General features: G+C 41.7%; 3 protein-coding genes across 4 annotated transcripts; all 3 read right to left on the bottom strand.

Annotated features, from left to right (window-relative positions):
- Positions 1–14859: 14859 nt before the first annotated feature.
- LOC147853032 (microtubule-associated protein TORTIFOLIA1-like) lies at positions 14860–17129 on the bottom strand. Its single transcript, XM_087333566.1, has 4 exons — positions 16284–17129; positions 15732–15932; positions 15210–15638; positions 14860–15115 (listed from the first exon to the last, which is right to left on the bottom strand). Exons 1-4 carry the CDS (start codon positions 17082–17084, stop codon positions 15008–15010), a joined length of 1539 nt encoding a protein of 512 aa, XP_087189692.1. The 5' UTR covers positions 17085–17129; the 3' UTR covers positions 14860–15007.
- Positions 15477–40789, bottom strand: LOC147853031 (uncharacterized). 2 transcript variants are annotated; one of them, XM_087333568.1, is made up of 3 exons: positions 40572–40789; positions 39750–39867; positions 15477–15504 (listed from the first exon to the last, which is right to left on the bottom strand). In XM_087333568.1, the coding sequence occupies exons 1-2, from the start codon at positions 40717–40719 to the stop codon at positions 39764–39766; spliced, it is 252 nt and encodes an 83-aa protein (XP_087189694.1). In that variant the 5' UTR covers positions 40720–40789; the 3' UTR covers positions 15477–15504; positions 39750–39763. The 2 variants fall into 2 exon arrangements, with proteins under 2 accessions (XP_087189694.1, XP_087189693.1); XM_087333567.1 differs by lacking the exon at positions 15477–15504 and having other exon boundaries at positions 39419–39867.
- A 5590-nt stretch (positions 40790–46379) lies between these two features.
- On the bottom strand, positions 46380–50855 carry LOC147853030 (protein CORTICAL MICROTUBULE DISORDERING 2-like). Its single transcript, XM_087333155.1, has 4 exons — positions 49487–50855; positions 48958–49221; positions 48764–48855; positions 46380–48287 (listed from the first exon to the last, which is right to left on the bottom strand). Exons 1-4 carry the CDS (start codon positions 50807–50809, stop codon positions 47258–47260), a joined length of 2709 nt encoding a protein of 902 aa, XP_087189281.1. The 5' UTR covers positions 50810–50855; the 3' UTR covers positions 46380–47257.
- Positions 50856–72089: the final 21234 nt, after the last annotated feature.

The raw sequence follows: 72089 nt of genomic DNA, 5'->3' as shown, positions 1-72089 counted from the left end.
CCAATGTGTTGGGGTGAGACATAGCACAAACTTTTTTTGAGGAGATATGGATTATGGTGGCATGCTTATTGGTCTAGCACATTTGGACCAGGCGTTGTAGGTTTGTTTTTCAGCAGCAAAAATTCCCAAGCGATGAGGTGTTGCTAAATATCTAGTTCGAGCTAGTATCGTGGATGTGCGGATGGTATGACTCGATTCAGAGGGATTCAAACGAAGCAGAAATGGCAAGGTCAAAGTTTTTGTTGAAATGGGGTGGTTCTCCTATGACGGTCAAATCTTCGACGGAGCCTAAATGGAACTACCAAGCACCCAGGTCACGGTTGTTTCCCCTAATGGCTCCCAATAGTGGACATGTTATGTAAATATGTATAGCTGAGGTACAAGTAAGTTCCAATAGTTGTGGTAACCGGATAACTTTGTTGCAAAAGAGTAGGTGGGATAATTTTGTTGTAAATGAGGGAGTGGGGATTATGACCACATTTGTGGGGGGAAGGAAAACGTAAATTTTGCTAAATTTGTGGTCGTTTTTGGAGTTGTTGTATATATCAATCCCTCTAAGGTTAGTCCTTGTGGATCTTAATGGTAGAACTTTGTTGTAATTTTTTCTAACTAATGCGAAATAGTGTTTTTTTAGTAAATAAATATATAAATATGTTCAATGGGATAGATTATTCTAGCATTTTATCAATTTTCTTCTTGACTTGTTGTGTGGGAACCTAAATTAACGGTTGCTACACTATTAGAGCTTTCATAAAAAATAATACAAATGACCCCCTTCAAGAAGGTAGTTAGCCTTACATATGTGTGATATGATGTGGTTGTATGCAAAAGAACCTATTGCAAGACTACTATGGGATCCGGGGGGTTGGTTCTGGACATATTCCTTGGGGGAACATATCATAAAGGTTTCCTTTTGTCAGTATTCAGTAAAGCTAGGAAGGTCATTACTAAGGTCTATGAATGTAATGACACCAGCAACACAAAAACATTGGACTAACTGGGGTGTTTCAACGTTGCAGTTGAAAACATATTGGAGATGGATATGGTCTTTCAAGGGGCCTTCTAAATTTATTCTTTTTAGATGGCTATTAGTGCATGCTGCATTACCAATTGGCCAGACGTTAAAAGGGAATGTCGCACAGAATCTCAGGCAATGTGGATTTTGCTATGCAACGCTAGAGACTACTAAGCATGCCCTCTAGTCTTGTCCCTTGGCTCAACAAGTATGGAATAAAGTTCTTTCTTTATTCCTAACAATCAATGTCGGTTGCTTGTTCTCATGGGGAGCAGCAGTGTGGGGAGTATTACACTCCAACCTGATGTTATATGAGGCAAGTGATATGCAAGAGGCCATGACAGCATATAACAGAAGATTGATATCAGTTAGTCCGTTTCAGCAACCTCGAAAGCAGATGTGATCTATCGAGATCTGGAAAACTGTGACTACGATAATATTATGGGTATTATGGAAATGTAGATGCAGTCGACTTTATGATGCCGCAAAGCTTGGCATTCCAGAGGTATTGCTTGAGATATGGGAAACATTGTTGATAGTAGTTCGTGGGCAGTATGATAACATGGATGGTTCTCTAAAAATATTCATAAAAGAAGGATGAAGCTTCTTCACTTATGGAGGAAGGTGCCTCTCTTTGTAATGACAAACCAAAGACCTCAATGGAATTATCATCTTCCATGGACCTTTTCTTGATATAAAACCAACATGTTAATGTATCGTTTAGGGCTCAACAACCCTATATAAGTTGTTTTTGTATGTACAAGTTTAGGTGTACATACATTACGTTGTAAACCTACGGGCAAATAACTTTCACTTGTACTTTTTCGATGTTTTAATACTATTGAAGAAAATCTTTCAAGGAAAAAAGAAGAAAGTAGTTAGCCTTCTTATATGACGGGAACTTGTCGTTCCTTATGTCCACCGCTCGGCCACAACCGAGATTCTTTTCATACACAGAAAATGGGAAATAGAACACGACACAAAGAAGAGAAATGGTACACAGGAGGTTAACGTGGAAAACCCCAAACTAGGGGAAAAAACCACGGCAGCCCACAGGCTGCAAACTGTCACTATGTATGAATGTACAAAACAGTGAGTACACGGAGGCAACGACCTCGGACTCACGATCTTCGCCACAGGCGGCGGTTACAACAGAGGCAACGACCTCGTTCTCTCTCTCTCTCTCTCTGTACAGTTACGCGCTCTCTCTTCTTCTTGCACCAACAAGGAAAAATTACAACAACATAATATTAGTTTGCCCTAAGTCATATTTATACTAATATGACTTTTCGGCTATTTACAAATATAGCCACAATGGGCTCTCAGAAACATATTTACGAATATGTCTCTTCCTCTGGTTCATACCGGGCCTGCACCATCCGGCTCTCCGTAGCCGGGTACTCCTCATTCGGTTCATACCGGGCCTGCACCATCCGGCTCTCCGTAGCCGGGTACTCCTCATCCGGTTCATACCGGGCCTGCACCATCCGGCTCTCCGTAGCCGGGTACTCCTCATCCGGTTCATACCGGGCCTGCACCATCCGGCTCTCCGTAGTCGGGTACTCCTCATCTGGTTCATACTGGGCCTGCACCATCCGGCTCTCCGTAGCCGGGTACTCCTCATCCGGTTCATACCGGGCCTGCACCATCCGGCTCTCCGTAGCCGGGTACTCCTCATCCGGTTCATACCGGGCCTGCACCATCCGGCTCTCCGTAGCCGGGTACTCCTCATCCGGTTCATACCGGGTCTGTAGCATCCGGCTCTTCGTAGCCGGGTACTCCTCATCTGGTTCACACCGGGTCTGTATCATCCGGCTCTCCGTAGCCGGGTACTCCTCATACCGTTTCGGCCTCGGCCTATCGGCCTCGGCCGAGTCTGTTCGTCGGCATTGTTCTTCTCCCTTCCCATTCGGAGGGACCTGTCTCCCAACATTATATAGGCTCAAACTCTATGCCCCATATCTAATTCATACCTTATTGTTTTACTATAAATGTTCAAGTGATGAAAGAGTCTAAAGTTATCTCTCACTATAGGATTGAGAATAACTCAATCCTTACACCTAACCCTAAGGTTGGAGAACTACAATTACAATTATGTTTGTAACATGTTGAGCATAACAAGGGTTCATTTTACATGGTCTTTGTTCAATGGGATGTGTGCCTTCTCACTTATGAATTGTGTGCATCACCACCTCTAGTGGAATTCCTTTTATATATCTACATATCTTTAGTGGTGAAATCCTTGAATTCTCATAGTAGCGCATCTAGGTTACAGTTTCCTCTTGTGTGAGATTGGTTGCTAAAAACACCAGTTTAGCATTTATTAATCTTATTGATTTGTGCAATACAATCAAAAGGGTTTTAAAGTGAAATTTCCTTTGAGGTGGTCTTAAGAAGAACTAAGTGGGTGCCTTGTTCACATGGTTTCAAATGAGTAGGAAACTCAATATGTTCTACCAATTTGGAGTCTCCTAAGGCCTTTTCCTCAATTTTATGTTGTTAGTTCTTCATTGGATTAGTTGTTGTGTGGATGTAGTAAAGATCTTAGGTTTTAGACAATTGAGTTTTGTTTACTCTAGTCTTTATCCATTAACTCATTGTGAAACTCAGGAAGGGAAGTGGACACGGGTCTTCCTCAACAATGAGAGTAAGTTTAGACAAGGCACTTTTCATAAAACAATCAAGCATCCCACCATCGTCATCGCAATATTTTTTTCTTATAGGGTATATCCCATTCATTGTAGTTGACATATGTACCCAATTCATCACTTAGTATTATAAGTTGATTTGATGAAATGCTTGTCCAATGTATTTTGAGCCCACAAGGTGTGTTAATGGTTTTTGGGCCATGTTGGAACTACGACAAGATAACAGTAAAAAGAGCAAGAGAAAAAGTGATGATGAAAGGGATAGACAAGATAGTAGTGGATAGAGAGAGAGAGAGAGAGAGAGAGAAGAACTCAAATTTTTTATGATTTTTGGCTCGTTGCAAAGCTCGTTCAGAAGGGCTTTCCAAGGATTACTTGGACGTTACGTTTCGCTATCATTACAAGAAGCTACAAGCAAAAGTGTCATCGTCTCAGGTTAGTTCTCTCAATCTCTATTAGGATGGCTGACACAACAACAAGAAGTGAGTTGATGATTATTGATGGATGTGGTAGTAATGATGTATTGATTCTACAAAACATGAGAAAACATCATATGCTACTATTCTTGATGGGAAAGATGTTATTGAAGATGATTATGATATTGACAGTCGTTGTGATTTTGTTAAGGCTTTGCTTTCCAATTTTATGGAAAAAAATGAGAAAGATGCTAAAGATTGTGTGGAGGAGGATGTTGTCGAGGTGGTGATGGAGACCAACTCTATGTTAGCAACTTTTGACAGGTTCTATGATCGTGGTGTTATTTTGTATTTCACTAGCAAACTTCCTTTGGTATCATGGATTAAGCAGTGGTTGAATTAATTCATAATGCCTAATTGTGTTGAGAATGTGTATGTGGGTCCAAGAGGTTTCTATGATGTAGTTTTTCGATCGTCAGAACACCGTACGGCTTTGATGGCAAAGGTACCAATCTTTTTTGATAGAAGATTAGTGCATGTGATGGAATGGGTTCCAGTGGTGGATTATAAAGATTTTTTAAAACAACAATGTCCAATTTGGGTGATTGTTGATTGTAGTAACTCATTCTTTTGGGATTTACTACCAGGATTGATGTCCCAAATTGGTAAAGTTTTGGTTGCTCCTCATGTTAATTTGTTGAACAAATGTAGATTTTGCATGTTATGGGATACAAGTTGTAAACTTCTAGCATGTTTGAGTATCGATACATCTCGATTTGGTCGATTTCATTTTAAGCTTCAATGAGAAACTTTTGCAGGACATTGTTTTAAATGTGGTAAATTGGGGCATTTTATGGCTGAATGCCAATATCATGGTGAACTATCCCCAGAAAATAATGTCAAAGGGAAAAATAAGGAAGATGTTGAGAAGGATATTGTCTCAATGGTTGATATGGTCATGGATGAGGGAACATCTCATGGGTTAGAGCGAGATCCTAAAGTTCATGGTCATGTTAGAGGTGTTGGGGAGGAGAATGGAGCATGTAATAATGATGGCCCAAATGTTGAAGATGGAGAGTGACATCTAGTGAAGCATAAGATAAAAGGGAAGGGTGTTGTCATACAAAGGGAATCAAAAAATACTTATGGTATGACATTACCAAAAGATAAATTGAGATTGAAGGAGGGGTTTAAGAAAAATCCTTGGCAGAAACAAGTGCGAAATCAGAGATTGTCCAACCAATTACAATTCGATTCTTCAGGAAGGGTGGTACGACCTCAATTAAATCAAGGACTTCGTTCTCGTGGAGCTAGACAACAAAACCCTAATATTGGTGGAGAGGATGTAGTACACACAAATCCTTATGCAGCTCTTGAACAAGTAGTTAGTACATTCATGAATACACTTGCTCAGAAACAACAAGTTCTTACCAAAGGTGTTAAATGAAAGTGGTATCATGGAATGTGAGAGGGGCATCTTCTCCTCATAAGAAATATATATTATGGAAAACTTTATTTGATAAAGATTGGGATGTTTTATGTGTAGTTGAACATAAGTGCCATGATTTAGCAGGATCTGTTTTACATTTGCGTGGATATTCCGCATATAATGCAGGACAATTATCACATCATTACTCAGGGGTTTTCATGATTATTCATGATTCGTTTTGTCCACATATAGTCTATAATGATCCATATGGACATTTTTTGGTGATGGAAGTCATGTATTTTGAGGATTTGATATGGTTGGTAGGAATCTATGCACCCAATAATGTTAATCAACGCATTGAGTTATGGTCTTCAATGCATCCACGGTTATCAGTGCGACATGTTGGTTTGTTAATGGGTGATTTTAATATGTGTGTTGATGCTTCACAATCTACTTCACGATTCTCATTGATGGATTCTCCTGAGCAAGCAGTTTGGGACAAATTAGCATCCGAGGTTTTGAAGTTGGATGTATGGAAATGGTTGCATCAAGATGAGCTTGGGTTTACATTTTAGTCTATGCAATCCAAGGAAACATGGAGTAGGTTAGATAGAATGTATGTTATGGATGATGAGTCCTTTTTGCCAAAGATGCTTAATATGTCAATTATGCAAGAGGTTGTGGCATCAGATCATTTTCCCATATTATGTTTTGAGTTTAATAATTATGGGGTAGATATGTGCAAAACATTGCTTCAACGAGTCCCTTTGAGGTTCAATTCTTCTTTATTATTACATTCTTTATTTGATGCCTATATGCAACAAATTTTTGGCATGTTTTCAGAACAAGTTATTTCAAAAGGATGGCATGCATGGGATACAACACTACAAACATCAATGATATTCATCATATGTATGGTATGACTAATGCTAAAAGACGTAAGAAATTGATTGATAAGTTTTCATATATTCTTACGTGGTGCAATGTACTATTGATGAATAATCCACATGATGAAGAGCTTTTGGATGTTCAAGTTCAAGTACAGGAGATTGTGAAGAATTTGTCTTGTCAAAGTTATCAACAAACAAGACTACGTCAATTAAAGGAGGGATTTATAGATAATCAATCACAATCTCATATGTTTTTTCAAGGATTAAGATCACCATACGCTCGTTCAAATGTGGTACAAATTAAGATAGGGGATGACATTGTTGTAGACCCAGTCAAGGTTATTGAGTTATGTATTGCTCATTTTAAGAATTTGATTGGGCCAGAGTTGATTATTAATGAGGATGTCTTGAAAGCACGACAAGAGTTTTATAATGTAATTGGGAGTGCCGTGAATACAAATATTTGTCAAGAATTGGATGCTGATTTTGAAGACGCTAAGGTGGAAAAGGTATTATTACACCTTCCAAATGGTAAAAGCCCTGGTTGGGATGGTGTTACAAATGAAGTTTTTAAGAAGTATGTTAACATGCTTAAGAGTCCATTCACACAAATGTTTCAACAATGTTGGGATAATGGTTTCATGCCTAAGAGCTGGAAGGTGGGCCTAATCAATTGATACCAAGGGTACCATCTCCAGAGTCATTTCATCAATGGAGGCCTATTTCATTGATGGGAGGGTTGTACAAAGTGTTTGCAAAGATATTATCTAACAAACTTAAGAAGTTCTTACCTCAACTTATTCATCCATCTCAATATGGTTTTATTACAGGTAAAAATATATTGCATAATGTTTTGAATGTTCAAATGGCGACCGATTATGCTCGACATACACATCAAGAAATGGTTATGGTGCAATTAGATTTGGAAAAAGCATATGATCATGTATAATATGGGTTTTGGTCCTCGTATGTGTTGACTTATCTTTTCTCTAGGGCAAAATGCAACCTCCCGTGTGATGCTTAATGGTGGAGTCACTCCGAAAGTGTTTCTTACTAGATCCGTGCGGCAAGGATGTCCACTAAGCCCATTGTTATTTGCTATTGTTACACATCCTTTGTTAGTAATGTTGTCAAATCTTGTGGCCAGTGGTGATATTGTGGGTTTGCATCTTCCTTCTGGTGGACAATTGGTGGCACAAGCATTGGCAGATGATTCTTTTATGTTTTTACAAGCCTCAAAAGAAAATCTTAAAAGGAGTATGCAAGTTTGGGATCAATTTGCTTTGGCTTCAGGGTTGTATATAAATTGGAGGAAGTCTCGCCTTATTTCTTGTACGAAGAGTGATTTGGAATTTTTGGGATGGCGAGGGTCAGTGATTACACGAGGTTCAATTTATCGACATTTGGGTTATCCATTGGACATTGATGTTACAAATGTTCAATTGATTGATTGGATTGGTAGTAAATTGAAGGAAAAATTTATGTATTGGAAGTCTCAATTATGGCCCTTTCATGTACAACTCAAAGTGGTGCAATGTATCTTGATACCCATGTTATTATATTTTTTGCCTTTACTTCCTTGGACTAAGAAGGCATTACAAAGCATGTTACAACCTATTCGGTTCATGTTGTGGCGGAAGGGAGAAATGATGGGAGTTACATGGATTTCATGGGACCATTTGGCTACTCCTAAAAGGTTACGTGGTGCAGCAATATTGGATTTGGAAAGGCATTTGATGGCTCGTAGATTTACATTATTACGAGATATATGTCAACAAGATCAACCATGGATATCTATGATGCAATATTTTATTGAGCATGAAGGATTGGTGCATGGGAAAACAAAGATTCAAGCATCATGGTGGTCACTACTGAATGGAAGTATTCCTCTAAAGATTCGACATTTTGTATGTGGACAACATTTGGTAAGATCGTGGCAAGATGCATTATCTCTTTTTGAATGGGGACCATCAAGTGATCGAGAATATTGTAATTCATTACAAAACAAATTGCTTGTTTCTTCTCGAGTGCTGTTTTGGCATGGGAAAGAGAAGTTGAGATCTCAATTCAATCGTTTATTTCGATTGGGGATTGTACATTTGGAAGATGTGGTTGATAATGAATCTCAAAGGTTGTCGGATATTGAAGATGCCAAGAGATGGTTATGTATTCCCCCAAATTATGGATTTATTTGGGAGAAATTACATGATATACCATTGTTGCAAGGATCTTTGCCATTGAAAACCAATTTTGCACCTTGGGTAGATTGGCGGTTACAAGATGGTACACGCTTGTTACAGGTCACTACAAATATATTTTATCATCATGCGATGGCATCATTATCTTGGTTATCTCCTAAAGCAAGGAAGGTGTGGAATGTATATAAGTCAGATACAAGGTGGTGGAAAATATTACAACGTGGTTGGCATTCCCATCTACCATTTCGTGCAAAGGTATTCATATGGAGAGTCATGATTGGTGGGCTCCCATTAGGTTCGGCCTTAAAGAGACAAGGACTAGGGTCTAGCACTTGTTTCTTTTGCACCGTTCCATTGGAGGATAGTACACATAGGCTCATTATTTGTCGTATAGCGTGTACCATTTGGAAGTACTTATCGGACATTTGGCAAGTTTTAACCCGTTGTTGTTTGAGACCTCAACAATGGGTTTTTTCTCAATATGTTCAAAATGAATCAAATGATGAAATGGAGATATTGTTCCAATTTTTACGTTATTGGGGTCTACAACACAATTGGAATATGCGTAATGCTTTGATGTTTGATAATAGACATGGGGTGAAGGCCTATATAAAGAAGCTTAAAGGTATTCTCATGTGAAATTTTTGGATGTTAGAGCATGTGGGGATCATTTCCTCAAATGCATATTCAGGTTTTTTAGTAGCATTAAAGAACGTCCCTCTCCCTACATAGGCATATGATAGGTAGAGGATACTAAGAAGTGTTGTAACTAAGTGGATTTTACATACAATTAATATAATTGTGTGCTTTTACCAAAGAGAGAGAGAGAGAGAGAGAACATCAAATATTGCCCTCACAAGATCCGTTCGTCAAGGATGCCCTCTTAGCCCATTGTTGTTTGCTATTGTTACTCATCCTTTGTTAGTGATGCTATCAAGACTTGCAATAAATGGTGACATTGTGGGTTTACACCTTCCGTCCGGAGGGCAAATAGTAGCACAAGCTTTGGCAGATGATTCTTTCATGTTTTTACAAGCCTCACGGGAGAATCTTGAGAAGGGGATGCTTGTATGGAATCAGTTTGCATTGGCTTCCAGATTACACATTAATTGGAGGAAGTCTAGTCTCATATCATGCACTGAAAGGGATTTGGAATGTTTAGGATGGCAAGGATCCGTGGTGAAGAAAGGCTCTATTTTTCAACACTTGGGCTATCCATTAGGAATGAATGTTACAAATGGTCAATTGATTGAATGGATGTCTAGTAAGTTGAGGGATGAGTTCATGTATTGGAAGTCACAATCTTAGCCATTTCATGTTCACTTGAAGGTTGTACAATGTATTATGGAACCCATGATATTATATTACTTGCCATTATTGCCATGGACAAAGAAGACGTTGAATTTTGTTTTGCAACCTCTTTTCGATATTTGTTGTGGAAGAAGAGGGATAAGATGGGAATCACATGGATTGCTTGGAATCATCAAGCAACCCCTAAGCGATTGGGGGGGGTTGGAATATTGAACTTATCTATGCATATGATGGCTCGTAGATTTTCATTATTACAAGACATGTGTTCAAACTCACAACCATGGATATCTATTGTTCGATATTTCATTGAGATCAAGGGTTTAACACATGGGAGGACAACGATTAAGGCTTCATGGTGGGAATTACTGAATGAATGTATTTCACTTAGGATTCCGGGCTCTTCATGTGTTCAACACTTAGTTACCTCATGGCAAGAAGCACTCTTGTTATGTGTATGGAAACCATCATCTAGTAGAGAGCATTGTAACTCTTTGCAAAAAGAGTTATTTGTGTCTTCTCGATTATTATGTTGGCCAAGAAAAGAGAGATTGCGTTCTCTATTTAATCGTTTGTTTCGTTTGGGGGTCAAAGAGGTGGGAGATATAGTTGACGTTCCATCTCAAAGAATTTTGGAGTTTACTGAAGCATGACAATTATTACGCATCCCACCTAATTATGGGTTTATTTGGCAACAACTACAGAATATTGCATTGATGCAAGGTCCCTTACCTCTACAAATAGGAGAACAACCGTGGATTGATTGGAGTTTAAGGGGTCAAACACCATTGTTACAAGTGACTACTAATCTTTTGTATCATTGTTCCGTTGAGTCTCTTGGATGGTTATCATCTAAGGCTGAAGAAGAATGGAAAATACACAAATCTGATCATGGGTGGTGGCAGATCTTACAACGTAGTTGGCATTCTAAATTGCCAGTTGTTGCAAAGGTATTCATTTGGAGAGTTTTGATTGGAGGATTGCCTTTGGGATTAGCTTTAAAGCGTCGTGGACTAGCAACGGGTACCTGCTTCTTTTGCACAATTCAGATAGAAGAGAGTACTCATCAATTTATACAATGTCCAATTGCTTGTCAAATTTGGAGTTACATTTCTCAAATTTGGTAAGTTTTATCACGGAGTTATTTGACACCTAGACAATGGGTGTTTGCACAATTTACACAGGCTGACCCAAAATCAGTGATGGAGATTGTTTTCCTATTTCTGAGATATTGGGGATTGCGTCATAATTGGAACATGCGCAACGCTTTTGTATTTGATGGTAGACATGGAGTGAAAGCATATCTACGAAAGTTGAAGGGAGTACTAATGTGGCAATTTTCTTTATCGGAACAAGTGGAAATTCTTTCCTCGGTGGAGTGTTCGTCTTGCCTATTGCCAATTCAACATGTTCCACTACCCATGTAGTGTAGTGTGGTTAGTGTGTGACCATACTCCATTGTCACACGTATTGTAAGTAGTGTTTTTCACACACATTTATTAATATAATTGTGTGTTTTCACCAAAAGAGAGAGAGAGAGAGAGAGAGAGAGAGAGAGAGAGAGAGAATGACGATGGAAAGAAATAGGTGAGGTAGTAGTAGTAGTAGTAGTACAAAGAGATAGAGAGAGTAACAATGAAAGGAAATATATATTGGTGTTAAACCCTAATGATTCGACAAGAGTGAGGGGGTTTCATTATATAGTGGGTCATGGAGCATTCTATGGTCTTCTAGAATGTTCCGAGAAGTTCTAGGACGTTCTAGAATGTTCTACGATCCTACCCATTATGATATAATCTTATAATTTAATAATTATGACGTAATGGTTAAGTCCTTGGCATATGTACACATAGGTCACAAGTTTAAGCATTGCTATCACATGGTGGCTATCACAATCTACAAATTAGTACATATGATTTGAAATTGGTGGTCATGGATTAGGCACCAACTTGCGACCTACCCTCTTTCTCATGCACTTACTTGCATATAAATGTAGACCCTAGAGGTCCTTTTTTTGCTCAAGTAGAGGAGATCATTACCAAAGTTCATGATCAACAAGCTTTGAAATTGGTGTTCATGGATTAGGCACCAATTTGCAACCTACCCTCTTGCCCAAGAACTTATTTGCATATAAAACTAGACCCTAGAGGTTTTTTTCTTTGCTCATGTAGAGGATATCATTAAAAAAGTTCATGACCAACCGATTTACATGTAGTCTCCCTTGTTGTTAGCTTGGTGTGTAGCATCATCAAAGTCATGAAATTGAGGGAAAGCAAGTTAGATCAACAGGTTGGTCTAGGTCCTATCTCTATATTACAATCAATCTATTGTGAATGTTAAAATATATCTATCTACCACTAACAAAATTGTTGTCTATTTGGTTTAGGTAGGGACATTTCTAAATGTATGACGATTATATCTTGTAATGCATCAAATCTTTTCTAGTATGGAGAACTCCATTTATCCTTCCACTTTCTTATGTTGGACATGTGAGTCAATTCGTAGTACCACTCCTCTTTGGTTGGTTGTGGTTGTAGTGGGTATTTGAACACCTTCCATAGAATCCTCCATGACCATCAATATAGAAAAATCATTGGAGAAAGTGTGCCAAAAACACTATGTAGGCTTGGGTCTAGAAGACCCACAAATAAGTTTGTCATCAAACAATCTATCATTGTAATTTGTGATCATTTGATGATGCAAATTTGTAGTATAAGGTATATAGTCATGCACGATCTTCATCACTTCGTGCTTTAAAGAGAGCAGCAAGTCTATAGGCTTCCATTTTTCTCCACATTTTGCAAAATTAGTGAGGAATCCCTCCATGTAGTCATAGCCATGCAAGATGGCTTTTGGGCATGTCCTAAACAAGACACTAGCTTGGCCGTTTAGAGCTAATTCTAATGCAACAACCTTAGTTCCATCCAAGACCAACTCATAAGCCCTTAAGACTTAGTTGAATAGTTCAATGTAGTCATTATCGTCATTGTGACAAGTGACTTTGGAACCATTTTGCTAATTTGTATGGCTCGTCCACAATCATTGGCAACAATCTGTCACAAGGGTGGGGTACTAACTTGTTGGTCATGAATTACTCATGCATGTCATTTACAGCTTTTACAACACCTTTGGCCAATTTCACATTGAGCTATAAATCACTCTTTTCTGATCTTGTCTTTACTCCTTTGTTTCTTTCCTTGGTACAACCCTTGTTCCTTCATTTCTAACTAACGTTCCAACATGTAAAATGGGTTAAGAGTAAGGATTGTTGCCAAATATTACTAATTGAATACTAATGATAAATAATAAACATTAAAATTAAGAAATGAATTGTTTAAGGGTGATTAAACCACATTGACCATTATAGAGTGACAGACATAAGATGAACATAAAATACTATCAACATCATATGCCACCAAATATTAGTTTTAATCCCCTTTATATATATTAACTCCTTAAGCTCCTTGACCAACACTGATTCGCACATGTCACAGGTCTTTATAATTTTGTCCCAATTCCTAACCTTCTTATTTGGGTATTGTTCGCAAAAGTGCCACAATATAGAAGATTTAGGCAAAATCTTTCCACTTGCCTCCTTATTTGTCACTTACCAAATGTATGTCATCAATGCCACTTCCTTTTGGAACTAGTTTCCCACTAGCTCAACATTTGTTGTAAGTGTAGTGTCCAAGAGTTAATATTGATATATTATATTGGTCACTTTGAATTGCTACATTATGTAGTTTACCACATATAGCTTCCACTCCAACATTGCGAGCGGTTGTGGCCCCACCAAGAATCCCACTTCCACTCTAACTTGTTGAATGCATTTGCTCCACCAACCGAGCAATCACAAACCTTGTTTGATCCCTGACATTTGTTGATCTAACTCCTCCTTCACAACTCTATCAAATAGCTAGTATAGAACCATGTTACATGGCAATGTACATATTTGACAAAAGAGAATAAATGTTAGGTTCTATAGAAAAAAGAGGATGCACAAACAAATACTCGGTAGAGTACATACTTGATAAAATAGACTAGAACAATATATCTTAATAAAAGAGCATAGGAGCGCAATTTCAAATGACAATGCTGCCAAATTCTCAAATTCAAAGGTCATGACAATAAATGAACTTCAATGTGTCTTGTACTTATATATTACAAAATATTTTTTGCAAACATTGTAATGAAGTATTGTTATTAGGTTCTTTGAAAAAACAAGTCATAACATTCCATATGAACATGGAATGAATTGAGTTGGGCTTCTTCATTCTATTTCTCTCATAAACTTATGTCACAAAATTCTCTAGAGGGAATGCATTGAGCATCAAATATGTAACCTAAATTGTCTCCTATGTGGTAACTAATAGGGAAAATCACCATAATATGTTGATATGTATTGGAAATAAAATAAAACGCATGCTTAGCTCTTTTTCGGAATAAAGAAAAAAAACCAGCTTTGCTCATTTTCAAATTTACCTATACATACATATATATATGTTTGATCAAGGCTAGGTTCCTTATCACATGAAAATTATGATCAAGCACAATTATACCATGAAAAACATATGTGATGCTATCAAGTAATTTTTTGCAATAATTTAAAGGGGCAAAGGTTGCTATTACAAGATTTAATTAATAATTGCTCTCACATAAGCTATTACAAGATTTAATTAATAATTGCTCTGTCGTAATTCAATGAATTAAGGTTTGAATTTGCTAATTGTGCTTCTAGTTAGAAAGTGGGCATGTCTTATTTGAGAGAATTTGGCATCTTAATTTGCAAATTTCTAGCTAGAAGGTTAATTATGTGATTAGGATCTCAAAACACTATGTGATTAAAATCTTAACTTGCAAATGATTAAGAGCTCGAAATTTTTGCCAACCAGATACAGGTAAGTTTGAAACCAAAAGTGGACATGTCTTTGACATTCTGATACACATCAACATGTTTTGGCAAGAAGCTTCCTTATATGATATAACAAGGTGATATGTATCTTTGTACAAAAGTGCTAGGTTTCAAAAAATCACTACATTATATACCCCTAGTAAGGTCTCCTCATTCACATTACATGTCGACCCATTGGCATCATATAGCGCCTAGTGAGGTCTCCTTATTGATGTTACTTGTTGACACATACTTGACTCAACGACATCAATCCTTCCATCCAACTTGAGGAAGGTCTCATCCGACCTTTCCATGAATTTCTGTTGCAATCATAAAAAATTTGATGATGTTACAATGGGGAAAAGATTAAAAGAACTATGAGGAAGTAGTGACCACATTGTTCAAAATTTATACCTGTAACAACTCCAGTATACTTGCTTGTCGCGTCTCTATGCGAGCCAAGCAACTCCTTATGAGGGCCGAATCCTTCTCTGAGGTATTGCAAACATCATGAGCATCCACAATGGTATTACTTGAATCATTATCATGTCTGCAAGTTTCTTCTAGTGACCAAGAACCCATTTCAACCTCTTCCAATTGGGAAGATGAATCCACACACCATGACGAAGGCGATGATGATGATGTTGATGTTGAATTCGAAGTCAATTTTGATGCCAATGATGATGATGATGATGATGATGATGATGATGTGACCGAGCTCTGAACACTTCCTTTTGGACCCTCAGCTTTTCTTTCGAAACAATCTAAATCGACACTTCCTGGCTCCATCATGGTTTTCCAAGCTTGCAAGGTCCGGATCACTGTGTCACGGACCGGTTTCACCTATCAAACCAGAGCTAGGGTTTATACAAAACGGATGAGAAGAAGATTTCAAACCAGGACAAAATTATGGAGACTATGTATTAAAAATCAAACCTTGTCATATCTACAATGCTTGAGTGCATCGAGGACTGAAGGTTTATACATAGCTAGGGATAGATGACTATCCCGCGCTGTGGAAATGGCCAGAAGTGTTTCCGAGGCCGCCTTCCGTGTTCCCCAATCAGTGCTCTTGAGACACTCTTGGACACATGCCATTACCATAGATAGACACTCATAGGTTGAGGCTCCACCTGACTGAAAACATAGTCAAAATGCAAAGCAATTTTAACATTTGTGGTGTTTATGGTTTCCTTGTTTGCAATTCAACATGGATATGTAAATATACCCTTAAGGATTCAGAGCAATTATAATGGCAAGGCTATACACAAAGTTAATTCTTATGAAACATGAGAAGTTCAGTTCCTTGGGCTACATAACTTAAAAGACAATTAGCTATAGTCAGAATTCAGACTACAAAAGTCCCAAAATGTGAAGGGGAAGCTCGAGATACCAATGATGGACACTAGGGGCATACAAATTCTCTTATGTCCCGACAGTCTAAAAACATGTCCATTGAGAATACAATCATTTACTTTAACCATTTACCTGAACAATGTGGGCTATGGCGGGCAGCAAGGCTGCTTTTGCATGGAACCTCGGGCTGTTTAAAAGCTTGAGAACGCGGTGACACATGCGTTGGGAAGACGAGGGAGAAGGATTGAACCTAATATTATCTATGACTCGAGCAAGGCACATGGAGGCCCCGATTTGCATGTTTCGACTCTCATTTCCGGCATTCAGTGTGTCGAAGAGAGGGTCCGCAAAGAAGTTAAGGGAATTAAAGGAGTTCACATCCATTTTCTTTGCTTCTTCTTCATCTTCTTCTTCATCATCATCATCATCTTCTTCTTCTTCTTCTTCTTCTCTTCTCTTTCTGCTTTTATGTTTATGTGGTGGGGAAACTTTCGCAGACAAGACTCCCATCACATCCGCACACATGTCCCGGACACCAGAATCGGGATCTCGGAGACGCCTCATGATGTGCGGGATGATCCTCGGCAAGTGAGGAGACAGCTTATCTCCATGGAGAGATGCGAGCTTCCCGAACATTCTCACGCATTCCTTCTTCACGACGGGCCTCTGGTCGTGAGCAGCATCCGATGCGGACAAGGTCTCGTAAAGGCAAGAAAGGAAGAGAGGAATGGTGATGATACCTTCTGCTGCAGGAAATTGAGGTAGGCTGATTTGGCCACAGAGGAGGTGGAGCTCCTCTACTGCGATGCGGGAGGTGTCGCGATCCGAGAGCTTATTCAGAGATGCCATGATACGAAGCCTGAGTAGCTGGAGCGTACGTCTATCGCTGCTGCTCTTGCCATTCACAGAATTGCTCTTAGACTGCGCAGCCATGGAAGAAAGGAAAGAAAAGAAGAATCAGAAGAGTGACAGAGGGAGAAACAGGGGAAGGAGGCTCCTCTTCTTCTTCTTCTTCCTTCTTCTTCTTCTTCCTTCTTCTTCCTCCCGTTTTTATGGAGCAACATCTGCAGAGTCCACGTCAGACGCTGACGTGGTTCTCCCTCCCTCGGCCCCCTCCTCCCCCCATTCACTATCCGCCACGTGTCGACTTCGGGGACTTTCGATGGCAGACGTGGCGCCTCGTCACTATCCACGTGACAGGCTCTCCATGCTCTTTACATTGGCCTCCCCTGGACGTGACCGGAGCTCTCTCTTGATATGTTTTTAAAAGTCCCTACGTGGGCCGGCCCGGGGGCCCAGAGGAAATACATCAAAACCACCTCCATATATTCCCATGACAAGATAGATGCGTTTATGGGCTCGGCCCCGTTTTTTTCCCACCTCCTCCAAAACCCTAATGATGGCCCTAACCTGCCCCCTCATAATTTAGGGCTACTCACTAGCATGGTGCAACAACTCTAAACCAATGGCGGCACACAACCTAATCAGCCAGTGGAGCGGGTGTTTGTGACCTTCTAGAACGATCCATCCATCAGAAAAGGATTCGAGACATGACTGATGCTAAGTGAGCCTGTAGTTATCTCTAGTTTGCAAGCTCTACGTATTACACCATCAAACACTAGGCTTTCAAAACAATAGATTTCGTCTTTAAACCAATGGCGGCACACGACCTAATCAACATTTGTTGTCATCCGAGACATGACCGATGCTAAAATAGCCTATCATGTCTCTAGTTTGCAGGCTCTACTTATTACACCATCAAACACTAGGCTTCCGAAACAATAGATTTTGTCTTTAAGAGGCATGATGCTTATTGCAACAAAAACCCTCGTGTCTACAAAGAATACATTCGTCGCTTTTCATGTTTGGATATCATATCGCTATGCCTTTTTTGAATCAATTTCGTAAAAAGAAAACTTGCTTTACTTCGGTTCGAGTTACTCCCCTCTAAAGGACACACATGTCTTGTCGCCTTTTAAGCTATTGGATTCCGTGAAAAAGTTATCAATGTCTGAAAGGTGATGACTTTTACACTTTTATAGCCAATGAACCATGGCCCATGGTGGCTCTCATGGCATGTGGGTTTGTAAAATGAGTTGGGTTGTTGAAATAAATTAAAGATGCTCTTCTAGAACATTAGTTTTCCTTAACATTAGCCTCCAGAAAGGCCACTTCGTTTTATGCTGTGTAATAAATGTCATTTTTCTTCGAGTTAGTTAAACTCTCGATCGGCGCGCTCCCAAGTTTTTATATATTGTGTGTGGTTTATGGTGTGCAACCAACCTTTGCACACTAAAAGCTACCCATGGACCTATGGGGCACCCTTCTTTTCTAGTGTACCCACTCTATAAAACAATTGCCCTACCATTATCGACGGTCAATGCTTGCAGATTCTTAACTGCAAAAATATAGCAAACTGTCACCATTGCAATCAAGATATCAGTTTCCAAATCAAGTACCTAGAACATATTCTTCATCACTTAAACATGATATATTAATAATTTAACAAATTATATTATATGATAAGGGAGTCAAATCTCGTGACATACAAACATTGGGTCATTAAGAAGTTGGAATGTATATATCAATGTGGTACACAATTTAGTCATTGATTTGTACCCCACAAATATATAATCTTTATCAAACTCTAAACTATGTTTTACAATTACTAGGCTACATACATAGATGTTCAGAAATTAATCTTGTATACCAGACACATCCGTGCCTCATCATTATCATGTTTCACTAATTAAAAAGATAAAGTATGGAAATTTTATAATAACATTATCAAAAACAAATTGTCATAATTTCAACATACATTATGGATAAACTAAAGCTACACATATAGACAGACCTCCACAGAAAAGTCATGCAAAAACATTTATGAGTTATAAACAAGACAATGGGGATAAGAGTTTGGACAAAAGGTCAAACTATGGATTATTTCATGTGTCCCAAATGGACTTGACTCTTAAGTGATAAGGGTTGTCTAAACAATGAAAAAATACTTGACCTTGTGAATCATGGGCCACAAGCTATGGCTATTTTGTGTGCGGCAAATATTTGTGAAGTAGACCAATAATGTTCCAAGAGGGAATTGCAAGTAAGAGAAAATAAAAGAGTTCTATGCATTCACTCTCCTTTGAATGTAGACATAGATTCAAATACAAATATGGAACATGATAGGTCTTTGAATATATGTCTAAAGTTCAAACTATGGATTATGTCATATAAAGTAGGAACATTATAAGTGTTTTTTTTTCCATAAAAATTGGAACATTATAAGTGTTTGAATACTTGTTGGATTTGTGGATTATGTACTGTAAATTATTCGTATTTCATTGAACATAGGTTGAAACGACCTATGGATTATATCATGTGAGGGGAGAACCATGTCCCGTTTGTCTTGCATGAGATAAGCATCATGTGACATGTCGCCCTTCAAAGAACCTAAAACTTCTAAGTGATGGGTTGCCTTTAATGTTTATTTCATGTGAGGAAAATCATTGTCTATAGAATGTTTCAAATACACATAGTAAACGACAATGTACAATGTGTTGAAATTGTACGTTTAGCTAACAAATCCGAAGGTGTAGGCTATGGTGATACATTATCCAATCGTACAATGATTAATTCATGGTTTGTTGGTTCCAATATTGAGTATAGTTCAATTTTCCATACTTTGAGGACAATCCTTTGTTTGTCACTACCATGCCTTTACAATTATATAATTATACCATGTCTAAATACTCTACATATGGTAGAATTGCATTATTATTGTGATACCATCATTTCTTTGTGTGAGTGTCTTTCCTACCCTTTGTGTGCCTTACAATATTTGCACGTTTGTGCCATGAGCAAGTTGCATACAATAAATCAAAGTGCAACACAACATGAGAATGATATTTTATCTCGATTTACCCTCTTAATAATAAAAAATGGTGAAAAAAGAAATAAATTACTTGCTTAGGCCACACCCGTCAATGATCATGAATACCAAAAGCAAGGTTAAGAAGCACCTCCAAATTGCATTGTGCCTCAACATTCAATATTGCATGTCACATTTCTTTGGAAATTTCATAAGCACTTGGCAACCTTACAAGTTGTTTGAGATGACATGCCATCAAAAGGTCTAATAAGTATAGCATAAAGGGAACAATGAGCACATGGGCCTCCTGTAGAAAATCAGCACACACTTTAAAGATGAGAAAAGAGCCAAATTTTAGTAGTTACATACTTTATTTAAACAAAAGCATTTGGATGTGATGGCTTTCACATCATAGTAGCAAGTTAAGATGTAAAGGGTACATAAATCCACACTCTTCTTGTTCAAAAATACCACGAACCTTGACATGGAACCTCAAAGGCAACAAGAACTCCCACCAAGTATAAGCACTGAGATTTTCACGAACATCAAAAGATGGAACTAGGAACATTAGTAGGATACATTAAGATAGGAGAAAGGATATCATGAGGGATATGTAAGTACGGTGTGGAAAAATATGTATTTGTTTATGTATATTGTACAAAGATAGGCTCAAATAAGGTTTGCTATGCAAATCTGCGGTAGTGCCAAAGTTCTATTCATGATTTTCACAACTTTATTGTTTCATAGCTTCAGATAGGGAGGACATAAAACATGATTAGGTGACAGAATGTGACAATGGTATAGTGAGTCGAACACTTGGTTGTCATTGAGACCATAAAACATGGCATGCACCAAAGACTAGGAAAATGGTAATCTTTACATTAAGTTGGATTCTTTATCCACATTCTCTTTTATAAAAATTAAAAAAGCAATTGTATTATTTTAAAGCCATGAAGTTCATGGAAAATGTAGTAAATTGTTTCCTTAAGAGTAAAGCGAGTCTTATTGCGAGGGAAATGAATTGTAAAGACATTCATTCAAGAGAAAGTATTAGCTATTGACTTTCTAGATAGAAAATATTTGCAATGTCAAGCACTCTATTCTTACAAGTGGGAATCAAATTCAGCCTTGCTCACAATTTTGTAGATTATGGGAACATAAAAAGAACATTTTAAACTAGAACCTTGAAAGATAAGTTGCAAAGCAATTTTTTTTGCATTATTCCTTATTCAAGAGTCTCCACACCTACATGACTAAGTTTTGTAGTTCTCGTTTGTTACATTTCATCCACTACGTGCGGATTCTATTCCAATCCTTGTAGGTTACAATTGCACGTGGAAATTTTATGGTCACTATGTTTTAACAACGAGGCGTTTATTGAAATTTAGAGTGAATTTCATTTGTATCTATGTCGTTGTTCATGATGTCTCAAAAGAGGTTCTAGAATGTGTTGTATTCTTTTGTTTAAGAGTGCCTTGAAGCTCAAATACCAATGCTTGCAACATAGATATTTTTTGTTATAAACTAGAACATGAACAATGCATGTATGAAATGAGACTGAAATAAATGACTATCAAGATGCAAATGGAAAAAAGGTTTACATATCAAATCCCAATGAATGCTTAATGAGTAGTAGAATACATGACATAACTAGATAATTCCTGGAAGCTTACAGTTATCTGAATGTAATAGTTCAACCTACTTCACAACATGGTAAGCAATACAATTGGAAAGGTTCTATTTGTTATATGTTAGATTGTGTATGCTCATTGTTCCCTTACAACTTTTTTATAGATGGTTCCGATAGTGGGCTAACATGTTTGTGTCTCGAAGAGTTTTATGTATGGCCGCTAGGTGATCTATCATAAAGTTTAGTAGAGTTTGGTTTCCTATTAGAAACATGTAATGCAACATTCATTGTCTTATGCATGTACACATTGTTAGGCGGACAAGCGCAACATGGGCCGGATCGCCTAAACAAGTCGAGATTTGGATCGGATGAAGACCTATCGGCTAGGCCCCGGAACGAAGAGCCGGATCGGTGTCTGGAACGGAGAGCTGGATTGGTGTCTGGATTTGTGCGTAACCGTCCAATACATGCCTACGATCCTAGCCTAGTAGATAGTCATAGTTTTAGGAGTTAGTGTCAGTCACTCATTTATGAGCATTGAAGTGCATGTCAGTACTTTTGTCAGCCCTTTAAGGACTTGTATAAAAGTGCTCTCTGAGCACATTCGATGTACAGTTTTTATAGAGTATCATTTTGAAATTGAGTTTTCTATGCTCTCTCTCTCTCTCTCTCTCTCTCTCTCTCTGTACTTCGAAGCTTTCCATTCAACCTTTGTTCTATTTTTGTTGCTATCCGGTTGAGACGGTCGTGTGTACGAGATTCTGCACGCTATTCTTTACATGGTATCAGAGCGTGAGGGTTGAAAATCCTCTGATGCCGACAAAGAGCTTTCCGGTAAAGAAAGAAAGAAAGAAGAAAGACATGGATAGAAGCATGACAAGCTCGCTTCCTACAAAACAACTCAATCAGAGCAACTAAGCATCTTGGTTGTACAAGATGCACCAGTACCTACTGGGGCACGGCTACTGGAGTTATGTACATGGAGGAAACGAAGTAGCGCAGGAGCTGGCACACAAGAACTTTTAGGTATGGGAACAAGCAGTGAGCAGAGTGGTGTACTACCTCGCGTCCTGTGTGCACGATCAAATGCTCGGCTACATTAGAGACGTGAAAATGCCGAAGGACGCCTGGGAAAATCTCAAAAGGATTTTCACCGCCAGTACCACGGCCCGGAAGTTGCAGCTCCGGCAAGAGCTCAACAACATCCGGCAAAGGGACATGTCGGTCATAGACTACAACACCAAAATAAAGGAGATCCGTGACGATCTAGGGGTTCATCAATCTAACGGTGGACGAAGATGAAATAGCGCAGATCTGCCTCAGTGGTCTAGCGTAGAGGTACGGGCCAATCCGGACATTGATATGCACCCGAGAGAAGCCACCATCCTTCTTCGACTTGCAATCGATGTTGATGGTCGAAGAAAACCACGCGAGTGGGTCAAAGACCACTCAATTGGACAACCAGATGCTGTACACGGAGGCAGATCGGCCCTGTGGGCGTGGCGGATGAGGTGGATCGACATCAACAGTGGTGACTGACAAGAGCATGAAAGAAGGCACAAAAGTGGTGCCGACAATAGTTCTGAACCCTCCACAAGTAGGGGGAGTCAAGGCAGCACCAGAAACTGGCAAGCAAAGGGGGACACAGAATGTTGGTATTGTGGCAAGAAGGGCCACAAAGAGAGTGAATGTTGGAAGAAGAAGGCCGATCCGGACAAATTCGAATCCGGCAGAGCTGGAAAAGGGAGCCGACAGCAATCACACTACGTTGGAGGATTGGAAGGATCCGGAACTGAAAAGAATGGAAAATGGCCAAACTTCGTGATGAAACACAAGGCAAACTCAATGAAAAAGATCACCTCACAATCATACGAGGTGTGGAACATTGACTCCGGACAAAAAAAGTCAAGTCAGATATCGACTTATGGCACAAGCGGATCTGTCACGTCAACTACCAAAGGATTCAGGAACTACAATCAAAACAAGTAGTGTTTGGATTGTTGAATCCGAAACCGGAGCCGGAACAAGCTCGACTTGATACATTCAGATGTATGGGAACCGACACAAAATGTGAGTCTTGGTGGGAGTCGATACTTCGTCTCCTTCATCGACGACTACAACCGGCACACATAGATCTACCTCATTGAGAAGAAAAGGGAAGTCTTTGACTATTTCTGGAACTTACAAAGCTTAGTCGAAAGGGAAATAGAGAAGAAGATTAATTGTCAGTGGTTGGATGAGAAAAAGGAACACTTTTCCGGACAATTCAAGAGTTATCTATGACAAATGGGAATTTGGAGAGAGTTCAGCTGTAGATATACGCCGGAACAAAACGGTGTAGTCGAAAGGAAGAACCGGTCAATTGTGGAAGTGGCAAGGGCAATGCTGGAGGAGAAGAGCATGCCCAAATTCTACTAGGCCAAAGCGGTTCGAACCACGGTCTACATCCAAAACCGGATCGTGGAGAAGGTGTCATCACACGGGTTGTATTTCAGGCAGAAGCCAAACTTAAGACACCTGAGGGTATTCGACAACATAGCCTATGTGCATGTGCCCGATGAGAGGAGGAGGAACTTGGACCCCAAGTCGAAGAAGTGTACTTTAGTCGGCTACTCACATGAACAAACAGGGTATAAGTGTTATAATCCCCGGACCAAAGAAGTTCGAGTATGCCAAGATGTCGAATTTGATGAGTTGGCATCATGGTACTCTCTATTGACTCTGACCCCCGACAACTCTGATCACCTAATCACCGAAAATGAGATTGGTGAACCCGAAATGATTCGGGAAGAAGAAGAAGAAGAATATATTGACACTCTAGAAGAGAGTTTGATCTCATTCCGGCTAAGCGGGTCAAATGAGAGACTGACTTGGAATGACCAGTCGAATGATGAGTCGGCGAGTAGTGGAGACTGGATTGTGCAATCACCATGCAAGGAACCGAGGAGATGGTTTACGCGCAAAGAGAAAGGGAAGAAGAAGATGCTGGAATACATCATTCTTCTTCCGGAATACATCATAGACAAGGAAGAGTCGGATCAGAGCGAATCCGACACCGGAAAGAACAAAGATGGACCTTCAGAAATGAAGTCTGAGTCGACCAAGAGGGCCCTAAAATCGGCAAATCAGAAGCTGTGTTGATCTACCCGCCAGAAATGTTAGAGACGCGACCGTCTAGTGCGAAAAAAATCAACACTCTTCTAAGGGAAGATCAATAAGCAGATACAATCAAGGTAGATTGATAGCAACAGAAACATAAAACAATGATCCACTTAGAATGCAAAAGAGAGGGAGAGACGCCGGGCACAAGATGAAGTAAATTATCTCAACCAACAAAACTAGGTTACAAAGTCAGTTTATATACTAACTAACTTAGGACAACTGCCCTTCTCACCATTTACATAAACTGCCTAGACCTAGTGTGTACAAAAGGATACAGACTTGTTAATACGTCCATTAGAGACCCGCATTCCACACTCCCCAGTAATGGGTGTATACATCGAAATTCTGTAAATCGAAATAAATGTACAATATAGATTGATTGTAGATACAAAGTTTTCGAACAAATCGAAATTTCGTTCGAGTCGGTGAACTTCGAAAAAAACTAAAGGCAGAACTAACCAAGTTTGGGGAAGCTAAACCCAAACTTCGGAGTGTCGAAGTTGATTATTCGAAAGCATCCTAAGTGTCTGACTTAATCGAACTGATTCTTCGTTACGCCCATCTGGTGCCAAAGGGATCGGAATCGATCCACCGAAAGACACTTGGGCATCCCATCTGCGACATTATCGGCTGGCCGTTGTAGATATCTTCTTGAGGCCGATTTTCCTTGAAATGACGCAGTCCAAAACAAAGTGATATCAAACAACAATGTGCTTAGAGGTGTTGTGATGAACTGGATTTTTCGATAGAGTGACAACGCCTTGACTGTCACTATAGACAACTGGAGCTGAGTCGGATTCGACTTGTTGAAATGTGCAAGCCAACCGACCAATCCATAAGGACTCTTTTACCGCATCGGATGCAGCTACGTATTCGGCTTCGGTTGTTGATGTGGCAATGCACTCCTGAATTTTCGATTTCCACAATATTGTTCCATTGCCAAACTTAAAACAGTATCCGGTTGTCGATTTTCAACTGTCCACACAACCGGCGAAGTCCGAGTTGGTGTAGCCGACTACGCCTGAAGTGTCGTTCGGACCGAATAGAATGCCAAGGTCTTTTGTGCCCACCAGATATCTGAACACATGCTTTACTACGTTCCAATGCAATCAGCCAGGGTTGTGCATGAATCTGCTGACGACTCCTACGACGTGAGCAATGTCAGGTTGTGTTGCAACCATCACGTACATCAGGGAGCCGATTGTCAGTGCATACGGTACTGAATTCATAGTTTCCCCCTCAGAATCGGATGTCGGGCAATCTCAGTGAGACAGCTGAAGGCTGATGGGAAGCGGGGTCGAAGCAGATTTTGCCGATTGTATGTTGAAGCGTTCGAGGACACGTCTAACAATTGTCTTCGATTTCGATTTCGACTAATTTTCATGCTGAGAATGTGTCTTGCCGGACCGAGGTCCTTCATGGCAAACTTTAACCATTGTTGCCGAGTGAGATCGGCAAGCTCTCCAGCTTGCCGACTGGAGATTAGCATGTTGTCCAAGTAGATGATGAGGAAGATGAGTGACCCACCTCGGGCAGTTTTCATGAAGAGACAATGGTCCTCAGTGCTCTTCGAGAAGGAAACCGATTGAATGAAGTCATCGAACTTCTTATACCACTGTCGTGGTGCCTGTTTCAAGTCATCAAGACTCTTCCTGAGTCGACAAACTAGATGTTCTTGGTTGGGTGTGAACGAAGCCTTTCGGTTGTTCCATATAAATTTCCTCCTCTAGATCACCATGGAGGGATGTCGTTTTGACATCTAACTCAATCAGCTCTAAGTCCTCGGTTGCCACGAAGCCGAGCATGAGTCTAAGGGTCATCATTTTCATCATTGGTGAAAAGATTTCGACGAAATCGATGTTGTATTCTGTAAAGAATCAAGAGATGGATTCTTGTGAAGCGGAAGAGATGTGATTTATGTGTGTGTGTAAGAGAGAGAGAGAGAGAGAGTGAAACACAGAGAATACGCAAGGTAAAAGTATATTGACAAAGGAGAAAGACTCAACATTATACAAGATGGGAGGAGGGTGCTTTATGTAGTCACCCTCTCTCTTCATTAACTACAAGACTCATGGAGCATGGGGAATGTGAAAGCTCATAAGTTATGTGGCATAGAATATGATTCTATGACTCACACTAAATGCTAGAATACAAAGTGGTGACATAATGGTGACTCTTGACCGTTGGAGTGTCTATTCACTCTCAAGGTGAGTTCACACACTAGACCAAGTTGAGCTTGATTCTCAACACGCCCCCTCAAGCTCAAGTCGGGTCGGTTTCAGATGGTATCCGAAATCCGCTTCGACTCGCGTTCCAGAGTCCGCATTGACTCGCGTCGACTCGCTTTATGCGGAGTTGCGGAATCCGTGCTCCAGCTTGCGTTTTGCGTAGTTGTGAAGTCTATGCTTCGGCTTGCGTCTTTCTTCGCGGCTTTGTGCGGTGCATCGGCTCTTCACGGCTTCGTTGCGTGGTTGTGAAATCCACGCTTTATTGCGTAGTGTGTGTGGTTTGCTGAATCCACACGTTATTGCGTAATGTCTTCAGTACTCCCCCTCAAGCTTGGCAGGTCAGGGATCGTCAATCCGAGATCGGTCATGAATTGCCATAGCTTGTCGGCTCCTAAGGCTTTAGTGAAGATGTCGGCCGTTTGAAGATTGGTGCTAATGTGTTGTAGGTCAACATCGCCAGCCAGATAAATACTACTCATGTTGTCGCAGTAAAGGGAAGTCGGATCCTTGATGGGTACGCCCAGATCCTTGAGTATCCTTTTGAGCCATACAGCTTCACATGCAGCTACGGCCGCACCCCTGTATTCCGCCTCCGTACTCGAAAGAGTGACAGTAGGCTGCTTCTTGCTACTCCAGGATATTGCTCCGCTGCCGAGGGAGAAAACAAATCCGGAGGTTGAACTTCTATCGGCTTTGTAGCCGGCCCAATCGGTGTTTGTGTAACCCTCGAGTCGTATTGGCATCGCGGTCTTGTAGAGGATGCCGCAATCCATTGTGCCGCTCACGTATTGTAGAACTCTCTTAGCGCAATCCAAGTGAGTATCACACGGTGTTTGTATGAATTGGCTAAGGAGACTGACTGGATAACAGAGATCAGGTCGTGTGATTGTGAGGTAGATGAGTTGCCGATACTGAGTCGGCTCACACGCTTTGGTGCTGGAGTTCGCATTGAATTTGAGATTGCGATTGAGCGGGGTTGTCGTGGATTTGCACTCAGCCATCCCGAACTTGTATAACAAGTTGAGGATGTAGTGCCATTGAGAGATCATGCTTCCGGCCGGAGTCCGAATTACCTCGATGTTGAGGAAGTAGTGGAGCTCCTTCATGTCCGTCATCTTGAACTTATTGGAAAGGAGGGATTTGACTTTATTGATTTCGACGAGATGCTCACCTCCAATGACTAGGTCATCCACATATAAAATGATGACGATCTGACTTGCGGAATCGCTTCGTGTGTAGAGGGAGTTGTCCAATTTTGACATACGGAAGCCGATTTGATGAAGATATTGCGTTATCTTCGAATGCCAAGCACGCGGTGCTTGCTTGAGGCCGTAGAGTGGCTTCTTGAGTCGGCAAACAGCTTTCGGATGGGTGCTCGAGTTGAAGCCGAGTGGTTGGATCATGTACACCTCCTCTTCTAATTTGCCTTGTAGAAAGGCGTTCTTGACGTCCATTTGATGGAGATGCCACCCTTTCGCCACGGCAATTGCAATTACGGTCCGTATCGTCGTCATCTTTGCCACCGGGGCAAAGGTCTCTTCGTAGTCAACGCCATGCGTTTGAGCGCATCCTTTCGCTACGAGTCGAGCTTTGTAGCGGTTTACGAAGCCATCGGCGTTATACTTCACCTTGTAGATCCATCTGCATCTGATCGCCTTTTTGTGTGGTGAGGTGGGAACAAGATCCCACGTCTCGTTCTTCCGTAGTGCCTGCATCTCCTCATTCATTGCTTCGATCCATCGCGGGTCCTTCGTGGCTTTGGGAAAGGTTTCCGGCTCCCGTACTGTCGCTACCTTCATCATAAAGGCGTAATGGTACGCCATATAATCGTTGTAGCCGAATCAGCTTACGGGGTTCTTTTCACGGGTGGATCGGCGGAGCTTTTCATTTGTAGAGATGAGGGCTTTCTTAGCTCCGATTGGAACATCGAAGCCGCCGAACTCACTGTCGAGTGAGTGAGTTGACTCATCATCGTTGATGCAATCGTCTACGTATTCCGCCATTTTCGCCTTGCCTTTGTCCATCTTCGGGCTAGGCCGTGATGTGCTTTGATCGCTCAAAGGCTCTTATGGCCCGCTCAGTCGAGTCGTGATCGGACTTTCTTCGATCATGCGCGTAAGGCGATCTTCATCCTCTATCTCTTGTTCAGTGGATTCCAGGTCGAGCGGAGTCGGAGTCGAAGTTGTCTCTGGTACGTACCAGAATGTTGATTCGTCAAAAACAACGTCTCGACTTACTCGAGATTTTCGAGTTGAGGGGTTGTAGCACTTGTACCCCTTTTGCTCCAGTGAATATCCTACAAGGATACATTTCTCCGACTTCAGGTCAAGCTTTTGGCACTTCTCATCGGGGATGTGCATGTATGCTATCGCGCCAAATATCCGGATGTGCGATAAGTCCGGCTTCTTTCCGAAGTATTTTTCGTGCGGAGTGACCTCGTGCACACCGGATGTTGTGCACCGGTTCATTAGGTAGACAGCCGTATTTGCAGCTTCAGCCCAATATGACTTGGGCCTATGCTTCTCGTTCATCATGGCCCGCGCTACTTCGAGGATGTGCCGATTTTTGCGCTCGGCTACTCCGTTTTGTTGCGGAGTGTGTCGGCAAGTGAATTCTCACCGAATTCCTTCCTTTCGAAGATATGCCGTGAAATCGTCCGAGAAGTATTCCTTGCCGCCATCCGATCGAAGGCATCGTACATGTCGGCCCGTGACTTTCTCGACTTCATTCTTGAAATTTTGGAAGTGTCCGAACACTTCGCTCTTTTGCCGCATCGGGTAGATCCAAGTGTGCCTAGAGAAGTCATCGATGAAGAGCACGTAATATTGGCATCCGCCGAATGTAGCCGTTTGCGCTGTTCCCCATACGTCGGAATGGACTACGTCGAGGAGACCTTTGCTCACGTTCCGCTCTTTCGGGAATGGGTGTCGGTGTTGCTTGCCGAATTGGCACGCTTCGCATACACCTTCAATCTCCTTCTCTTTGAATGTCGGGAGTCCGATGACGACTCCTTTCAATTTCATTGCTTTGAGTTTGTTGAGATTGATGTGGCCGATTCGCTTGTGCCATAGCTCTATGTTGGAGTCGGCTTTCGTGTTTTTCGCGAACATGGCGGATTTCATCTCGCATGAATCGAGAATGAACATTTGGTCCTCTCTTCGTCTGCGTGCGATGAGTCGGCCCTCTTTTTCGATGAAGCAACCGCCTTGATTAAATCGAACTTGCATCCCTTGCTCTACAATTTGGCCGACGGAGACCAAATTTTTCGTAATGGTCGGTACATGCAAGACATTTTTAATATAATTTTGCTTACCTTCTTTTCCGAACGAAACATTGCCAATGTGCTAAATCGGGTGCATAGTGTCGTCTCCGGTTTCGACATAGCCGGGTCGGTCTGGCTCTCGAAATTCTCGGAACCATTCTTGATGCGATGTCATATGGTTCAAGGCACCGGAATCGACGAACCATACGTCTTCCGAACTGGAGGCACTAGTTGAGGTAGCGGCCGACATAGAGTTTGCTCTATGTTTCATCATGAACATTCCGCCACGGTCGGAGTAGTGCGCATACATTCCACCACGATCTTCGTAGTTGTGCCCGTACATTCCGCCACGGTCGGAGTTGTGTGCATACATTCCGCCACGATCTTCGTAGTTGGAGTTGTGCCCGTACATTCCGCTATACTCTTCGTAGTCGGAATTGTGCGCGTAATTCGTGAGTTGTCGGCTTGTGGACGCCAATTCACGCATCCTCTTTCGGCACTCTTCTTCTTGGTGGCCGAGCTTTCCGCAATATCCGCATTCGGTTGCGTTTTGACGGCTTGGGCCGGAGTGGAAGCTCCCCCTTCTTGCGAAGGTTCCTCGTTGGCCTCCTTTAGGCAGCCGAAATTGGGAGTTGTTGTCGTAGGTCGGACCTCGTCCGCCTTGTCCTTGGCCGAATCAGCCTCTCGCTCGTCCGCGTCCTCTTCCTCCATTAGACTGCATGTAGAGCATGTGGCCTTCCGACTCATTGCTCATTGTACGCACGTGGTTTTCTTCGACCAATAGCATTGATTGGAGCTCGAAGAACGAGGGATATTTCTCCCGTGCTAGAACAACGGTTCGCATCGCGCCGAACCGTGGTGCGAGGCCGCCGAGGCATATTTGCACCATCTCATCATCATCTATACTTACGCTTATTGAGCTGAGCGAGTCGCAAAGCTCCTTGATCTTCAAGGTGTATGTTGTGATGGACATGTCCCTTTGTTGAATGTTGTTCAACTCTTGGCAGAGTTGAAGCTTCCTCGTGGTCGTGTTGGCGGTGAAAATCTTTCGTAGATTTTCCCACGCTTCCTTCGGCGTCTTGGCTTCTCGAATGTAACCGAGCATGTGGTTGTAAACACATGTCTCCAAACAATACATCACGCGGCATGCGACTTGTGGCTTGCTCCCATGTCGCGTATCCGAGAGCCTCTTCAGCGGGTCGGTCTTCATGCGCTCCTTTGATGTAGTTCCGATAGCCTTGTTCGACAAGGTATTGGTGCATCTTGTACTCCCAAGATGTGCAGTTGTTTCGATCCAACTTCTCAGTAGGGAGAGCGCTCCCCATTTGAGTAATCATTATGTCGATTCTTCTTCTTCTTCTTCTCTATTCGAATGCGAGCTATGAGCCGATTCTTGGTCGTCGGTGTAGAGCACAACACACGATCACGATGAGGCGAATGGGCTAGATCGAGCTACCAAATCGCTCTGATACCATGTAAAGAATCAAGAGATGGATTCTTGTGAAGCGGAAGAGATGAGAGTTATGTGTGTGTGTAAGAGAGAGAGAGAGAGTGAGTGAGTGAAACACAGAGAATATGCAAGGTAAAAGTATATTGACAAAGGAGAAAGACTCAACATTATACAAGGTGGGAGGAGGGTGCTTTATGTAGTCACCCTCTCTCTTCATTAACTACAAGACTCATGGAGCATGGGGAATGTGAAAGCTCATAAGTTATGTGTCATAGAATATGATTCTATGACTCACTAAATACTAGAATACAAAGTGGTGACATAATGGTGACTCTTGACCATTGGAGTGTCTATTCACTCTCAAGGTTAGTTCACACACTAGACCAAGTTGAGCTTGATTCTCAACATATTCCTATCGAAACCCCTTAGCTACTAGTCTGGCCTTGATTTTGGGGTGGCCGAATCAGTCGTCTCTTTAACTCGAAAGAGCTACTTGCACAAGAGAACGCGTTGATTCTCCGGTAATTCGACCAAGTCCCAAGTTTTGTTTGCACGAATGGAGTTCATTTCCGATTCCATGGCCAAATTCCATGTGGCCAAATCGGCTGATGCTGATGCTTCTTCGTATGACGTCGGTTCCCCGGACTAGTCGCATCAGGTGTCGTAATCGGATGATCTGAAGCCAAAACATTCGGTTGTGCCGAGTCGGATGCTGCCGAGTCGGTACTAGAGGTTTCGGCTACCCGTGAAGCTGACCTTGTGTTGTGTGTTGGGCCTTCGTGAAGGGTTGGCATATCCAAAAAAGTTACCCTTTGAACTTCGATCTGCTTTTCGGTCGATTGGTGGATGACCGACTCATTGAAGACTACGTCCGAACTTCGAATGATTTGTCTGTGGTTAGGGTCCCAAAGTCGGTAGCCAATTTCACCATCTAGTCCATAACCAAGGAAAATACATTTCCTGAACCTTGGTGCAAGTTTGCGGCGATCATCTTTCGAGATGAGCGCGTACACCTCGCACCCGAAAATCCTCAGCTTATCGTAATTCGGCTTACTGCCGGTCCATAATTCCTGAGTTATCGGGAGTCCTAGAGGCTTGCTTGGCGACATATTGATTATGTGTACTATCGTAAGCAGTGCCTCTGCCCAGAAGCCATCCGATAGTCCGGAGTGTTGGAGCATGGAAACTATCCTTTCTTGAATTGTCTGATTCATCCGCTCGACAATTCCGTTCTGCTTTGGACTATATGGTGCCATAAATTCACATCTTATGCCGCACTGTTGGCAAAATCTGACGAATTCCTCTTATTTGAACTCTCCCCCGTTATCGGTCCAAAAGCATTTCAATTTTCGGCCGGACTGATTTTCGACCATAGCGAGCCAATCGGAAAAAATCGAGAACACTCGATCTTTAGTTTAAATTGGGTAAGCCCACACCTTCCGAGTCAAGTCATCAATAAAGCCGACGAAATGCAAGGCACCGCTGAGAGACTGATGTTGCATAGGACCACAGACGTCCGAGTGGACCAAATCGAGGGGACCCAATTCTCTCGGTGTTGATGTCGGATGTGATGCGGCTATATGTTTGTCGTACTGGAAATGCTCGCAGAACTGATAATTAGAGAAGGAGAGTTTAGGGATGCATCCGACTCTAGATAAATGCGTGATGTCGGCCTTGCTGAGGTGTCCAAGTCATCCATGCCAAAGTGATGACATGGGAATGTCGAACAAGAACAAGTCACCCTCTTTGAGTGTGACATATAACGGGTACATCGAGTGCACTTTCGGTCCTCGAGCAAGCAAGAGGTTCCCCCTGTGGAGTGTCCACCCTCCTGATGAGAAGGCCGCATGGATGTCGTTTTCGTCTAATTGTCCGAATAAGATCAAAGGTCTTGAGAGCTTAGGTACATGTCGGACATTATGTAGTACCAATGTAGAGCCACCCGGAAGGTTGAGCTCTATTGTGCCAATTCCGATAATCGCGTAGTGCTGCGAATTTCTAACTCAAACTGAGTCAGAATGTCTACATACGCGATTGGTCGGTCAAACCTTGTACTACATACGCGTTATTGGCCGAATCGTTTGCAAACGATTTCCTCCGAGCTGCTTCAGTCAGAATTGTGCTCGTGACTGAGGAGTATTTAACAGCCGCAGTCGATGCGTTGCACATGGTTGTAAAGAAAGTTTCCCACGAAGGGGGCAGACTACTCATAAGCAACATTGCTCTTAGTTCATCCTCGATAGTCGTCCCTTGAGCCGAAATTTGGGAGCTTAGACTTTCGTACTCATTGAGGTGTGCTTGGACCGAATCAGATACTTTCATCCAAAGGTTATAGAGGCATCGTATCAAATATATCTTTGTGGCAGCGACCTTCTTTTCGTAAGTGTTCGAAAGCGTCTTCCATAGTTGGAAGGCAGTCCAACACGATTGCACCGTAAAGTACACAGACTCTAATAGGTGCATCCAAATAGTGGCTCTAACAATTCTGTCGAGCTTCTCCCCTTCAAGCAGCTTGTATCCTTCTGAACATAGTTGTTAAAAAATGCGTATTCTACATTTAGAGTACGTTTTAGAATACTCTGAAGTATTCTACACGTATTCTATGTTTTAGAACTGCCATTTTTTAAAATTTGACGTATTCTACGTATTCTACGTATTCTAAAAATTTGACGTATTCAACGTATTTAACAAGTATTTATCATTTCAAAAAATATTTTCTTTTTTTTGAAAAAAAAACTTAAAATTTTAAGAAGTATTTAACGTATTTTACAAGTATTCTAAACGTATTCTACGTAAATTCTAAGTATTTAAAAAAATTAAGTTAGAATATTTGTAGAATACTTAGAATACGTATTGTACGCGTATTTTATGCCAAGTATTTTACAACAATGCTTCTGAAGCATTTTCGTTTTCGATGGGGTCGATTTGCCCCTCAACTATTAAATACTCTTGCATCTGCTCTTTCCAGAAATTGAAGTTCGATCCGTCGAACATCCTTAGACTCATCTTTGATGAGCCGAAGGTTGATGCCATCTATCTCGATTTTGGGAGGCTTTGTTCGGAGTTGGCTACGAACAGTGGTTGGGTGCGACAGACTGGCTCACCTGAATTCGTTCTAGTCGAGTTTGAACACAAGCCGAATCTGATTCGAAATTCGGGAGACTCGATCCGAAGTGACTACGGCTGACTAGCCTAGTCGAGTTGGACCCAAGTATGTCGTTTCGATTACAAATGTCGATTTTCGAGATTTTCGACCACAGTATGTGCCAATTATTTAGGCCAATACTGGTTCAAGTGACAACGACAATGAGAAGAATAGATACAAGTAATATTTCCGAATGTTGTCTAAACTTTAGCTGAATGAGGCACGGACGGGGGTTGTTCCTGGAACCCAAACAACTACGAGTGATTACGACAAGCGAGTGACTAGCGTCAGGTGACTTATTCGATTGTTGTCTAATCCAATGTAGTTCGACTGAGGCAGAGCTTGTGAAGTGAAATCTCACTCCGAGCGGCTACAATCACAAGAGTGAAGTGCAACCAATTGGCTCACTTCAATGGTGTTTTAGAATAGTGGGGTGCAAATTTTGACGACGTTTCTCTTCGTGAAAATGATCTTGTAGAGAGTGCCAACTGAGATCTTCATTGTGTACAAAAGAAGAGTTGTTGATAGAAGCTAGATAGAAGGCAGCGGCAGAATCAAAAGAGCGTCAAGCTCTAATACCAGATGTTGGAGACGCAGTCGTCTAGTGCGGAACAAATCAACACTCTTCTGATGGAAGATCAATAAGCAAAAGAGAGGGAGAGACGCACGGCACACGATAACCTAAATTATCTCAACCAACAAAATTAGGTTACAAAGTCAGTTTATATACTGACTATCTTAGGGCAACTTCCCTTCTCACTATTTACATAAATAGCCTAGAGCTAGTGTGTACAAAAGGAGATTGTGTGAATACGTCCATTAGAGACCCGCATTCAACTAAAACAACCCCGTGATGCGGTATGGATATAATGAGTACACAGCACATCATTATGCGTACATGACAAAGGTCGCAGAAGTGCGTGAGCCGGAGAGCTACGCAGAAGCGGCAAAAGACGCGAATTGGCGTGCCACTATGGAGGAAGAAATGTGGGTGCTCGATGCCAACGACACATGGGACCTGGTTGACCCTCCTCGACACTACAAACTGATCGCTTGGAAATGGGTGTATAAGGTAAAATACAACGTCCACGGTTTGGTCAACTGGTACATAGCCCGACTGGTGGCCAAGGGATATGCACGGACCCACGGAATCAACTACGACAAGAGCTTCGCACCAGTAGCGAAGATGATGACAGTCTGTGTGGTGTTGGCAGTCGCAACGGCGAGTGGGTGGCATCCCCACCAAATGGATGTGAAGAATGTGTTTCTTCAAGGAGACCTTGAAGAACAAGTGTATATGATCCAACCCCGCGGATTGCAGTTGGAGATGAACAAGTCGGAAGTGTGTCGACTGAAGAAGTCGTTTTACAGCCTAAAGCAAGCCCCCATGCTTGGAACTCGAAGATCACGCATCAGTTGCATAAGATGGGGTTTGCGGCCTCCAAGTCTGACTCTTCATTGTTCATCCGGAAGGGTCCAAAAGGTCTGGTATGCATCCTACTATATGTCGACGACTTGGTCGTCACCGAACCCGACCTTACTGAAATCGGCCACATGAAGTCCCAACTTTCGGGAGCATTTGAGATGAAGGACTTGGGGGACCTTCACTACTTCCTCGGGATCAAAGTGATCCACACCCCCGACAACATATTATTGTCTCAATGACACTATGTGTTGAATATGTTATTCAAGTTCGGCATGACCGATTGTCGACCCGTCTTGACACCCCTTGACCGGAATTTGAAATTACATCCCGAGTTCGGAACGGCCTGCGATGAGAGACGGTTCCGAAAAATTATCGGAAGCCTAATATACATGACTATCACCCGACCCTACATTAGCTATCCAGCCGGAGTGATCAGCCAATTCATGCAGCGCCCAACTATGGAGCACCTTCAGTGCGTGCATCGACCACTGTGATACGTGAGCGGCACTAAGGATCGGGGACTGTTGTACCGACACGGAATAACCGAACAATTAGTCGGTTATACTGATGCCGACCGGGCCAATGATGCCTCAGATCGTTGGTCAACATCCGGATTTCTGTTTTCTCTCAGAAGCGCGGTTGTTGCATGGAGCAGCAAGAAGCAACCGAGAGTGGCTCTGTCGAGCACTGAGGCTAAGTATCGAGGAGCTAACACTACGACATGTGAAGCCATGTGCCTTTGATGGCTGCTACAAGACCTCCAGATCGAAGTACTGACTCCAATTCCGATCGAAGTCCCGTGTTCCATGCTCGCACAAAGCACATCGAGGTGCATTATCGCTTTGTGCGTGAACAGGTCCTGAGCGGTGAAGTCGAACTCTAGTATGTTCGCACTGATCGGCAAGTTGCCGACATCTTCACCAAGCCACTCGGATCCGAGAAGTTGCATCACTTTTTGAAGATGCTTGGGCTACAACATCTCGACGTGCCACACTTGAGGGGGAAAAAAGAAATAGGAACGGGGAGAACATGTATTGGAGAAGCAGCCAGAGAGAAAGAGATTGAGAACAAAACAAGGGGAGCAGCAGAGAAAAAGGGAGCCAAGTCGACTGAAGAAGTCGGCACATCCAATAGAGTCAGAACAAGCGGCAGCGACCGCAGAGTCAAGAAGGACATAGTTGATCGGAAGATGAAGACCAAGACCAGGACATGGTCTAATGTGGTGAAGGGCCTGAAGATTCCGGATGAATTTGAGATAGCCAATTCCGACAAGAGTGGGAACGAATTGGAGGTAGCCGACTCGGTTGAACAGTTTGATTCGAAGGAGCCGAATCACTTGAAGGCCAAATGGACGAGAAGGCAACGAAAGTTGATGTCGACATGGAGGTCGAGAAGCATCAGTCACAACAGCGAAAGAACTGAGATTGGCCTTATGAGTAGACAAGCCGACTGAGAAGGTCAAGGTGCGCGGAACCAAACGGGTCGTGGAAAGCGGGGCCGGATAGGTTGAGGAGCACAATCGAGGTGTGAAGACACCAGGAGAAGTCGGAGGCAAGGACCGGCAACAACTGACACTACAATCCAACCTCAAGTTGAGCTTGAGGGGGAGTGTTGAGCGGACAAGCGCAACATGGGCCAGATCGACTTAACAAGCCAAGACCCGGTTCAAATAAAGACCGAACAGCTAGGCCCCGAGAAGAAGAGCCGAACCGGTGTCCGGATCTGTGTGTAACCGGTAGGCCGTTAGAGGCCTATGATCCTAGCCTAGTAGATAGGCATAGTTTTAGGAGTTAATGTCAGTCGCTCATTTATGAGCATTAAAGTATATGTCAATACTTTTGTTAGTCCTTTAAGGACTTGTATGAAAGTGCTCTCTGAGCACATTCGATGTACAACTTTTACAAAGTATCATTTTGAAATTGAGTTTTTTGTGTTTTGCTCTCTCTCTTGTCTCTCCTGCGTACTCTGTGTACTCCGAAGCTTTCCATTCAACCTTCATTCTATTTTTGTTGCTATCCGGCTGAGCCAGTCATGTCTACGAGCTTCCCACGCTATTATTTACACACAAACAAGAATTTAGATCCCAACTCATTAAATGAGCATAACATCAATTGTATTTGATGCATATGCTATGCAAACTCTACTTTATGGTCCATGGAATTCATGCACGAAAAGGCAACACATTCAACGAGCCCAAAATGGATATAGAGGAAATAGAAAATATATCTATGTCATCGTTTAGGGGTTAGAGAACAACACTAGATGCCCTTACGGGTAAGGCTTCCAAAAATTCGTAGGCCAACTTATTGTTTTGTGCCCAAATTGGATTCAAGTCATCAAGACATCCTTTACAAAGTAGCATGTTGAACATTTAGATGTGTATGTAGAGCTTAGCGTAAAATGAAGACATGGAGTCATGTCTTCGATATGCTCTAAGCTCCTCTCATGTAACCACACAAAGAGGATAACCACCCAACATCCAAGTCAACTTGCAATAGTATCACAATTCCGAGGACCATTAGTTGCCCGATTCCCAAGCCCACATCCAAACACCCATGGCCAAGAGAGCATGATATGCATACTACACTAATGGCCGCAAACACTCGCACATTGAAAATAGAACGTGATTGGAAAATGTAGTGTTGTGTCCCCACGTTGCCTTGATGTGACATAAAAAGATCATTGCCCACGATTTAGTTTTTGCTCGTTTACTTGACCGTATAACCAAAGAATGGTGGGACATGATCAGTCTCAGAAATGGAAATCACTTTTAACTATCTTTCTGTTTTTAATTTCACCTTTTTTTTATATACATCTGTCTAACTTTTGTTAGTAATTTAACTATTCTTAGTCTCAAGTGTCATAAATATCTCTGTCTTTCCCACTTCAGTGGCAAGTAGGACCAAGGTTTTACTAGCCCAAGCAGGAGGATTTAAAACTCACTATATGCAGCTACTTGCATTAGATGCCACAGTGTCACTTTCACAGATTTGAATACACTGACGAGATACTAATGGAAGCTTCCAATCTCAGAAAAACTGCAGTAGGGAGAAGTTCTGTCTCTGTCTCTCTCTCACACACACATATTTGAGATAAAATGCATCGACAAGATACTAGTATATTTTAAATAGCAATCCACAAAATACATAGTTCAAGCTTAAATACATTGGCAATATAACCAATTTAAGGTTAATATAGATTACAATCTATAAGAATACATCTAGAATGTAACTGCAGATCATCTAACATATCTAACGATCAACGTGACTACATGCAGCTAATACCTGATTCTGATGCACAAGGATCATACACAAATAAAGAAGGCAAAAGACTGGCGCATCCATAAGCCTTTCGTGAGACAAGGCAAATATGGTCACCAAAATAGAAGGAAGATCTGAATCAAGATTATCAAGAAAGCAATGATGAGGATGTACTTAGAAATTAAAATAAGTTGAAAGGAAACGCATCGATGGGGTGCATGAGATATGTGAGAACTAAAGCCATGAACATTAATGTATAGGCAACACCGAGATCGATACTGGATCCTGTAAAAGGTTAAGGAAACAGAAAGATAAGTTAGTCATGCTATAACTGTGTATCAAGAAGAGAGTAAGGTAAATTAATACATTGAATGTTAGTATTGATAGAAGATAACAACGTACGACACTTTTCTGCAAAATCAATAAGATCAAATCACGATAACTCCCGAGAATTCAAGATTCAGATACACGGATGAAAATGCATTTATGAAAGATCAAAAAAAGATAAACGCCTTCAAGTTTCTGCGCGCATAAATATCCAAATTTCGCAGAGGAATCAACAACATAAACGCATCAATTTAATCTGAGAACCAGAACGAGAATAGCACCGAGATTTTTTGAGAAACCATGAGGGAATAGAAAAAGAAGTGCATGACTAACGGCGACATTTCTAGCGTTCCTTAACAGAACTTAAGCATGTGAAAAAGACAGATTTACAGGTTCCTTCACAACGGAGAAAATTATGTTTATGCGACATAATTTAATATAGGAATGTTAAATAATGCATATTTTAGGGTTTCTAGATGACAAGGAATGTTTTATAACAAATAATTTCGGGTTTCTCAAAAACAAAAACATGCGAAAAGAACATGATAGCTTCGGGTTTCCAGATAGTTTTAGTATACTCAGAAGAATACGCAACGTAATCTAGGAGAACCTTATTAAAATCAGAGATGAAAGCAAGAGAAGTACATAGGATGAGACATTACCATCGCCTGCAATAGGAGGAGAAGGGATGATCGAAGGATACGGCGCAGGGGCAGGAGCTTGTGCCTGAACAGAAGCGATGAAGTGTATGAAGAAGGAGAGGATAGAGAAGAGAAGGGAGGCAAGGGCGGATCCGCGGAAGGGAGCCATAGCCAGCGATCGAAACGAGAGAGAGAGAGAGAGAGAGAAGGAAATTCTCAGACAACAGCAGAAGCAGAAGCAGAAGAGAGGAAGAAAAACAGAAGTATTTGTTTTTTTCTAATTTCTGAAATAATAAAAAGAAATTCGATTTCTCTCTATCTCTTCTCTTTTCCTCGTTTGTGCTCTATTTATTTCAGAAGCGAAAAACAATTTTTAAAAAACTAAAAAAAATAAAACCCCAAAAAAGGCATCCGAATTTAGACGAGTTTCCATTTCTGGAAATCCACCATTTCCTTTTGCTTTTTTTCTCCCTCTACTTGCTTTTTCTCTTCCTTTTTAAAAAAAAATAATTCTTTGTTCTTTACCTTAAAAGCTTGGAGGACTTGGGTTCGAACCCAAGACCTCCACCGCCCTTTCGGCTTTCCGTCTAGTAGGGCCTTGCCACGTGTCCCCCAAATGCATGCTTTATTAAACCCTCGTGTCCCAACACAAACATGATGAAGAGCTTAAGTGTCGTGTTGGGATGCCTACCGATCTAGCAACCTTATAACTTGCTCCACTACAACCAGTTCTGGGCCAAACTTCCTCTCTGTCGACCAACCTCGCTTTGTCCATGGAACGTAATTGTCTAACATCCCTTGCCTCCGATGGATCGAACCTCAGTAGTTGCACCAGGTGACTGGATTGCATGCATGATCGACTGGCTTTTGACTACAACCCTACCCACAGTTATCGACCTCCAAGTATAGTTTAGGGGAATAAATTGTTGTCATGTGTGTCAATGCCATGAGCCAATCTTTCACACCATGTGAACTACATATAATTTCCACAAGAGGCCTTCCTCTCCAAAATGCCAACCAAATCAATCAATACACTTGGTGTATATAAACTTTAGATGTCACGTAATTTCAATGAAACATGTCTATACGAGGTCTATACAAGGTCCTCAAGTCCATGAGTCTACCCATGTCTAAAGATCATATATAATATTGGATACTTTTGTCTTCTTTGGAATAGAGGTGATCGTAGGAGTTGTTACGAGGCTCTTTCATTGACATTGCTTATCTTTCTTGCTTGCATGCATGCAATTCCCTCCCCTGTGCTACTGGTGTTTGAGGAAAGGTGGCATTGAGGTAGTCATCACACAAGATGAGCACATTACGACCCTTTGCCCCTAAGCTTCATCAAGTTGGAACTTAATCTTTTGAGGAAAAGTTTAACCATTTATCTTTAAGCTAGATAGTGTGTTGGGGGCCTCGAACGATTTCAACGAAGTCTTCAGGGATGCAAACATAGTTTGGAAACTCTTAATAGTCATTCTTCATGGAATTTTTGTCAAGATGATCATTGTGCATGTCAAGGGATATCCATGTAAAGTTGGTGGGGGTAGGTTGTTCTTGGTGGGATATAGTGCCTAGAACTTGATGCACCTCGAGCGTTGTTTGTATCCTAAGGAAGGAGAGTTTCCATGCTTGTGGTGTTCCAATAACATTCACATCAATGACCCACCAAGTCTAGGTGATGATGTCTATAGACTATGATGCAAAGGTGAGGTCATCAAAGAAATCATGAACTATGTATACTTAATAGTTGAAATGATAGTAGGTTCATTTATCATGAATCAAACAAGAAGAAAATATGCATATTATATATTTTAATCATTAAAATAAAGAAACGAAGTAAATATGCAAGGATTTAGATTTTTATAGAGGCAAAATCTAACAAAGTTTGGGTGGTAGATTGATTTTTCGTGCTAAAAACACACAATACATGAGTCAAGGGCATTCTAATCTTTTTCAAAAATGTCCTGGAAGGTTTACCCCGGATTGCAAGGGTTGTAATTCCAACAAATTTATGGTCATGCAAGTTGTGTTGAAGTGAATTATCTTTATCTTATGGAAGCTTTTCTTAATACTAAAATGTTCTCTTCTCCTTCCTTGAGGGGCAAATTTCAATGTCCAAAATAACATTTTCAAGATTTTCAGAAATGTAATTCTAAAGTAAAATTGATATATTAATTCTAAACATTTGTTGTATTCTCGATTCTGGAATTGTGATTTTCCTAGGCCACATTGACCCCTTCACATACCTTGTTAATGTGTGTATTCTTGTATTCATGTACTTGCCATACTTTGTCGATTGTACCTGTAATTTAGAGTTTTCAATGGATATCTACAAACTCGCTTCACATAGTCCCCTTCTAAATTTTATTGTAATATGGTCATCCCACATTTGACTAATCTAACAATGAATTGTACAATGGACCTTATATTGATTTAATTTTGTTTGATCTAATCAATCTCATCGAAAGACTTCCTTGAGGAAATCAAGATTCATATGAGATTTCCTTGAAACAATGCCTACTCATACAATCTATGGAGAATTTCTTGCACATTACATATGTTATTTTGATAGCATATATGTTTTCTTTTGCTCAAGAGTAGTTTATTTAGATGATGAGAATCCTTACTGCTTCTCATCAATTAAACTTCTTGCCAAATCATGACATTTTCAGTTTCTACACCTACTCTTGTGGGATATTGATTACGGTCATTATATTCAGCACCTTCATCCACATGTACATGGTGGATTTAATCTATATGTGGTGATAATCAAGTATGTATGGGCTAAAGTTGGGGATTTAAAGTTGCTAGGTGCACAACTCATCATTGTTTTTAAGGATCTAGTGATTTGATGGCTAATGATACCCATGTTTATAACTCATTTTCTTTATATTATGTGAATTTACCCAAGCTAAAAAATTTGCCTTAATATAGTGTATTATGTCATAGTAATAAGCTCATCCTTAACATATTTCACTATACATCAAATTACCTAATTAACAAAGTTAGGAAACTTGATAAGGTTGTGGAATTTATGAAGGGTTGGCCCATGCTATGAAATATGGTTATAGGAGGGCAAGCACATGAGCTAGGGAAGGTATAATCATGATGAGAACCGAGCTATCCATATATCCTAGGGACTTTGTACCATGCATGAACTACATATGTGGTTCATCAAAAGATAGAGAAGATCAAGTGTTATGTATATATATCCAATAATAAAGCACAAATGTTGTAGAAAGATAAGAATATTGGTCACTTTCACCACATCAATGGATTTATTAAACGCGTCCCTAAAGACATTTACACGCACGCGGCACTACCTAAGATTGTTTCCACAGTGTACAAATTGAAATATTTTGTGTTGTTTGAATATATTTCTTGAGTAGAAACTTATATGTCATTATCAATGATGATGTATTTACACATTGTGGTAGATTTTCTTTACATTTTTACGTTTGTCTATCGTTGGATTGTACGTAAACAATCAATCAGAACAAAAAGTGGTGATCCTTTCTCGCCAACAGAAATGATGGGAGAACGAAAGATAATTAATATTCTTTCTTCAAGGACTAACCATGAATGCATGTTTGCATCATAGAAATTTCTTATTAAACAAAAACATTGTTTAAACCCTTTCCTTGATTTTCGTTGTGAATCTAAACCTCTCTCTTCATTCAATTTCCATATAATCTTTTGCTTATTTTTTGAGTTCTTTTGATGTTATTATTTAGGTTTTTATCATCCGATCGTTCACTCTTTCTATATTCTCTCATATACTTGTCCTAATTGCACCCATTTATCACTAATTATAGGTGTACCATTTTATATGATTGTGTATACTATGAAACTTGATGTGAACAACGAGGGCAAAACCAATTGTGTATCTGAATTAACTCCAGTTGGTTTAAGAGCATTGTCCTAAATTCAAATTCTCTACTATAACAAAATTTTAGCTTGTTCATATAGTTCGTGTGAATGAGTACAAAGAACTTCTATCAAGGACTAGACTTGCTCTTCTAATTTAAGAGGTCCCTTTTTGTACATTAACACCGTTTAATTTCTATCACGTTTCCATATATTAACAATCATTTAATTTCTATCACATGATAGAAAAAACGAACACAAGGTTCTCGTTCTCAATGACAACAAAATATTCGTTTAATATATTGCGTCTCCACAACAAGGTATGAACCTCCTTCACCATTACCATCTTCATGATATAGTCTAGTATTAAGTAGGACCTTCAAACCTCTTTGTTGCCAATGTTGATTGTGAGGTTCAAGTGAGATAAATCAATGCTCCTATGGAATCTCAATTTATTAAGTTTTTTTATTAAATATTAATTTGTGTTGTGTATCAAGTTTTTTGTTTAACATTTACAACAAATTTCAAGTATCAAATCTCATACTGAATCATTATCAATGATCATTATTGGGAAAATGGTTGTACTGCATATTCACTTATAGTTCTTTACAATGTTATTTTCACATGTAAAGCACTATCATGCTCAATGTACAAGAATAACGTGAAAATATAATTGGACAAATTATATTACAATAACTTGATCACAATGATTGCTCAATTACAAACCTCAAAATAAAGATAATTCGTACACAAGAAATAGATATAAGAGTAACAAATCATTGACATAAGAGTAAATAATACTTGATATCATAGTTGATGTTAAACATTTGATGGGTAATTATATGTCGAAGCCTATCTTGTTTTTTAACTGGCATACATTCCAACATTAAGCATGCCAAATTGTTGAAGTTTGGATGCCAAGATGAGCGAACTTAAATTCCAAGTTGAACTACGAAGTCATTTTTCAATACAAATCTAGAAATTTGAGTATGGAGGAGTGGTTATGATTGTATTATCAAGAGGAAACATGCTCCATCTATGTTCTGCTTTTGTTTTTTGGAAGGAAGTTAGTTGTTTTCTTGTTTGGTCTAAATTTGAAATTCCTTCGAAGTAATTTTGACAACATTTTGCGAGAAGAAGTTTAGAAGACTGTTAATCCAGAGGTTAGAATCTTCTTGAAAGTCAAAGGAGTAACAAAAGACTCAATGAATGACAAGAGTAAAGTAAAAGGAATCGAAGCAAGACATATGCAGAAACGCAATGGGAGAGCATCAAAACATAAACCGCCACGGGAGATTCTAGATGCATAATTTTCTTCTAGACGCATTACCCTACCTTATTGAATTTTTAACATTCAGATCCATATGGAAAAGTAATGATCTATTTATTAGTGATTGTGCTTCGCAAAAATCACCATTGTGACTGCAAGTGCACAGAACTGGAATTGATGTTACATCCATTATGAATGCTTTGGAGTGAAAGCATAACACCCCAATGCATTCATAAAGAACAGACGATTGTGGCTGCATTTCATCTCCACAACACGACAAACGAAGACAATATAAATCCAAGGATTCTATAACCTGGCTATGAATGATGATACCAATCTTTGAGAGCTTCATGGACACCCCCACCCCAATCTTTTAGTCTAAAGATACCAAATGCCATTCATTTTTTGTTACTTAGTTCACATTGTGATGGTGCAGTAGTAGCCGGTGCTTGGGGAATAGGATATAGCACATGAAACCTCTAGAATTAACAGTAAATGTTCCAACAAAGCAAAATTTACAAATGAAAATTACAAGGACAGTAGTTAAAAAAGTGCCAAAATCGAATCGAGCTCATTCCAAAAAATACCTTTTTAAGTTTTTCAAGTTTGCCCTTCATCAGGGGTCATGTAAAGATTGCTTCTGAATTCTGCAATAAACATCATCGGCAACCATAAAAAAGAAACATTCAAACGCAAATGGCTATTAACATTGAATATGAATGTACACTTGTATTGTATGCTTTTGTTTTTCTTGCATGCAACAAATTGCCTAAACGCGTAGCCTTTTTACAGCAAGATGTATTTGTCTATGACAAGTAAAAAATTGTATGACTATATGTGTGGTCCACTTTGATATGTGGTAAATGTTTTGTGTTTTTCTCCTGATTTTCCATTGATTTCCTTTGGTTGACATACTGTATAATATTGAGTGAGACATGAATGATGATGGTTTTTTCCATTACAAAGTCTTCTAGCTGGAACTGAAGGCACCTTGTAAATGGAGCTGCCCAACAAAAAGATGGGCATTTGAAATTGAGTTGTGACGAGACACATGCATGATCACTGTTCAGCAAAGTGTCCTCCAAAGCCCAACAGAATTGACACTAGCTAGCACTGCGCAAATGCTCAACTGTGCTTTCATTTAATAGCATTAACTTCTTTAAGTAACCTTTCTTCTTAGTGATCTTCATATTATTCGACTTCGTTCGGAAAATACTCGATCACTTCAGCATTCATTCAGCAATCGTATGTATCTCCATGTAAGAACACCAGAAGAAATGCCGATTAGATTCGCATCCCAACCATCGAGTTTTCATGAGATAAGCCCCTTTGCCCATAATAGAGAAAAGAAGCTTCTGCTTCTCTTAGCTTTATTAGCTATAAGCTATATTGCTGGTAAGTTCACACCTGAAAGGTCACCCTTGACCCCTAGTATGGCAATACTGTCCTCATGATCCACCATAAGACACCACTGGCGTTATATGTTTTGCACGATGCAAAATCAACTCTGCTCCATGGTGAATGGAAAAAACTCATAATTTTCTCTATACATTCCATCTTTGTGTAATCATACATTCACTTGATTTTCGAGTGCAAGTGCAGCTGATTCTACATGCTGAAGAAGAAATTCGTAAATTTTTTGTTTCAGACGAGCAACGGTCTCTGACAAATTGACTTCATTGCTAACTGCTCCATTAGTACTAGAATTCACATGATCAAGCCAATCATTTACTCTTTTCAACTGTGATAGCATTGCAGCAATTTGTCCATTGTCTTGTTGTAGAGATACTTGGAAACCACAATCGAGCGCACCTTCTAGGAACTCTAGAAACCACGTCCGAGATTCAGCTTGAAGATTGTTTGCAAGATCTGAAATATTCCGCAAACAACTACCTTTCACCCAACTGACAGCTTCTTTCTCTGGTGCCTGACTAATAGTGATAGGCGTGTCCTTCTTGGAAGACTTCATATTTGATGATTTAGTAGGTGTCCCATTGCTAAGCCGTCGGACTGAGATTTTCGGCATATTTATATTCGATTTTGCATCTCGATCAGATTGCACCTTTCCATTTCCATTTCCATTTCCATTACTATTGCCATGACCCTCTCCGTTTCCATTTACATGGCCATTCCCACTTTCATTTCCTTTTGGTCCTTTTCCTGATGATGTGCTTTTCTTACTCAAGCCAAGTGATGTGCCTTTGACTTCCATTGAACCTTTTTCTAGCACTAACATGTACTGACTAGGGGAAGTCCCTTTCGAACCTTCTTTTTTTGACGATGCTGCCTTCGTGGAGGTGGAACCATTTACTTGCTTCATCATAACCGTAAAAGACGCCAAATCAGTTGAAAGAGCTGCACCCACCCATAGATTTGCCCGTTTTGCTTTCTCTAAATAGAGTCTTCGGAGTTCCTCAGTCAAATCTAAAGGATGTTCTTCTACATCTAGTAGTGGCTCTTTGCTTAATCTATCCATCCCAGCCAATGCATCCGCAACAGCTGTCGCCCTTTCAAGTACTTGCCGTAGGTCAAGAAACTGCTCGACTGATGATTGTGGATGTTCCCTCTTTGCTGAAGAGCGGAGCTCCGAAAACATACTGTAAGATATAATGAATGAGCAAGTACTTAATGCCTGAAACTTAAATGTCATACCATATGTATAGTAAAATCCTATAGCTAAAAGCTCACAAAGAAACCAAGAAAGAATGAACAAAAAAGGTAATATCTACAAAGGATGTGCATAGAATGTCTTTAAAGGAATATGGATGAAAATTTTGATACACCAACCTCTATATGATGCACTTCGGAGAAAACACAATTAACAAATAGAAACAATATCTGTGATCTCACAATCTCGATAGTATGGCAAATGAGAATAGAGTCACAACATTATTGGAAAACCCGAAGTTTACAAAAAGGCAGGATGAGAACGAATGCATACTTCATGTCTTTGTCTCAATATACCATAGGTGGTTCTTAGACTTCTTGATCAAAATCAAAGAACTTCCCCATGAACATGACAGATAATGCAAATAAATATAAAGGAATTTTCTTTAAGGAAACTATTTGATACCTTAGGCTCCGAATGATGCTTTCAGCAGCAGATGCTTCCTTTAGTGCCTCCGAGGCAGCCAATGAGGCCGCATTTCTTCTACGCAGAACCTCCTGATATACATACATACATATATATAGGCCAAATATATTGTCAACAAGAGATATTATAAGCAGTAAAACAAGAGAGATTCAAAGTTAAAGGTTTTTTCGTACATTTCCAAGCATCACTAGATCAGGTGAGAGACAATCCCAGCTAACGCTTCCATCAGTAAACCTTTTGCTGTGAACAGGGGCCCTTATCAGTTTTTCTGTAAGCTCTATCGAATCAGAAGCCGAAACTGAGCCAGGTTTCTTCACAGGGGTAGAAGGCCTCTTAACTATGTTGGATTTCACCAATTCAACAAGTTTCAAATCTGGTTTCGCAGCAGAATCTTTCTCTAATTTCGGCACATTGGTTACTTTTCTCAAGGTTTTCTCCTATTATGAGAAAAGCATAGTTAAAACAGTCAAACCATATGGGCAAGATAGAGCAGACCCCCACAACCTCACAAGTATATAAAATACTGAAGCATTATAATCCATTGTAGGAAGGAGTTTAAACTGGAGACAAATACACATCTAAGACACAAAAGTTCCAAGATTATAAAGCACCTCATAGAAGGAATTGAACCTATATGTTACATATCGAAATGCCGATCAGCATATTCCATCGCCAAAATTAAAAAGGAAATTATTGACTTACAGAAGTAGCAGCAACAGCTTGGGGTGTGCGCAATGGTGACATCCTCGTCTTTGCCGGGCTCCCTAATCTTTCTTTGAACTCTTTTATCCCGACCGGCCCCCCTTCCCAACTTTTCCTCAAGGTTTTTGCACTGACAGCAAGAAGCTCCCCAACTTTTGGTTTAATGGATCTGGGGTTCGGACAGGTTAAATTAAATTTGCTATTCATACTATTAGTTGTCGAATGGTGGCGGTCACTCGACATAACACTGCCTGTGTTTAATGAAGAAGAATGTGTAGGAGGAGGGGGTTTACTGCTATTTGAAACCGGACTTTCGGTTCCCCCGCGTGGATGCTTCACTGTGGAGATTGATGATGGCGAGGACTTGACCGGGTGAGTCTTTTTGCTGTCTATTTCAGAGTCGAGACCCTGATTGTTACGGATGCCCGAATTGTGGAGCAATGTAGTAGCAGATTTGTAGTGAATGTTATCTCGCACAGACACCGACGAGCTCGATCTCGCTATACGGGGTGAAGAAGAAAAAGAAGAAGAAGAAGAAGATGATGATGATGATGATGAAGCAGAAGTTACAATGGGTGTGCTTCCTCGATCCGAAGAGCGAGAGAGAGAATGAGTGGAAGGGGGGTCATTGACACAACTAGCATTCGTCGAGTGATTACCTGATGGATTCTTCGATGTAGTTTTTGTGGAGCAATTTGCCGGCGGAATCGATGCATCCGAATTCGAATGCGCAGATCCTCCAGGAGCATCAGAGCACGGCCGATTCCTCCCGGTCTCTGGGACATTGGATAAGGGATCAAGAACTGCCCCATTCTCATTGGCAGTGGCATGGAAGCGCGTAGAATTGATGCGGGTACCGCCGGCCATCATTGGTCGGGCACCATTCTGCTGCTGTGTCCATGGGAGCATGGCACCTGTGAGGACAAGCTCTTCGGGTGTCCCGATGCAAGGGTGCCTTCCGGGTAATGGCCGGACACCGCGTAGGATCGGGACAGAAGCACGATCCCGATCAGTCCTTCTCTGGCCTAGAACTGGACCAGAGGATTCAAGCCTGTCCACATGGATGAACTGCCCTAGCTGAAGCTTATCGCTGAATATGAGATCGCTGTGTTCCTCGCCCACCGCCACGAAAGCCGAGTGCGAGGAATCGGAGACCTTCACCAAGAAGCCCCGGTTGGGCCATAGCTCGTCCCCCCCTGCTTCCAATGCAGGCAGAATCTCTATCACCTGTAACAGGGTCGACCTGTGCTCCCCTGCTATCTTCACATCAGAATTTACGTGTTGGAAAAGCTTCACAAGTACCCCTGGTGTCAAGGTCGCCATGGAAGCTTACAAAAAAGAAAAAACTCCAAGACGACTTCTTCTTCTTCTTCTTCTTCTTCTTCTTCTTCTTCTTCTTCTTCTTCTTTGTCTTCCCTCCTTTCTATGTCCTTGTTTGGGAGGGTCTTCGATTATGAAGAAACTATGAGAATTTGGGAGGGATATATGTATGTTGGGTTCATGATGATGGGCGAATGTGTGTATGGAAGAGGAAGAAGAAGGAGAGAGAGAGAGAGAGAGAGAGATTGGGGGGGTATATCAAGTGGATTGATAGGGTTCAGAGTATATATTAATGGAAGCTTGGATTGTTTGATGACTGACAGGGATAGAGATGGTCTCTGGGGGATGCAGGAGAGAGAGAGAGAGAGAGAGAGATAGAGAGAGAGAGAGAATTGGTTCTGCAGAGACAGGGACAGAGACAGGAGAAGAGGAATAGAGACAAAAGAGAGAGAGAGAGAGAGAGAGAGAGAGAGAGAGAGAGGGGGGGGGGAGGTGGGGGCTAAAGTTAGAGGCATTTTTTCTTTTTGTTTCCCCCACCCCTAAATTTTCTTCTATTTATTTATTTATAAGACTATATACATATACAAATATGCACATATAAATATGTATAAAGTTCCGGGGGCATTTGGTTTACCTGTAACTTGTAGCCATGTCTGGCTATACATACATATGTATATAGTCCATGGCTTTTGCTTTTGCTTTTGCTTTTTGCCTTTCTTGTCTCTCACGTGACGCCTGAGTCTCACCCACCACCATAATGATATATACATACATGCATGCATGCATGCATGCATATACATACATACATACATGATACATGTAATAATATATGTATGTATGTATATGTACATATTAGCTAGCCTCCCGGTCAAACCTCGCCCACCATGTCCACCTATTCACCATTGATGATCACGTGTTGATCCCCCCCAATTCGAAACCTCATCGTCTCTCCTCGAAAACGCTCGATCAAATTCTTCTTATTATCATATCTACCAATTGCGAACAAGTCTGAAAGGCATTCGTGTTCGCATTTGTGCCTCTGTGGCACCATCGTGAGAAGTGGATTTTCCCATGTTCCATCATATCGTTCTTCTATTAAGGTGTTAAGGTACATATATATGTGTGTGTGTGTGTGGCATAAATATTACACACACATGCCTTTTTAAGGTGCTATGTGTGGCGTAAATATTACACACACACACATAATGATCTCTCCCTCTAGTTGGTGGTTTTGCGATTTTACACAATTGCATCAAAGTCGTGGTATTTGGAAATTCAACTTTGATCTTAGGATTTGACCCATAGGTTTGTTTGGCCTTGTCCTATAGATCACATTACTCTCTCTCTCTCTCTCCATTCACCCATTCATTGCATGCACTTGAAGACAATAAAGCTTCTCTGCCTCAATGAAACTTATTCGTCGGATCTTCCAAAGGAATCTTAACTTGAAAAAAAAAAACGACTCGTTTGATAAAAATTGTCGGCAGATGTGGCATTACGATAATGTACGTGAATAAATATTAATGTGGTGGATGTAGAAGACAACCAAATTCCTCCTTGCCTTTTGTGAATATTTAGGCTAGATACTTAGCCATAGAAAATACAAGATGTCCAATCACTTTAAAAGCGCAAATTATGACATGAGGTGTGATAAAAGCTGAGAAGACCTAAACAAATTGAGATGTGGTGTTTTTACATGGGATGACAATTCGCATTCCTATTACATGAGATGACAATTCTCGTCAGCAACTGCAACACTAAGATATATTAAAGTAAAAAATCAAGAGCCCATCGATAGAGTAGAGTTCCCCTTTCAATCGGCTTTGCATGGCTATGCCTATCTAGGTCGCATGAAGATAACCTAGTAGCCACTCACTATTCAAGAGTTTAAGTGTCACAATTAGGTCTTCCTTCTTGTTATTCCAACTCGACTTCACTGAAAAACCTAGAAAACATCGTCATCGACACTCATGTCATCCCTCATTTGGAAGATGTATGGATGTCCATACATTTTTCACTCTTGAGATGTAATGTCCAACTAGGTCTTGATGCAAGCAATGTGAGCAAGCTATACATCAAATGATGATGACATGGATGTGGGAAAATAACTTTGTCATGGTTTCTGTATTTTCTACGTTTGATGGAATGTCATTGCCTCCCATTTACGCAATTTAATGACGACAATTATCATTCATTTCATTGCCCTCTTGCACGTCAACGCAAAATAGTGATTGGGGGAAAAGGTGGCCTCATTCATTAAAATGTTGGTTTAATTTTTGAAACTTGCCGATTAGAAATATTTATAAGGGGAACAGTTTCTGATGGAAATATGTACAACTTTTGCTACCTTCTTGCTTCTATTATTTTATATATAGAAAGGAAACCCCATATTCTCGAAATCAATTTTGCAAGTTTTTTTATCGCATTTGACTAACCATCCGTATAACTAGATTCAACATCCGACGATAATGGGTTTAGCTTGAAACACTCCCCTTTATAGTTTAGAGGTAAAACAAGGCAAGCACCCATCATTTCTTGATGTTTAAAATGTTGTCAGTACCTAAATTCTCGCCCAAAAATTTCCACGTTTCTTAGGCAGGATTGATTTACGGAAATCCGAAAAGCAGTTTACATATGTAAGGTTTCCCACATGCTTTCCGACAAAAAATATTATAGCTTGTACTTGATGGGAAGGTGTTGATTTGCTATCAACTTTTGTTTCCAACTGTATATCCTGAGACGAGTAGTCCCCCTCCCCTTAAGAAGAGCAAGCGACATATGCCTTAAAAGTTAGAAGACCAATCCCATACCTAGAAGGTGAAATTCGATAAATTAGCATAGATAGTGAGAATACACACCATGGATGCAATGGAACGTGATGGGCTTTGAGTATAATGAGCATTAGATGAAGTGGTCATTAGTAGTAGTAATAGTAATAGTAGTAGCCATAGTAGCAGTAGTAAGGAGTGGTGGTGAGGAGCACAATGCACATGAATGGCCTCTATGATAAAGAGATCCCTCTTCTTTTGTGTGTATTGTAGTGTGAAAGCGAGGGTAGGGTGGCTATTCAATGCTCAAAATTTTGGAAACATGTGAATCTCTCTTTTTTGAGTCCGAGCTCTCACAAGTTCTCAACAATTAAGTAAAAACAAAAAAAAAAAGGGTACTGAAATTTTGACTGAATAGGAGAGATTGAGACTAGCGTTCACACTACCCAAAGTTATCCGTCCTTTTGTCCGGACAAAACTGGCACTAAGATTGACGGTCCCAATGACCGACTGGCCTTCCCTTTCACACGTGTCCGGACATACTCTATCACACTTTCCCCACATTCATGTCTATGTACTTACTTGCATAACCTAGTTCCTACATCTCCATCACTACCCACTTCATTCTCTTATTTTCTAATGATTTAAAACCAACCAAATAACCAACCAACAATAGTGGTGGGGTCGCCAGTTCCCTCGCCAGTTGCATGTTGGGCCTCCTCACACGTCCATCCTCCTCCTTTGGTTCGATCTCCCTAGATTGTCGTGTGATCAAAGTGTTCATACACATGTATGCACGACTTGCTCGAATCTTGGCTACATGTAAGTAACATTGCTCATCGTTTTCTCCACTCTGTCTTCCAAAACACACACAAACAAACAAAATTTACCTTCTTCTTCTTTTATTCTTTTTGCTTCTAGCAATTGCATTATATTATTGGTCGTAAACCTCGATGTGAGGTGAAACACCCTCAAAATGTAATAACGTAGAAATGTTTGATTCCAATTATGTTCTTCGACCTTTGGTAATGTATTTCTCGTGTAGTTATACATTGGTTAATTCTTTAGGTTTCGATTTGGAGGGAAATAATAGAGAGCCGCATGATGATGCCATTGGTAAAAAAGTAAATGCTTCCATTATTGTTGTCATTAATAAGAAATGATTTCCAAACATTAAATCGTCTTTAAGAAGGTCTTGGTGCATTATCGATTTTAGCATAAGATTTTGTTTGCGATCCTCAAGGCATTCAACTACACCACATCATTGAGCATTATTATTATTTGTAAGCCAATCTTCAAGAGGCCATAGGTGTGCTTTCTGTGACTATGAGTGACACTTAAGCCTAGGTGAGAGTTGAGACCTTTAGGGATACGTTCCTTGGTATGTACATAATTTTAACCTACAAATTTAGAGATATCCTTTAAAGAGAAAGTAGCTAATTAAAGACTAGATTGAACAAATCCAGACTCCAGAGTGGCTAAGAAGTGTCACAACATACCAAAAAACATACTTTTCAAAGGGCATTATTGGCTACAATGGCAATGCGGAAATGTTTTTCGTTTACTATAGAAATTTATTGTCAAAGAAAAGGAATAAACTGAAAATTAAAAGGTTCATAAAGTGATTAGGTTTATCTTCCAAGGGATTAACATGGGCAAGCCCAAAGCAAAAGTTTTCCTTTATTATCTTAAAAGGCTCTTAGAATGATTCGACTCATCTTTTATACATGTTTTGAGTTGGAATGACACTAAAGGCATGGATATTTGAACGCTAAAAAGAATCCTTTGGTCCCACCAACACACTTTACGATTCACTTATAGGGTATTCTCAACACGAAACTTTCATCATCCGTGGCCCACTTTTCAACGACATGCCTTGCATGTTTTGTCTGGATAGCTAGCTTTATATCCAACTCATTGTCCGAAACTTAACAAATTCTCTCAAAACTTGAGGTCCTTTATAAATTTAATATATTGCAAGATATCTCGATATTTCTGATCGTTTTATTCTAAAACATCAAATTAATTTAGAATAGATATGTATATCTTTGATTTCCAAACATAAATGTGAGCTGAATCTGAAAGAAATCAGATTGCAAAGGACAATAAACTTGGATTTCTTCTCGATTATTGTTCCACAAATCCACATTCCTCGAGTGTGAAATGACATGCACAAATGTATGCATGCCAAATGAGAGAACCATAATAAAAGTAAATCGTGAGCTCAATAAGTTAGAAACCCTTTTTTCCGTTAAAAATTGTTAACTCATTCAACAACTTTCTTTCCCTTCGCATATCATTATCCCCGTTAAACTATCTAGTAGAAGGTAATGCATAACCAATATTGGAGTAATTTGTTCCAACTCCTATTTCTAGATTTCTTGAGGATTAGAACAAGGATTCTAAATCTCTAAAATGGTCAATTAATTTAAAGACATCCTCTTACAAGCTTAAATTGTAGAACCAAACTCGTGTTGGTCCCAACCCTTGTTTCTAGGTTTCCCAAAGATTACTAAAAGGGTTCATGATTTTTGAAAGAGTTGGTTAATTGTAAGACTTTTATTGACGATGAAAGCCAAGGAATCATGCTTTTTCCTACATGCCAACAACCCCATGTTCTTTCTCAACCAAAAGCAATGTCCAATGTCTATTTTGAGACGTATGATACTTTTTCTTGATTTCTTTTGCAATACTAGTGCCAAATGTGGGCCAAAAGTAGAGTTTGAAAAAATAATTTATCCTTCAACAAAATGCAAAGCTTCCAAGCGATCTCTCCTTTAGGTGTCATGGTCAGTTTGACATCCTTGAGTTCGTAAGTGTTAGACGAAATGCCAAGGATATTTTTTTTTCATACTCGATCAATTTAAAGTTCAATTTACAATTCTATACTACAAGGTACTGTAGAAGTTATTCCAATGTCATCCAATCATTTACGTTTGACACGAACATTGTCACCACCAATGTGTTATCTGACACTTTGGTTGCTCCTGTCATTGAGATAGTGACATATAAATCCATGTGTAATAAAATACTCATTTCTTCGACGAATTCCATGACAAGAAAGTAAGGATGTTCTCTCCTTCATTAACAAGCATTGTGAAACACAAGAACTAATGAATGGAAATTTTAAATATTTGTGAGCAAAGAAAGTGGAATGCACGAGCATGGATTTCAATGTTCCATATATGTCAATGATGTGTGCAAGGACATGTTTCACTATTTATATATTGTTCTTCATGTGCTCATTGCTAACAATTTACTCCAAAAGCTAGTTTAAGAATAACAAGAATTATCTAGCCTTCAGTGCACCAACTACAATAAACGTCTTATTTTTTCAATATTGCACATTCTATACACCTTTGACATTCGTTTCCATGTGAGGTTATAGCTTCACCCTCATTGCAATATAGCTTAGGTTTTTATGTTTATGAATGCAATGTGATTAGGTCAACTGTCGTATTATTTAATCTAGTTCACATTTCATTGTTTCAAGCAATATACTCGATTAACATATTCAAGGACTTCTTGGCCAAGAGGGTCTGGAAATAAAGCTTGTAAATCTCATAGAATACTCTTCTTAAGACGACTATCAAGGGTGTTGGGGGCACTCGTGCTTTGGAAGTATAGAGTGACACTCTAGGTTAGGAGTGGGAAAATCCCATAAGAACTAGTGGAGAAGTGCATGCAAACTTCTTCTTATTCTTTTTCCAAAAAAGATTCTACATTAGTAACATAGAAGCGCCATAAGACTATACATAAAAGATGTACATTGCGGTAATGAGCCCCTTTCTAAGTTCTAATTGTCGGCTTAAAAAAATACTTTGGTGTAGAGTAGAACCACTCCACCTTATAAAAAATCCTTCTATAAAATATTCTGTTCTTCCATATGGCATAAAATTCCAGTCCTTTGAGCTCCGGTTGTTTCGTATTATTTTTTATGTTATCCAAAGAACCTTTGAGATTATGTACAATATTTGTCCAAATCCTAGAAATTATCTGGGCAGGTCTTTTAGTCACATTTGAGAATACCTTCAAACATCTAGCCTTCCAAATATATCAAGTTGTGATACTACCGTCTACGTACCAATTGTCATATTTCAGATTTATTAGTCTCTATTTGTGGATTCAAAGATATAAATGTTTTTGTATCAAACCATGTCGCATAGCAAGAGTATCAACAACCTCCTCTTATGTATCTTTTTGTGCATACATTTATTCCCAAGGCCACTCGTAATTAATGTTACCCCACTTTTAGTACCCTTTTCTTGAGTGTTTCAATATAATCCATGTACAAGCACACCACCTAGTACAAAGGAATTACATCCCATTCAAGGGCATCTCACTCAAGGCCAAGCATACAACATATTTGATGCAAGAAGAGGAAGAGAGGAAGCGAGAGAATGGTTAGGGGATCATTCAATAACTTACAAGGGTAGGGATTAATAAAAGAAGTACATTATTGCGAAGGCTAAGAAGGTTGTGAACAAACGTAATTAGAAGAACAATATGGTTATTAGGGTCTAGAACATGGTGCATACTATAAAGTGAATATTAGGGTATAATATCATGAAGATTAGGTGTTATGTGGTCTATGGATTGCTAATTATGTTATATAGTAGGATGGAGATTGCAAATGGAAGTATCTCATTACAGGGAGACAAAATGTGAACATTGCACATGAAAAAGTATCCCAATATAGGGGGCTCCATTTTGCCTAAACCTAGGGAAACATGTCTTTGTTGAAACAAGAAACCATACCTTAAAATAGACAAGGAATCAAGGTAATGCTTTAACTTAAGGAAAGAGAAGGAGATATTGTGGAATGAGCATGATGCTAGGATTTTTTCCCTCCTATGGGAGAAGTTGACAGTTGAACTGAAAGGAAGAAGTTGACAGTCGAATCGACAAGTTGAATACAGGATGGTCAATTGGATCGACCAACGAGTCAACAAGGTCATCGACTGGTTTTTTTTAAAGGAAATAGAGAGTCGACTCCATCGGATGGATGCTTCAAGAGGAAGACAAGGCCGACAAGTCGGGCTGACCGAATGGTCGAAGACAAGGCCGACAAGTTGGGTTGGCTGGATGGTTGAAGACAAGGCCGACAAGTCGGGTCGATTAATTATTATATACATTATATATAATAATAATAGCTACATTTGTAAATAGCCCATACTGTGTATGAGTATAGATACACCTAGGGCAACCATTATGATGTAAAGAGTGAAAAAGAGTGAAAAAGAGTGTAATAGAGCTATAGTGTGTGCAGAAGTTTGAGGGTGATAGAGAGTAGGAAGAGACGCGAGAGTGTGTGAGAGATAGAGAGAGGTTAGTTTAGTGGAACTAGCCAAAAACCATAAGTGGGTATTCTTTGATTACAGAGATCTATAATCTATTTTTCTTTCCTATTTATAGTGAAGATCTGTTGCTCGTGGTTTTCCCCTTGTTTAGGGTTTCCACATAAAACATGTATACTGTTTTATTCTCTATCGATTTACTATTTTTCTGTTTTCCACGTTGTCGAGGAAATCCTCGTGTGTTCGCAAAATGAAGCGGGACCGCCAGGGTCTTGGACCGGAAGGATTCAAAGTTTGTACTATCGTAAGCGAGAAAGTATTTAAGATAGATAGATAGAGAGAGAGATTGAGAGATGAAGATTCCAATTTTAAGACAGACTGAGAGAGAGAGAGAGAGAGATTGAACCCTTGACTTCAATTTTGAGAGACAAGATACATCGCCAATAAGATAACTAGATTTTTTATTAAAAGTTTTTTCAATACATAGCTTCCCTCCCTTACATAAGCCCAACTAAAGGCTTTTATAGGTCTCTCCATGCCAAAACCATGGGCTAAAACTTGGGGCTAAAACCATGGTTTTGTGCACACGGTTTTTATATGTTTGTTTCCTATGGAATACTGAATATGAAAAGAAAATGTACAAAATTAAAGGATTTAGTAGTAGCTGTAGTGGTAAGTGAATTTGTCTCCTATCTTGGAGGTGCAAGGTTCAAACCTTGCTTGCACCCCTTTGTATGCAGTCAAATGTTACTTGGCTTTAGCCCTATTTTTATATTTACAAATGTTTTGAGCGCACATCACACGTGCACATGTTTAACCTGACATCTAGCCTTTCTTTTCCAATTCTCATTCCGTTCCTATTTACAACATGCTAGCATATGTGTGTGACCATCATCCCTTCCACACGTGCACATTGCACCTTCTCGATTTTGTCCATTCCTCACGATTTTCACACCGTTGCCGAAAATCTTCATGACATCCACCCCCACCAAACCGCACATCCTCTGGTACGTTCCCAGAAGAGAGTGTGAGATTTCCACTACGGTGATCACTAAGATTCATCCATCTCGAGCATGTCCATTCCTTTCACTCGAACCATTGTCGCCACCCAATCCACCATATCATTCGCTCATTCTTTGCTTTACCATGACTCGTTGTTATTGCCCCTTGTTCTCCTTCCAAGCATAACCGTTTAGGCTTTATGCATGTTCCACCTTTGTCCCGAACGTCTCCTTGCCCCACAAACTTTGACCCATCACACATTTTTGTTTTGTGTCTTTCTCCCCAAGTCTGTATCTGAATAATGACTTTGACTACCCCATGTAGTACCTTCAAGTGCATGCCCACTTCGAGATCTTTACACGACCATGCTTTGTGTTTCTCACTTTGTCCACTTTCATGGTACAATCTCATGTTAGAGTTGACAATCTTCACACTGATGTCTTTGTTAGATATTTTGATCACATCCTTTGGATCCTCATGGTTCACTTGGTCATCGTCATCCCTTGTCATACTTTGCTCAGACTCTTTGTTGCACGCATCAACTTTCGTCGATGTGCTTTGCTTGATCTCTTTCTCCCACACATCAGTTTCAACCTTGCTTCCTCACCATCACCGTCCTTCTCTTGGGTCTTAGATCGGTTAATGCCCAAGTCTTCAGAATGAGTGTGGAGTGATCCATATGTATTTGGCGGTCGCGCCCCAACATCGACCTTCACTTCCCCACCATCACCTTCTGTCTCTTGGTTCTCACGTTGGCTTTGAAATGCAATTGCCCTAGTCTCTAGTGAATGTGCGAAGGAATCCATTTGTCTTTGGTCAATTGCCTCTGACACCTTTGCCTTGATGTCATCTTTCACATCGGATTTGAACTTCCCCTCGTTGCCACCTTTCGTCTCTTGGGTCTTATGTTGGTTCTCAAAACAACTACCCAAGTTTATGGAACTAGTGTGGGCAAAGTCTCTTCATGGCCATTCACCATCTTCGCCTTGAAGTCATTCTCCATGGCTATCTCATCAAACTCATGGGCCTCGTACCCATTGACCCTCTTGATTGAGAAAGCCTTGATTATGCTTCTCTCTTCGTCGCATTTATCATCTCCGACCTTTAGTTCCTCGCCGCCACCTTCTGTCTCTTGGGTCTCATGTTGGTTCTCGGATGCAACTGCACAAGTTTCTGGAACAAGTGTGGAGAAAATCTCGTCGAGTTCATTGTTTGTGCTCGTTGTGATGTTCACACCCACCTCCTTGACCTTGTCGTTTGTGGCTTCTTCGTCAATCGTATAGGCTTCGCACCTATTGTTCTCCACGATAGATGCCATGATCACCTCCTTTGGATCCACATGGCCCACTTGGCCATCGTCATCCCTTTCCATGCTTTGCTCAGCCTCGTTGTTGTGCACACCATCTTGGTCCTTCCCTTTTTCGCCACCTTCCATCTCTTGGGTCTCATGTTGGCTCTCGGTTGCAACTGCTCAAGTCTCCAGAACATGTGTAAAGGAATCCATTTTTCTTTGGTCAACTGCCTCTGACACCTTTGTTCGAATGTCGTCTTTCACATAGGCTTTAAGTTTCCCCTCGTCGTCACCTTCCGTCTCCTGGGTCTTATGTTGGTTCTCAGACGCAATTGCCCAAGTCTCTAGAACCAATGTGGAGAAAGTCTCACCATGTTCATCGTCCACCCTTGTTGTCTTGTTGATAGCCACCTCCTTGATGTCGTCTTTAGTGGTTAGATCCTCAATCACGCTAGCCTCATACCTTTTATCCCCCTTGACGCAAGCCTCGATTAGGCTTGCTCCTTCATCATCCGATGTTTCGAACATGACGCATGTTCAGAAACATTCATCCTCTCTCGAAGTGGCCTTCGCCATCCTTGAGACATCATCAATCTTCTTTTTATCCAAGTTTCTTTGTTTAGATGGCTCAACTTCTTTAGATGGTCTTGTTTTTTCTACGCTTGGCCTTACCAAGTCAATGCCATCAAGCCATTGAAGACGCTTGTCGAGCCTGTTGCACGCTCACTTCACCGCAGTCCAGTCTGCCACAAGCCCGCTCACTTGGGTATCATCTTCGAGGAGAGTCCCCAATTCTCGTCTATCCTTCATATCCACAACTTTCAGGAAGTACAAAGTCTTGTCCTCCTCAAGCATCACTTGATCCGTGGTGGGGAGACGACTAAACATATGGTCGAACTTGTCATACATCCTCGAGGCACTCATCTTCTTATTCTTCTTCTCTATCCAGTTCATCAAGTCATGTCGAGTCATCTTCGACAAATCCTCGGTCGCGAACTCCACTAATATTTCTTTTTCGAACTCCAACCACGTTGTCTTCCCTTCTTGGAGCTCGATGACCTGCCTTTGGACGTTGTTGGCGACAACTCGCTTAAAACTCGAGATTTGACGTGCTTCCGACACATCCCTTTGATTCGTCTCCCTTTTGTATGCATCAAGGAACTTAGTAATGTTCCTTCCATGAAATTGACCCATGGCCTCCACGACACAATCAACAATCTTCTCCACGCTCGCATCGTTGTCTCGAGATCTCATCATTTGTTCGACGATTATCATCATCCTTTCGAACTCTCCCTCTTGATTGCTCGAGGATTCCATATCCAAGTATCAATCGAACCTCTTCTTGATCCTTCCTACCACTTCTCCACGTCGGGTTCACCAAGAAAGATGTCAAGGAAATCCTCGCGTGTTCGCGAAATGAAGTCGGACCGCTGGGTCCTAGACCGGAAGGATTAGAAGTTTGTATTAGCGTAAGCGAGAAAGTATTTAAGATAGATAGAGATAGAGAATGAGAGACGAAGACTCCAATTTTGAGACAGATTGAGAGAGAGAGAGAGATTGAACCCTTGACTTCAAATTTGAGAGACACATCACTAATAAGATAACTAGAATTTTTATTAGAAGTTTCTTCACTCAATACAAAGCTTCCCCCCCTTACACAAGCCCAACTAAAGGCTTTTATAGGTCTCTCCATGCCAAAACCATGGTTTTGTGCACACAGTTTTTATATGTTTGTTTCCTATGGAATACTGAATATGAAAAGAAAATGTATTTTTAAAATTTAGAGCATTCAGTAGTAGCTTTAGTGGTAAGTTAATTTGTTTTCTATCTTGGAGGTGCAAGGTTCAAACCTTGCTTGCACCCCTTTGTGCGCAGCCAAATGTTACTAGGGTTTAGTCCTATTTTTATATTTACAAATGTTTGAGCGCACAACACACATGCACATCTTTAACCTTACATCTAGCCTTTCTAGTTTATCTTTCTCAGAGACTTATGGTCCGTTGCCTACAAACTGGTATCATAGCTTGAGGTGCAAGAATGGAAGGAAGTGTGAGCGGCTTTCCAGGTATGATAGTCCTGAACTCACACAACTACTCTGACTGGAAGATCAAGATGGAGGGTCTTCTGATAGTCAAAGATCTGTATGAACACATAGACAGAAGTGAAATATCCACAAGGGGTATTGGAGTCTAAGTGGAAACTCCTAAACAGGAATGCAATGGCTACTATAAGATAATGTGTAGATGTGAGTGTCATACAACACTTGGCTAACAGCACAAATGACTACGAAACGTGGCACAAACTATCAGGGTTGTACGAGAGGAAGAATGCCCTAAACAAAACCTCTCCGATGAGAAAGATCGTGAGACTGAAGTACAAAGATGGAGAAAGCATGGAGGTACACATTAACACCTTCATGGGGTTGGTGAATCAGCTTGCGGTGGCAAAGTTCCCACTTGATGATGCAATGCAAGCCTTACTACTACTATGTGCTCTACCGGATAGTTGGGAGAATCTAGTGGTGTCTCTCAGTACCTCGTGTCAAGAAGAAAACCTGTCTCTACAAGTGGTAAAGACAAGTATCCTGAACGAGGAAACAAGAAGGAAGGACAAGGGTGTCCTGTCCCAATCAGAGGCAAATGTGGCACAACATTTTGACAAAGGAAGAGCCAAGCAAAGGAACTGATAGAACAGAGACAAATCTCAGGCCAGATCCAAGTCCAGAGGAAAACTGACATGTTTCTACTGTGGAAAACTTGGACACTTCTAGAAGGACCATTGACACTTTAAGAAAGATAAAGGTGTTTAAAATGATGTCGAACCTAGAAGAATTTCTGAGGAGAAGGGCACTTCAGTCGTGACTACAAGCAAAGAAGAGCTTCAATTCATTTGCGAGCAAGTGAGTGCAAACCTTGCAAATGAAGAGTGCACCTGGGTGATTGACTCCAGTGCATCATTTCATATAACTTCGTCGAGAGAGTGTTTCTCGCCCTACACAACAGGTGACTATGGTTGTGTAAAGATGGGAGATAATGGAGAATACAAACTAGTCAACATTGGAAGTGTTTGTCTGACAAAGTCAACCGGTTGTCGGTTGACCTTGAGGGATGTTTGACATGTACCTAAGATCAGGCTGAATTGATATCGATTGGAAGAATGGAGGATGAAGCCTACAATGGTAGTTTTTGAAATGGGAAATGGAAGTTCTCTCGGGGAAATCTCATAGTGGCCCGAGCATAGAAACATTGTATTTTGTACATGATACATGCCAAGCTGTGCAAGGACGAAGCAAACATGGTAACCGACTCGAGTGGAGAGTTATGGCACAAGAGGCTTGGCCACATGAGTGAGAGAGTCATGCATATCCTTGCCGACCAAAAACTTCTACCAGAAGTAAAAGGAGTGCACTCGGAGAGATGTGCCGACTGCCTGGTTCGAAAACAAAACAGACCTGTGTTCCACTTGAGACCACTGAAGAGAAGAGAAGCTACACTGGAACTGGTACACACAGACGTGTTGGGAATCGACGCTTCGATTCACCTTCACCGCTCGGCCACAACCGAGTAATCGCGAATCAATGCAGCAGAAAATAGGAACCACAAGGAGAAACAAAACGCGAACACACAGGGATTAACGTGGAAAACCCTAGACGGGAAAAACCACGGGAGTACAAGACTCCAAACCAACACTATACAGAGAAGTATACAATGGCGAGCTGCAAGGCGACAACCTTGAGCTCGCTGTCCTCGCCACAGGAGGCGGAAATACAAAGAGGCGTCGTCCTCTTCCTCTCTCACGCTCTATCTCTCTCTCTCGCGCCTGCTCCCTCTTCACTCCTCTTGAGTGGAAAAACAGAAAAATGATTAGCAGCTCAAAACAGTTTGCCCTAAGTCATATTTATACATATATGACTTTGGGGCTATTTACAACTATAGCCTCAGGGGCCCTTAGCAAACATATTCACGGATATGTCCCTGCATTCGGATCGCTCTCCGGGTACATTCGTCATCCGGCTCCGAAGTCGGGGTCTTCATCATCCGGTTCCGAAACCGAAACCGGGCTTGTCGGCATTCATCTCCGACGTCCGACCATCCCATCCGAAGGGACCGTAATCCCGACAAACTCCCCCTTCACTTCGGCATGGGATGTCTTTCCAATCCGATCCTCTTCCGGCATGCTTCCAGCTTGTCGGGTGTGAGCACCTTGGTCAGCATATCCGACCCGTTCTCGTCCGTGTGGATCTTTGTCAGCACGAACTCCTTGTCTTCTATCCTTTCCCGGATCCAGTGATATCTTCGCTGGATGTGCTTCGTCCGGGAGTGATAGGCCGCGTTCTTCGCAAGGTGGATTGCACTCTGACTGTCGCAGTAGAGTCGGTACTCCTCCTGCCGGATACCAAGCTCTCTAATGAAGTCCTTCATCCATATTATTTCCTTGCCGGCTTCAACAGCTGCCATGTACTCCGCCTCCGTGGTTGACAACGCAACCGTCTTCTGCAGCCTCGACTGCCACGAAACAGCTCCCCCTGCATACGTCATCACATACCCTGATGTGGACCGGCTGGTATCTGCATCAGCCGACATATCCGAATCGGTGAAGCCGTCGAGTTCGGGCTTACCGGAGCCGAATCGGAGGCACACGTTTGCCGTGCCCTTCAGGTATCGGAGTATCCACTTGGCCGCGTTCCAATGCTCTTTGCCGGGATTGCTCATGTACCGGCTCACCACTCCGACTGCATATCCTATGTCCGGTCTCGTACACACCATGGCGTACATCAAGCTCCCGACGGCTGAGGCATACGGCACTTTCATCATATCCTCCTTTTCAGCCTTTGTCTTGGGACTTTGCTTGCTGGACAGCTTGCAGTTTGCCGGGAGGGTCGATCCGACCGGTCTTGCTTCCGACATGTTGAACCGGTGAAGCAGCTTCGTCACGTACTTCTCCTGTGACAGCCACAACTGCTTCTTCTTCCGGTCCCGGATGATGTGCATCCCTAGTATTTGCCTCGCCGGACCCAGGTCCTTCATTGAGAAGGTTCGGTGAAGAGCCTTCTTCAGCATCCGTATCTTGACCTGGTCCCGTCCGACGATCAACATGTCGTCCACGTACAGGAGGAGTATTAGAAAGTCTCCTCCTTCGAACTTCTTCACAAACACGCAGTGGTCGGACTGCGTTTTGAGGTACCCTTCGTCGGTCATGAAGGAGTCGAACTTCCGGTACCATTGCCGGGGAGCCTGCTTCAGTCCGTAAAGGCTCTTCTTCAACCGGCATACCAGGTGCTCCTTCCCTTTCTTCTCGAATCCTTCCGGTTGCTGCATGTAGATCTCTTCATCGAGGTCACCGTGAAGGAATGCCGTCTTCACGTCCATCTGTTCTACCTCGAGGTCCATGCTTGCCGCTATGCTCAGCACCGTCCGGATGGAGGTCATCTTCACTACCGGGGCAAATATCTCGTCGAAGTCGACGCCCTTCTTCTGCTGAAACCCCTTCACCACGATCCTGGCTTTGTATCTCGGGGGGTTTCTGGCATCTCCCGGTTTCAGCTTGAACACCCACTTGTTTCGAAGTGCCCGCTTTCCTTTCGGCAACTCCACAAGTTCATATGTGTGGTTCTCATGCAGGGAATCCATCTCGTCCTGCATGGCACTCAACCACCTGCGGCTCTGGGTGTCATGTTTTGCTTCTTCAAAGCTCTCCGGCTCCCCCTCGTCGGTTAGCAGCACGTGCTCTGGTTCCGGAAATCTCCGGGGGGCCCTTCTCTCTCTTAGAGGATATCTCCGTTCCGGAGCTTCGGTAATCGGTTCTTCCGATTCTTCTTCATCCGAATCCATTTCGGGATCGGGGCCGGTTCCGGTATCATTTTCATCTTCTTCGGCCGGTTCTGTTTCTTCACCGTCTTCGGCCGGATCCTCGAGTGCTAACCGGTCCCTTGCCGGTCGGGACTGCTCCTCGTAGAGTTGATCCTCACCGGTCGACTTGGAGCTCTTCATCTTCTTCTCCGACTCCCTGTCGGCGAGTGTCTTGTCCTCCATGAAGATGATGTCTCGACTCCTGAATATCTTCTTGTCGACCGGGTCCCATACTCGGTAGCCGAACTCGTCGTCGCCGTAACCGAGGAATATGCATGGCCGGGTCTTTGGATCTAGCTTTCCTCTCCGGTCCTTTGCCACATGCACGTATGCGAGACACCCGAACACCTTCAGATGCCGGTAGGACACTTCCTTACCGGTCCACACTTTCTGCGGCGTGTCTCCGTCCAAAGGTACTGAGGGTGATCTGTTTATCACGTATGTCGCCGTCGACATTGCCTCAGCCCAAAACCCCTTGGGTAATTTCGCATGTGCCAGCATACTCCGGACCCTCTCCATTATGGTCCGGTTCATCCTCTCGGCCAGCCCGTTCAGTTCCGGCGTCTTCGGCACAGTAAACTCGAGTCGGATTCCCTTCGAGCGACAGTACTCCTGGAACTGCCCCCGGTATTCCCCTCCGTTATCCGCTCGTATCGCTTTCAGCTTCTTGCCGGATTCCCTTTCCACTCTCGCGTGGAGTTCCTTGAAGACGCACAACACTTGGTCCTTTGTCTTCAACGGTGCCGTCCACAGCTTCCGGCTGTGATCATCAATGAATGTTACGAAGTACTGGGCTCCGCCATGTGACTTCGTTTCTACCTGACACACATCAGTGTGCACCAACTCCAATGGTGCGCTACGTCTCGTCGGTGGCCTTGAGTGGAAGGAGGTTCGGTTCTGCTTACCGGCCAGGCAATCGGTGCACTTCTCCAGGTGCACATGCTTCACTGGAATAAGGTTGTCTTCTGCAAGCCTCTTCATCCCCTTCTCACTCATGTGGCACAGTCTTTTGTGCCACAGCTCACCGGCAGTGTCGGCTACCACATTCAGCTCTTCCGGACATAACCGGGCATTCATCAGGTACAGTGTGTTGTCTTTCCGGGCCCGAGCCACTATCAGGCTCCCCTTGCTGAACTTCATTACGCCGTTCCGGATGCTACCTGTGTAGCCTTCATCGTCTAGCTTCCCGGCCGAAATCAGGTTCAATCGAACCTCCGGAACGTGTCGGACATCCTTCAGCAGCATTTTGCATCCGGTCAGGGTTGTCAACCACACGTCTCCTATGCCGGCAATCCGGCACGTACCTTCATTCCCCATCCGAACACAGCCATGCTCACCGGCTGTGTAGGATGAGAAGTATCTTCTCTCCGGGGTCAGGTGGAACGATGCTCCGGAATCGACCACCCAGGTCGTCTCATCGCCGGCAATGTTTAGTTCACCTTCTTCAGTGATGAGCATGATTTCTTCCTCACTTGCCGCGAGTGCCGTTGTTCCTTTCCGGTCCTGCCCTCGCCGATCCGAACCTCTCCGGTCCGTGGCTCCCCGGTATGCACCGTTTCTCTCCGGTGACTTCTTCGAATCGGTGTCGTCGGCTCCGTTGTCTTTTCGGTAATGCCGACAATTCTTTCGGAAGTGCCCCGGCTTCCCACAGTGGAAGCATGTGGGCCTTCCCCTTGACTGCGACCGGGTCCCCGACTTCTCCCGTCTTTGCGGACTCCGGTTCCATTGTCTTCCCCGATCCGATTCGGTAAGCAGCGCCTTCGAGTCGGAGGCCGGTTCTTTATCTCTCCGACGCGCTTCTTCGTTCAAAATACTTGTCTTTACCGTTTGTAAGGACAAGTTATCTTCGGTGCAGGAGGTGCTGAGAGTCACCACCAAGTTCTCCCAGCTTTCCGGCAATGTACACATCAGGATGATGGCTTGCATTGCATCCTCCAACGGGAACTTGATCGCCGCAAGCTGATTCACGAATCCCATGAACGTGCTTACGTGTTCCACCATACTCTCGCCGTCCCGGTACTTGAGATTCACTATCTTCCTCATCAGGGAGGTCCGGTTCAACGCATTCTTCCTCTCGTAGAGGCCCGACAGCTTCTTCCACATCTCATATGCGTTGGTGTCGTTCGCCACATGTTGTAGGACGCTTACATCGACATATTGTCGGATCGTCGCTACGGCTTTCCGGTTCAGGAGCTTCCACTCCGACTCAAGTACCCCCTTCGGTATTTCCGACCTGTCAATCGGTTCGTACAGGTCCCGAACAATCAGAAGATCCTCCATCTTGATCTTCCAGTCGGCGTAATTCTGCGCATTCAGCACCATCATCCCCGGCTGCCCGCTGCCGCCGCCTTCCATTTTCTGCAGCAGTTCGCTCTGATACCAGATTGTTGGGAATCGACGCTTCGATTCACCTTCACCGCTCGGCCACAACCGAGTAATCGCGAATCAATGCAGCAGAAAATAGGAACCACAAGGAGAAACAAAACGCGAACACACAGGGATTAACGTGGAAAACCCTAGACGGGAAAAACCACGGGAGTACAAGACTCCAAACCAACACTATACAGAGAAGTATACAATGGCGAGCTGCAAGGCGACAACCTTGAGCTCGCTGTCCTCGCCACAGGAGGCGGAAATACAAAGAGGCGTCGTCCTCTTCCTCTCTCACGCTCTATCTCTCTCTCTCGCGCCTGCTCCCTCTTCACTCCTCTTGAGTGGAAAAACAGAAAAATGATTAGCAGCTCAAAACAGTTTGCCCTAAGTCATATTTATACATATATGACTTTGGGGCTATTTACAACTATAGCCTCAGGGGCCCTTAGCAAACATATTCACGGATATGTCCCTGCATTCGGATCGCTCTCCGGGTACATTCGTCATCCGGCTCCGAAGTCGGGGTCTTCATCATCCGGTTCCGAAACCGAAACCGGGCTTGTCGGCATTCATCTCCGACGTCCGACCATCCCATCCGAAGGGACCGTAATCCCGACAAGACGTGTGCACGTGGATGCTCCATCGCATCGTGGTGGAAAGTACTTCGTAACGTTCATTGATGACTACAGTCGAAAGTTGTGGGCTTTCGTACTAAAGTTGACGAACCAAGTACCATCGTTCTTCAAAGAGTTCTAGGCCATAACTGAAAGAGAGTCAGGTCGGAAGTTGAAGGTTGTCCGAATTGACAATGGTGGCGAGTACAACGGTCAGTTCGAAGATTATTGGAAGTCCCAAGGTATTTGACTCGAATATACAACGCCCAAGACCCCTCAGTTGAATGGGCTTGTAGAGAGGATGAATCAAACTATCATGGAAAGAGTGAGGAGCATGTTGTCGCATGCAAAGCTGCCGAAATCGTATTGGGTTGAGGCAATCTACATGGCTATTTATCTAATCAATAGGTCTCCCTAAGTACCCTTGAAAGGTGATGTCCCACAGAGGGTGTGGACAGGTAAAGATGTCTTCTATCAACACTTGAAGGTGTTCGGATGTCTGGCATATATGCATGTAGCAAAGGATGAGAGATCGACACTCGACAACAAGTCAAAACCATGCATATTCTTGGGTCTAAGAGGATGAATTTGGCTACAGGCTGTGAGACTTACTCAACACGAAGGTGGTGAGAAGTCGGGACATTTTGTTCTTGGAAGACAAGACAATTGAGGAATGGAAACAACAGAAGTGGGAACCCGCTTCCCAGTCGACTCCTACTACAATCGACTCTACACAGTCGACTGGTAGGAGATAGCTAGTCGGAACAACTGAATACGAGTTGGTCTACTTGGAGCAACCGACTGATACATATGAGTTAGAGTCGGCTAACTTATAGAAGTCAATTGAGGCATACGAGTCGGAGTCGGTTGATTTTCAACAACCGATCGACTTGCATGAACCCGAGCCGAATGAAGAGTTGGCAAATGTCAAGATTCTAACTCTTGACACGACATAGTTATAATCTAGTATTATGAGTTAACCAAGATATCTAGTACATTGTTATGTATGTAATTGATCCTTATTATTTTGCTAGCATCATGTGCATAGTTGCTCCCTTGTAGTATTTACACTTGGCACATGCATGCATACCTACATGCTCTATTGTAGATTCACATGCGTGCAAACAAGTATGCATGCCATGTAGTATAAATAGAGGAGTTCACCTTGAAGGAATTCAAGGTGAACAACACCAGTTATGTAGTCTTTCCTTTAATACTATCTTCTTTCTTGTCCATTTGGTTATCTTCTTGCTTGTCTCTTGAGCTTATGATCCGTGACAGCAAACACATCTGAACATGAGTCAACAATGGGAAGTGGACGATACCCATTTAGGACAAGGAGAGCACCTTCACGATGCACGAATCAATATTTTTTATTGATTGATGAAGATGAGGCCATGGAAGACAAGTGCAAGGAGAAATGGCAGAGTGCAATGCAAGACGAGATGGACTCCTTGCATGAAAACTACACTTATGACTTGGTGGAACTACCGAAAGGTAAGAGAGCCTTGAGAAACAAATGGGTCTTCAAGCTGAAAAATGGGGAAGATGGAAACTCACCCAGATACAAGGCCCAAATCATAGTAAAGGGGTTTTAGCAGAAGAAAGGGGTCGATTTTGATGTGATCTTCGCACCAGTTGTAAAGATGACATCCATTCGAATAGTGCTAGGTATTGCTGCCAGTATGAATTTGGAGATTGAGCAATTGGATGTCAAGACAACATTCTTGCATGGGGAATCAGAAGAAGAGATCTATATGCAGCAACCCGAAAGCTTTGTGGAGAAAGGGAAAGAGAATTTGGTGTGTTGACTAAGGAAACGCTTGTATGGCATGAAACAAGCCCCACGCCAATGGTACAAGAAGTTTGAATCCTTCATGTTGGAACATGGGTTCCATAAAACACAAGTTGATCACTGTGTGTTTGTCAAAAGGTATGATGAAGGCAACTTCTTGATTCTCTTGCTATATGTTGACGACATGTTAGTGGTTGGACAAAACACCAAGAAGATCGCGAGCTTGAAGAAAGCGCTAGGCAAGTCATTTTCCATGAAAGATCTTGGACTAGCAAAGCAAATATTGGGAATGCA

The sequence above is a fragment of the Azolla caroliniana genome, unplaced genomic scaffold, assembly GCF_043228905.1.
Source record: "Azolla caroliniana isolate FFs.n. ecotype wild unplaced genomic scaffold, voAzoCaro1.0.p SCAF_17, whole genome shotgun sequence".
Classification (NCBI taxonomy): Eukaryota; Viridiplantae; Streptophyta; class Polypodiopsida; order Salviniales; family Salviniaceae; genus Azolla; species Azolla caroliniana.
This window is presented reverse-complemented; position numbering and strand designations above follow the sequence as displayed.

Coding starts and splice junctions, on each gene's coding strand:
- LOC147853030 (XM_087333155.1), bottom strand. CDS start 50,809: ATGGCGACCTTGACACCAGGGGTACTTGTGAAGCTTTTCCAACACGTA. Junction 49,222..49,486: donor AAGCTGTTGCTGCTACTTCT/GTAAGTCAATAA, acceptor TTCTCATAATAG/GAGAAAACCTTGAGAAAAGT. Junction 48,856..48,957: donor ATCTAGTGATGCTTGGAAAT/GTACGAAAAAAC, acceptor TATGTATATCAG/GAGGTTCTGCGTAGAAGAAA.
- LOC147853031 (XM_087333568.1), bottom strand. CDS start 40,719: ATGGCTCCCTTCCGCGGATCCGCCCTTGCCTCCCTTCTCTTCTCTATC. Junction 39,868..40,571: donor TCCTCCTATTGCAGGCGATG/GTAATGTCTCAT, acceptor AACCTTTTACAG/GATCCAGTATCGATCTCGGT.
- LOC147853032 (XM_087333566.1), bottom strand. CDS start 17,084: ATGGCTGCGCAGTCTAAGAGCAATTCTGTGAATGGCAAGAGCAGCAGC. Junction 15,933..16,283: donor CCATAGCCCACATTGTTCAG/GTAAATGGTTAA, acceptor CTATGTTTTCAG/TCAGGTGGAGCCTCAACCTA. Junction 15,116..15,209: donor GTATACTGGAGTTGTTACAG/GTATAAATTTTG, acceptor TGATTGCAACAG/AAATTCATGGAAAGGTCGGA.